The sequence below is a fragment of the Pinus tabuliformis genome, chromosome 4_1, assembly GCF_031772625.1.
Source record: "Pinus tabuliformis cultivar Carrire ecotype Pingquan chromosome 4_1, CPIR1, whole genome shotgun sequence".
NCBI classification, from domain to species: Eukaryota; Viridiplantae; Streptophyta; class Pinopsida; order Pinales; family Pinaceae; genus Pinus; species Pinus tabuliformis.
The window spans coordinates 411,124,116-411,196,204 of NC_142303.1; positions in this window are offsets into that span (position 1 = coordinate 411,124,116).

Consider the following 72,089-nt stretch of genomic DNA (forward strand, 5'->3'; position numbering starts at 1 on the left):
GTCGTTACTTCCTGCCATTACGGAAGATGTGGCCAAGGGGGGAGTCGTAACAGAGGAGCAAGTGATTGCTCATGCACAATATTTGGACTTAGTTTATACTCAGTCCGGCACACTCTATGACAAAATACCTGACGCCCCTAGACCAGAGTTTTCAATTCCTCCCCCTCCTAAATCAAATAGTGACTCTCATGCCGGTGATGGTGTGATTGGCTCGGCAAACGCGAAATCGATAAAGGCTTCGTCAAAGAAAGCCCGTAAGAATTCGGATCAAAGTGCAAAAGAAGAAATTCTTGCTTCAGAAGTAAATGCCGTATCAGAAGATAAGGGCAAAGAAACCAATCAACCAGGAAGCAAGAAGAAGCAAAACAAAGGGAAGAAGAAGAAACAGGGTGAGTCATCCCCTAGAAAAAATTCTTCAAACCCTCCTGGGAAAGGGAAACAAAATTATCCATGTCTAATATGTGATGATAAGGATCATACCACAAAGAATTGCCCATTCAAAGCTGAGTTAAAGAGGTTCTTTAAAAGTTCCCAAACTTCAGCTGTGTTAACTGATCCATTTCCCAACCCAGGTCAAAATCTGGTTGATAGTGGAAATGCTTCCCCGTCGCAAGTGCTTATGTTGTTGGTTTCAAAACTGCAGAATGATGCTTTGATTTCGACAAGGAACAAAGATTATGGGAATCCTCAGCTGTCGAACGAAAAAGGTAAAGATCAACCAAGTAGCTCGACAACAACTTCGACAGAAGTTGTACCACCCATCATTCCTGAATTAACAATAAAACCGCCAAAGGGTGTAGTCCACAAGTCGACATTTAATCCTCGCGCCAGAGCAGCGCAGCATTATAACATAGTGGAAGATTTGGCACAATCGCCATCCGCTATGTCGACTCTTGAGGTACTACAAAACTGTCCAACCCAAAGGCAGGCGTTGTTATCAGCAATTGGTGGGGTTGATCCCAAGGATTCCAATCTAGTATCCTTTGACCACAAAGGATACGATCCTCAGTTACCAGCTCAATTAGCTTTCCTTATTCAAGTAAAAGCCCTCAACAAAACTGTTCACAGAACAATTATTGATGAGGGAGCATCGACATGTATTATGTCGATGAGTTGCTGGAAAATTTTAGGATCTCCAACCTTGTCGCGATCTTCGACGACATTAAAAGCTTTCGACGGAAGGACTTATACCCCATACGGTATCCTTAATAACTTGAAGGTAGAACTAGGAGGAAAAACAGTAGAAATTGATGTTGAGGTCATTGATGGAAATCTTGACTATAACATCCTACTGGGTAGACCATGGATTTATGCCATGGTAGCTGTCGTGTCGACTTATTTTAGGAAGATCGCATTCCCATTTGAAGGAGGGATTACGATCGTCGACCAACAGAATTTCCTCCCTAATGGTTCACAATTTACAGGAAGCATTCCCGTGATCCATGAGAGCAACCATTCAATTCAAGATATCGGAGTAGGATTATTGAAAGACCCCACATTGATGGGAACTTTCGCGCTACCACCTCCTAGTTATATAGGAAATGTACCGTTTGTAGCAACCTGCAACATGATATCTTCCACGAAGGTCAACATGGATCATTCAATGGTTTTTCCCCCAAGCCCTTTAGAAATATTGTAGCAATCAATGTTTCAAGCATGGGAGGCGAACCCAAATAAACGCTCGTCAAGCGTTTGGGTAGATAGGTCTAGAGAATATGGTACCCCATTAGATCCTTGGTCGAAAGTACATGGGACTGACGAAGGAATCTTACAATCAATGTTGATTGAGGGGGCACCATGGAATGATCACCACAATCGTTCCCTTCTTCCGGAATACGAAGAAGATACTCAAAGTGACCTTTATCACCCTTCAGTTTTTGAATTCCTAACAAATACTGTAAACACGGTGGATTCCGAGCAAAACCTATCCAATATTGAAGAGACTATAGCCATAAATATCTCGACTAAAACAGATGTTGTAGAGAATATTTATGTCGGCAAAGGTTGTTCCCCTTCAGAACTGGAAATATATAACGCTCTTTTTCGCGAATTTAGAGATGTCTTTGCTTGGTCATATGATGAAATGCCATGCATTGACTCGAGTATCGTTGAACATGAAATTAAAATGTATCCTGATGTCAAACCAGTAAGACAACGGCTTCGACAGGTACACCCCAAGAAAGCCGCTGCCATTAAGGCGGAAGTTGAAAAACTCCTCCATGCTGGATTCATCTACCCGGTTCCTCTAACCGATTGGGTATCGAATATTGTCCCTGTTATGAAGAAACAAGGGACGATTAGAGTGTGTGTCGATTATAGGGATGTAAACCAAGCTTGTCCGAAGGACAACTACCCTACACCCTTCATCGACCAGATAATTGATGAATGCGCCGGATGTGAAATCTTTTCATTTATGGACGGATTTTCCGGGTATAATCAAATAAATGTCCGCCCACAGGACCAATCAAAGACTGCATTTATTTGTCCGTGGGGCACATTCGCTTATCGAAAATTACCCTTTGGTTTGAAGAACGCAGGGGCGACGTTTCAGAGGGCAATGAATTATGCCTTCCATGACATCAAGAACATTGTTCAACCTTATCTCGACGATCTTCCGGCTCATTCGCGAAAGCGGACTGATCATCCGCAGAATTTAAGAGCGATATTTCTACGTTGCCGACACTACAAGATAAGACTCAATCCACACAAATGTGTGTTTTGCGTCGGTTCTGGTCGCTTACTTGGCTTTGTAGTCTCTAAGGATGGGATTCGTCTCGACCCTTGCAAGGTTCAGGCAATCATTAATTTGCCTCCACCTTCAAATCTGCTTCAGATTCAGAAACTCCAAGGGAAAGCGAACTTTCTGAGGAGATTCATTCCAAATTACGCAGAACTTGCTAAGGGTTATAATCGTCTTTTGAAAAAGGATGTACCTTTTGTCTGGGACCAGGTGGCGCAAGCTTCCTTTGATGCTCTGAAAGATTGTCTAGTAAAAGCATCATTAATGTACGCCCCGGACTATCAAAGAGATTTTAACCTGTATTTGGCTGCAGCGGATACGACCATTGCAATGGTTTTAGTTCAAGAAGTCGATGGAATTGAACATCCTATCTATTATTTAAGTAAAAACTTAAACGATACAGAAAGTAAATATTCTTATGTTGAAAAACTAGCGCTTGCAGCTATTCAAGCGATTCAAAGCTTTCGACATTATGTCCTCTTTCGGAAAACTACCATCTTGTCAGATTGCAACCCCATGACTTATATACTATCGCGACAGTTGCTGGGGGGCAAATATTCAAAATGGATAGCGATCCTTCAAGAGTTTGATCTGGAATTTGTGAAATCCAAATCAAAGAAAGCTCTAGTTTTCGCAGAATTATTGTGTGATCTCCCATCGTCGTCCAACGATGAAACATCGGAAGAGTCAATCGTGGACGAAAGTTTGTTTCTGATATCTGTAAGCGATGAGTGGTATGGAGATATCATAGTTTATCTCCAAACCCAAAGGTTCAGGCCTAACACCTCTCACTCTGAACAAAAACGTATACGATACCAAGCAAAAGACTACATGATCGTCGGTGATACACTTTACCGTCGTGGTGTCGATACAGTTCTGAGGAGGTGCCTTACCCATGAGGAGGCCGAAAAAGCCCTGAATGAGTGTCATTCAGGCGCGTGTGGGGGGCATCAATCTGGATATGCAACAGCACAAAAAATCTTACGACAGGATACTTCTGGCCAACCATGTTCAAAGATTGCATAACCGCAGTCAGAAGTTGCCATGCTTGTCAAATTTTTGATAGCAAAACCAGACAACCACCCGCACCTTTACAGCCGATAATTGCTGTTGGGCCCTTCGCCAAGTGGGGCATCGATTTCATGCAATGTAACCCCACCTCGACCGGGGGGCATGGGTATATTATAGTCGTTGTTGACTATTTTACCAAATGGGCCGAGGCGATGCCTACATTGGATAACACTGGTGAAACAGCTGCCCTTTTCTTTTTCAATCATGTAGTCGCCAGGTTCGGCGTACCACAGGCTATAGTTACAGATCATGCATCGCATTTTCGCAATCACATGATGGTCGAATTAGCTGCCAAGCTAGGGCTATCCCACGACAGCACTACCCCATATTATCCGCAAGCCAACGGACAAGTTGAGGCAATCAACAAGGTCCTGAAGCGTATGTTGCAAAGGATGATCGGGGTTCATAAAAGAAGATGGCACCTAATCCTGTACTCAGCCTTGTGGGCTTACCGAACGTCGGTAAAGAACGCAACCGGGTTCACACCTTTTCAACTGGTGTATGGCCTGGAAGCAGTCTTACCAATCCAGTGCAAAATTTCGTCGCTTAAACTCGCGATCGATCTTCTCCCCGGAACTTCAGAAGAAGAGGCTCGTTTCTTGGAACTAATCCAATTGGATGAAACCCGTCGTGATGCCGCTTTGGCTAACGAAGCTCATAAGAAACGAGTCAAGGCTCAGTTCGACAAAAATGTCAAACCCCGTATCTTCTCAGAAGGTGATTTGGTCTTGCTTTATGACCAAGAATCCGATAAGTTGGGAGCAGGTAAATTCAAGTCCTTATGGATGGGCCCCTATATTGGTAAAAGGGTGTTAGCAAAAGGAGCCTACGAGTTAATGGATTACGATGGAATTCCACTGGCGCAGCCTCGCAACGGGTTGTACCTCAAGCGTTACTATGCTTAAATAGTAACCTGCATGCTTTTGTCGTATTTTGTTTTCTCTTAAGTATTTGTTTTGGTCGAGTGATCCACCTTTTTCATTTGTTGCAGATGTCGAACCTTCTAGAGACATGTGTTGGATATGCCGACGGAGCGAGTCGTAGTTCGCGGAACCTATCTTCCGCAGCCTGGGCCCTTTTTGATCCAAGCGGCGAGTTAGTAAGTTTTAGAGGTGTGTGTATTGGGCAATCAACAAATAACATCGCTGAGTATAGCGCGTTGATAGAACTACTCTCTGATGCCATCACACGTGGCATACGCCGACTAATTGTCAGGCTAGACTCACAACTCGTAATACTACAACTCAATGGTATATATTCTGTTTGCAATCCAGCTATTTATTGCATGTTCCTAAGGGTTAAGATCTTGGAAAGACGATTTGATTCAGTTCAATATCAACATATTTCAAGAAACTTAAACACATTAACCGACTCATTAGCAAACTATGTGTTAGATAGACATTTGCAACATTTATAAAAGGGACACATTATCAATGATTGTATATATGGATCATATAACTCAACCACAATAAAACTCGAAAATCAAAATATATATAAGCTATTTATAGTTCATACATAATGTTCTGTAACCAAGACAAAATTGGTCATATGACCTAAAACTCAAAATTCTAGGGGGCACCCTAGCCTAGTGGTGCTCATGATAGCACGTCACGGCCTGTGCAATCATGCGCAAGAGACGAGTCCATCGTCTAGGTACACCGGTAGTGTGTCGCTGCAGCTGTAAAGGTAACTCATCAATCCTCACATCGGGAATGCCGAGAGTAAGGCTCTCAACCTGCTCCTGCACAGCTGTAAGGGTCTCAGTATCGTCAAGGTCGCGAATAACAGCTCTCCTAGCAGGCTCCACTGCCGGGGCAGCAACTGGCGGTCTCGGGCGAACTGCTGGACGAACAGGACCAATATCTGCATGCACCCAAGAGTACAATTAAAAGTCTTGATAGAATAAAGCACAACAACATTATAAATAAGAACAGTAAACGGTAATATGGTCAAGGAGTTTACCAATGGCGCCCCACTGTTCGCCATCCGGTAGCACCAAATCCGGATCACCTCGGAAATCCATACCCACATATGGATACTCGGAAAACGCCATCTCCTGACGCTCGAACCACCTGAAGAAGGCCTCAGTAAAAGTAATCTGAGGTTGACCAGCATGCCTAGACATGTGGTCAACCCACCTCTGCATGCGTGGCTCGGTCGGAGAAGGCAAGTCGAGTATGATGTACTGAGGCTGCATCAGTGGGATTTTCTCCAAGGCAAAGGCAGTCAGAATAGAACCAAATCCAAAGTTCTTCAGCTTCCCGTCTTTTACCTTGGTCAATTGACTTTTCATCTGAACAAGTACTGCATCACACCAGTTGAATACTTTCGGTTGGAGACACTCCAAGGCGTGCTGCATATAAGATCTGTTGGCAACATGTAGAGCTGCGCTGCCGGCCATCCTACCAATAGTATACAGAATGGACCTGAGAGATCTGTCAGTGATCTCACGGATAACAATCTTGCCGTCTCTGCTCGGCTGAGAACCTTCCCTGCAATACTGGCGGACATAATCTCTGGTGGAATCAGTCCCCCGGGCCGTACCTGACAAGGAAATGGGGGCACCTCGTCTTGACAACCCAGTCAAGAAGTACATGTCCTCTATGGTCAAGGGGATGGACTTTCCCCTAATCTGGAATACTTGGTTAACAAGATCCCAAGCATCAAGCATATACTGTAGCAAAGAAATCTGTGCTCTCATGCTAGAGATACGGAAGAACTTCAGCAGGGCCACAGTTCCGCAGCGCGTTCACCGTGACCGGGTCATGGAGGGCAATCATGTCCTCCTCTTCATGTTCTCGTTCTCGCCATGTAAGGGACATTTTTTTCAAAGTTCCCTGCAAAGCAAACAAAGAAGGAGTAAGTTCCTGATTTTGATGAAAAACTGGCGAAAAATCATCAAAAAATGACCTGAAAACTCAGTTTTATGAGCCTAGCGCAGGCAGAGAGTGTCCCTCCTGCACTAAAGGTCAGGCTGCCTTAAGGCAGCTTGACATTCAGCGCAGGTTTCGAAAGGGGAACCTGCGCTGAAGTTAGGGCGATTTGGCAAAACCCCTGAGGCCCAGAAAGACTGAAAAACAGGCATGAAACTGGAAAATGAAACCATGAAAAGAAAGAGCTAGGGTTTAGCTCCTACCTGGTCCAGACGACACCGAAAATCGTTCGCAGAATCTCCCGGAATCAGCTGATAAAAATCAAGGGGGAAGAGGCACCTCCAGAGCTCCAACAAACCAAACGCAAATGAAATGGTAAATGAGAGGTAAAAACACCTTTTTATGGCTTTTTACGTAGTTTAAAGTGAAATATTAGGGTTATAATCTCGTTTTCATGCAAATATTATTCATTTCTAACGAAGTTTGTTGCAGCAATTGAAAATGCAGTACTATACTTGAAAAGAGAAAAGCTAGTAATGGTAAAAAATCAAAATTTGACCATATAATCGAGCAGTTTTACCGCGGAATTTATGCTCGTTAAAAAATAGAAAAGTGAGATCCGAGCAGTTTTAGTACATAGTTCATGCTCGTTAAAAAATAAACATAAGGTTGAGCATTCAAGCTCATTAAAAAATGAACATACTCCAGTAAATAACCATTGTGATCCTAAATTTATTAGCCATAAAAAGCCTTGGTCGTGTTTGCACCTGCCACCTCCATTCCATTTGGCCGATCGTTCACCTCCATATGATTGTTTACCCATTTTGAGGAACAGCTGCGAAGAGTGATTTCACCTAGCCATCCTTGTGACACTGCCGTGATTGGAAAATTCCAACCTGTACCTGGAATCTGCTGCTATCCCTGTTTATCACTCGTTCCTCAAAAGGCGAGTCTTCTTTGAGCTCTTTTCTCCTGACTCGTAAAATATGAAAAGTTTGCCGAGTTTTTGCCTTCCAGCTCGTTAAAATGACCGGAAGAGCTATCCCTCCTCTAGATTTTAATCTTTTTGGACCTGAGGGATTATTACACAAAAAGGTCGAGCGCTTGTTTTATTCGGCTCGTTAAAGTTATCGAAAACTCATCCCTTCTGTATTGTTTTATACTTTTTCGGACTTAAGGGATTAGATGACGAAAAAGGAATTTTGGAGTTAACTTTCTGTACCTTTTCAGACTCTCTAAAAATGAAAAGGACCGAGTTTTCCTTGTCGTTAGACTCGTTAAAATGATTAAATAGCGACAAACTTGTCTTTAGACGAGAACGAGTTTCCCTATCGCTAGGCTCGTTAAAACATAGCGATGGGCTTGCCCGAAGGGCAGGTTATAGAACAAGCATATGTTATCCTCCTCAAGCTTGACAAAAATAAAGAGGTACTGGTCAGAAATGACTAGGGAAAAATTGGGAGAACCTCAAAAGCTTTAATGGTAGCAAGTCGCTCTTGAACATGACACTTTTCCTCTGTATCACATCGGGTTGGGTTGTTTCATTCACCGGTCTCATCACCATGGTCTTCGCCAAACCATCCACATTTGGGGTAATTCTACCGATCCATCGCATCAGTGTCGTTATATGTTCAAGAGATGTTGTTCAGAAAGAGTCAACCGTGTCCCATCCATTGCCATACATTATCCTTCATCCACCCATGATCGCCACCCTGAATCATATTTCACAGATTGTTTTCACCTCCGCTAAAAATCATTAGCTCCGTTCCGTGTCACTGATGTGGGATTCATTAAGGCCCTCCTTTGACGGATCGCTTCTTGTCGACTTCAGCTCATTATCCAAGAAGTTGATCTAGGAACACCCCCCTCAGTACTTTGAAGCTTGCATGCCTCAATGGCAAGTTTCTCACTTCCGGCGACAGGTATACATCAATGACCTTCGACCGAAAGATTTTGCGTGGTGTTCGACGCCAAGTCCTTTATTCACACCATCTGAATTGTACTGCAGTACCTTGAGGGTCATTATCATTATCGGTGATTCCTCTCGCGCTTGTTAACGGTTTACATTATTGACCGGTAATCAAGCGATGTCTTTCCATGTTCGACTTCAGCGCAATTCTCACATGGATCGAACGAGTTTGAAGACCCCGGATCTAGTTTCATCCATCCGGGCTGCGATATATATTCAGGATATAAAGACATTTGACATGTACATCATTGCAGCAGATGATCATCCTACTCAAAGGATGATAATTTCAGTAGAGAATTATCAGTCTACCATCAGACGATCGTCTGTTCTATGTACCAAAATGAATTTATAAAGCTGAGCATGGGAATGCCCGCCTCAGCTAGATCATGAAAGCAGAATGAAAAATAATGTATTGTATTGTATTTTATTACAGGTCACCTCTCAGCGATTGAATGAACTTCGGATCCTCCTGATAAAGCATTTCACCCGATAAACGACCTCATACTTTAGGGGGCAACTGTTATAGACATTTTTGTGCCTTACAGCACGAAGCATGAAATGTCGATAATCTAAGGGATCCAAAGTCCCTAAACATGTTGTTCCTACCCCTAGAGGAACAAGGTCAGCAAACCATAGCACTGAATATCAGTTCTCCACCTGAAAACACTAAAAAACAAGCTAATTCTGGATCATGTCAACTGCTCGACTGAGCATCTGCGCTGAATGTCAACTGCTCCACTCTGTACCTGCACTGAATGTCAACTGTAAAGAAGGCTACCTGCGCTGGGCGAGTTTGGCCAAGTGGCACAGTCATTCCTCAAGGTGTCAATGCCCAGGAAGCTTCCAAAATGACACTTGGATCAGGGAATTCGCCTAGTGATGAGTAAGAGGGTCTAGATCTCCAAGTGGAAGCAAGAACCTCCAAGTGGACTCAAGAACTGAAGAATAACTGAAGTGGGAGAGGACACTAGTTAGCTCCATGCCAAGCTCAAGCTGACTCATCCTTTCTCCAAAACTCCTATATATAGAGCTCTCTCATGAAGTCTAGGGGGGTTGGAATCTTGTGAATGTAAGGAAGTGCTGTTGGTTTGAGTATAGAACTATTGGGTGATTTGCTTGAAGGAGGTGAAGAGGAGATTTCTTTCTGCTGGGAGGTGATGCTGGATTGGGCCTTTTATGGTTGTATCACTTCCTGAACTTTACTTCTTCCATTAATAAAGCATTTGAGGTTCTTCTATATACATGTGTTTCAATGATGTATTGTTGTACTTGTGTATTTGATTTATTCTAATCCTTAAATCAATTATGAATGTATGCTTCTTGTAGTTTCCCTCTCTTGCCATTTTGCAGGATCTTGGTGTAGCTGGGCCAGTGAAAGAGCAAGGAGCTGGGAGCAAGCAGCAAAGAGAGAAGATTGGATCAATCATTAGCGGAAGACAACGGTTAGTGGATCTCTTTCTCCCCTCTCTTACATCTCATAAAGAAGTAATCTCGAATAGCTTTGCTTTGATTGTTGCTGAGGTACTATCACCCTTAGAGTGGGATAGGGTCATTCCGTATTGGATACTTTTCCCAACAACAATCTTGACTAAGGATCCAAGTGATGATACAAAGCAAAGTGAAGGGAAGAGAGGGGGAGGGAGATAGCGATAAAGATGAGAGAGAGAGAGAGAGATAGATGGGGGGAGACAGAGAGAAGGAGGTAGGAACAGAGAGGGGAGAGAGAGAAGAGAGTGGGGGAGAGAGAGGGAGGAAAGAACTAAGGCACAGGGAGAAAGAGGTGGAGAGAGAGGGAGGAAAGAACTAAGGCATAGGGAGATAGAGGTGGAGAGAGAGAGAGGGAGTGACAAGGGATAGATGGATAGAGAGAGGGAGAGAAGAGAGGAGGGGAGAGATATAATTAGTGGGGATAAAGATAGGGAGAGAAGGGAAAGAGAGAGAGAGAGGGAGGCACAAAGATGGAGGGGGAAGAGAGAGAGAGAGTGATGGGGGGGATAGAGGAAGGTGAGAGAGAAAGGGAGAGAGAGGACTAAGAGATAGAGGAGAAAGAGATGAAGTTAGAGGGGGGAGAGAAGGAAGGAAGAAGAAAGACATAGAGGGAGAAAGGTAAAGAGAGAGAGGGAGTGATGGAGGGAGGAGAGATATAGGGAAGAGAGAGAGGCAAAGAGGAAGAGGGAGGGAGAGAGAGATAGATATGGGGTGAGAGTGTGTATGTTTTGGGGGTGAGATAGAGAGAGGTAATAAGAAAGAGACACATAGATACAAATATAGATATTATATAGTATTATATAACTAGCCTAGATCCATCTTAACTTGGATCTACCAAGTGCCAGAAAAGAGGTTTTCACATCGAGAGATTGGATCCCTCTAGGCACTTGATAGATCCAAGTTAAGATGGATCTAGGCTGGCTTAATACGTTTGTAGTTGTATTTGATAAACTAACACTTTTTTTTATGGTTGTGTTTGAAAACAATTTTTCGATATTTGGTGTATTTATCATAATAATAATAATGTAATTTTAATTTAATTTTAAGCTTACCTTTTTTATGCAATGATTTTGTTGTTAGTTTATAGAGATAGACATGTTATACTTATGGAATTTGAAAAGGAAACATGTGCTCTTAACTTGGCTGTATTGAAATTTTTTATGTAAGAACGAAACATGCCCTCTTAACTTGGTTGTATTAAAAACATAAGTGTTCTTGTATACTAGGTGGGTGAAAACAAGAGAGAGTATATGGTAAGTGGATTAAATAGTTAAAAATAAATGTTAGTTAAGGAGAAAGTTACAAAAATCTAACAAATAGTCTAGGGTTAGGATATTACTGTTTTGGGACATCTAAAGTTGAAGGTACATTTTATGGAGGTGTAGTCTAAGCCGTTGGGTGTAGGGCACATATTATGGGTATCTTGGACTTTTTGTGTGTGTTAGTGGTGTCAACTAGTGGTGGAGTGTCCAACCAATGAGTACGAAAAGTTTTTCATTTACAAGGTTGGCATCAATCAAGTATTCTCCCTCTCTACCTAACTATAAGATGAGGATTGTGCATAATGGACTTATTATTGTAACAAATTGAAAATATTTGATTATCTTTAAGTTCAAGGGCTTGAAGTGGTTGCCTCAAGCTACCAATCTTTAAAGGAACTATGTGTTTTTCAATTAAACCCTTGTGGTTAAGGAGCTGCAAAAGAGGAAGGCCTTATGGCTATTTTTAAGGGGTTGTAATGACCCTCGTCTTGTGGTAAATATGTATCTACGATGTTAATGGTCCTGATATTAGTACATTCACGTATATAAAGTAAATATTTTCTTATCACCTTGCATTATGTAAATATCATAAATATTGTGTGGTTACCTTGATGTACATGTTGAAGTTCCACTTGCAAGATTATGGGAAACACTTCTCAGTTATCCTTGTGTACATGGGGAAGATCATAATTACTCTATGCAATAAAAAATCCTGGTAATATTTTCACACTGAACACTATACAATAAAATTAACCCTAATATCTTAGTGAAGAACAAGTAACTAGCTAGACTCTGGAAGGGTTTTTGGATTGACTGTTAGTGAAACTCATTGCAGTTAGGTGTGCCAATGTGTGGTCAGTGTTAGTGAGTGCTAGGGAAACATAAGGGAGCACTAGGTCAAAATGAATGGAAATGAATCAACAAGAGTGTGTGATAGGGAGTGGTAGTGAGTTCCAGGTGTGGTAAGAGGGGAGTGACATGGTATGCGAAGTAGCGCTAAGTCATTCTAGTGTGCTAGAGTGACATGCAACCAATATGTGCTAGGTGCCAAGGTGTGTCGAATAGTGCTAGGAAGTGTTAGGGAGAGTTAGGGAAACATAAGGGAGCACTAGGTGAAAATAGTGCATGCAAATGAACGATTAAGAGTTTGTGACAAGAAGTGTCAGTGATTTCACGGTGTGCTAAGGAGGGAGTGACAAGCTATGCTAGGCAGTGCTAAGGCATTCTAGAGGCTAGGGAAACATGACAAGATGTGCTAGATGCTAAGGTGTGCCAATGCATGCCAGGGTGAGTTATGGAGTGTTAGGGAAAAACAAGGGAGTAGTAGTTTTAAATGCATGGAAATGAATGAATAAGAGTGCGTGATAGGGATTGTCGGTGAATTCTAGGTCTACGAAGGAGGGAGTGACAAGGTATGTTAGGTAGTTCCAAGGAATGCTAGAGTACCAGGGCAACATGCCAAGATGTGTCAAGTCCTAGGGTTTGCCAATGTGTCTCAGGGAGTGCCATGAGAACACAAGGGAGAAATAGTTCAAATTTCATGCAAATGAATAGATAAGACTGTGTGATAGGGCGTGTCAACAAGTTCCAATAGTGTTAAGGAGGGAGTGATAAGGGTATATGCTGGGAACTGCCAAGGCATGCTAGAGTTTCATGGCATGTTAGGTAGTGCTAATGTCTATTAGGGAGTGGAAAATCATGCCAACGAATGCAGGGGATGATAATGTGTGCCATGTAGTGCCAATGGATTGTCATATGTGCAAGATGTTATGGCATGTGAAGATGTAAACTATGTTGCTTAGTTGTTTTATGGGCAGTGTTGGATGTGAGCCTTGACTTGGTAACTTGTTAAGTGGGATGAGTTAATATTGGACATGAGAAGCCTAATATGATTTATAGTCCATTAGGGGAACAAGGCATAATCTAGTTGTAGTAAATGTAACTTGGTAAAGTTGTTGTAATTGAGGTAGGACTTGGTTGGGTTCCTAAGTCTAAAATAAAATAAGGGTAGTTATGAGGGAATGATAATTAAGGAGTGCCATGGCATGCCAAGGAATGAAAAGGAGTGCTAACATATGCCAGATAGTGTCAATGCATGTCAAGGAGTGTTTGGGAGTGTCAAGGAATCATAAGGGAGAACTAGGTCAAAGTGCATGGGAATGAATGAATAAGAGATTATGACAAGGAGTGCCAGTGAATTCTAGGTGTCCCATGGATGAAGTGTGTTAGGATAATTTCATATTAGGACTTGTAGGAGGAAAGCCTACAACACTATTTTTTCAATGACTTGGTTGGGTTCCCAAGTCACAAAAAAAGTAAGGTTATCTATGAGGCATGAAAACTAGGGACTGCCAAGGTGTGTAGGGAATTTCAAGAAGTTCTAACACATGTTATAAAGTTCCAAGGAATGTTAGGCATGTTAAGACAAGCCAAGTGCTAAGGCATGCCAATGTGTGCTAGGTTCTAGGATGTGGTGCCAACACATGCTAGGGATTACCAAGGAAACACAAGGGAGGACTCGTTTCAATTACATGTAAATGAGTGAATGTGTGTGTGTGATAGGGAGTGTTAACAAGTTATATGTGTGCTAAGGAGGGAGTGACAACATATGATAAGCAGTGCCAATAGACGATAGAGTGATAGGAAATCCCACTAAGATGTGACAAGTGCCATGGTGTGCCAATGTGAGCCAAGGAGTGTTAGGGAGTGTTAGGGAAACACAAGGGAGCACTAGGTCATAATGCATGGAAATGAAGGAATAAGAGTGTGTGGCATGGAGTGTTAGTGAGTTCCAAGTGTGTTAAGGAGGAGTTACAAGCCATCCTTGGCAATGCTAATGAATGCTAGAGTTCTAGGGCGACATGTGGCCAAGATGTGCCAATGCGTGTAAGGAAGTGTTAGCTGGGAGTGCCAAGGAAACACAAGGGATAACTATGTCAAAATGAATGGAAATGAAAAAATAAGAGTTTTTGATTAGAAGTTTCAGTGAGTTCTAGGTGTACTAAGGACAAATTGACAAGGTATGCTAGGCAATGTTAAGGCATGCTAGAGGCTAGGGCGACATGCCAAGATGTCATAGGTGCAAGGGTGTAAAAACATGTGAAGGAGTGATAAGGAGTGCTAAGGAAACACAAGGGAGAACTAGGTAAAAATTAATGGAAATGAATGAATAAGAGTTTGTGACCAAGAGTGTCAACGATGTCTAGGTGTGCTAAGGAAAGAGTGACAAGGTATACTATGTAATGCCATGGAATGCTAGAGTGTTAAGGCAGTAGGCCAAGATGTGTCAGGTGCTAGGGTGAGCTAGGGAGTGTTAGAGGGTATCAAGGAAACATAAGGAAGAACTAGTTCAAAATGCATGGAAATTAATGAATAAGAGTGTGTGAGGGGGATTTTCAATGAGTTCTAGGTGTGTTAAGGAGGGAGTGACAAGGTTATATTCTAGGCAATCCCAAGGTATGCTAAACTACCAAAGCATGTCGAGAAGTGCCACGGTGTGCTAAGGACTGTCAAAGCATGCCAAGGAATGTAGGGGATGTTAACGCATGCTACATAGTGCCAAGGAATTCTAAGACATGTCGGGTGCTATGGTATGTCAAGATGTAAATTGTGTTGCTTAATTGTTTTAGACCAAGGTTGGATGTGATGAGCCTTGCCTTGGTAACTTGTTAAGTGGGATGAGTGAGATTGTACATGAGTACCTTAAGATGAGTTACAAGTAGTTCTTAGGTGAAAAAGGCATATGTTGAATTTCCATGACACATGAGAATCTGGGTTTGGCCTTAGAATTTTTTATGCGAACACACTCAAGTGCCACAACACATCTACTATGCAGAACGAAATATACTATGAAAGAAAAAAGTAATGGATTGAATGCACATAGTTTAGGGTCTACACATCTTCATATGTTAATGCTTATTATTGTGATATACAATAGCCATTTATATGTCTAGTGTAAGACTTCTCTGGAGATTTCTATCCAACAACAACAACTCTATGGTAAAAGGTGTATTGTTAGAGGTTGCTCCATTAAAAATAGCAACCAAAAGGGACCTTACTGTGCACACAGATGAAGAATTAAGAATATTGTTATCTATGAGTGCTTCTTATAGACATATTTGGGCACTTCAACCCCAATCTTATATGTCAATAAACTAGGGCTCATAAACCCCTAAAAGAGTTGTTTCGTACCCTAAAATAACATGGTCATCTGATTACATCATTCCCCAAAAATTCCACCTGAAAAACCATCCAAAAATGGCCTAAACTAAACCACACTGACTGCTACACTCGCCAGGTGCAATGAATACTGAGTGATACACTACTCAGGTGCGATGCATATTGTTTGGGCCTTCTATAGGGTGCGATGGGCGAGGATGGACAAATGTCCGAGACAGTTTGCTATGTGGTTGCTCATGGAATCTTCTAGAAACCTCTCCTATGACACTTGCCTCTCTAAATTCACCCAAGGATGAGTAAGAGATCTAAACTTCAGTTATCTCCCCTCTTGTGGAAACAAATGTAACAAGTGGAATGACATTAATCAAAACCCAGAGATGACTCACACCCTTGCACACATCTATAAATGGATCCCTCATCTAAGAGCTCCGAAGGCTAGAATGTTGTGAATTACAAGGAAGTGCTGATAGTTTGTAATTGAGGGAGGAGCATTGTATTGTTGGTGTGATCTTGCTATTTCATGAGGTGAAGAGGGCTTGATGATGGGAGGATGATGCTGGATCAAACAACTAGGTTGTAATTCTCCCTTCTATTTAATAAAGTTCTTCAAGTTTTCTTCCATATGATTGTGCAATTTTGAATGTTATCATTTGTGAATGCTGTTATATGTTCATTATATATCTGATTATGTAATGTGTATGTGGTAATAGATCAAGATGCTTTGATGGTTCTTTATTACTATGTTTCTACAGGTACTCTCCAAGAAGGATAAGTATAGGGAGGAGTTGCAAGCTCTGTCAAGGGGGAGAGAGATCAAGCAAGGGATTAAGCAGAAGTTCCAGGTTGGTCATATTTTCTTTCTCTTATTCGTTACAAATAGAAGAAATCGTTGAATTACTTTAAACTGTTGTTTCTAGGGTAGCTGCCAAACCTAGAGGGCTAGTCACTCGAAAAGACACTAGTTTTCCTGGAAACAAATTAGCGACTCCATTGGGGATGAATAGATGTTTGTTTGTTGTTATTATTCGTTTTATAAACTATAGACAGAGCCTAAAGTTAGCCAGGTAGCCTTCAAACTACTCTTGCTTTCCAATTGCACAGTAGATGAATGCTGCTTCAGTCAATCTCTAGTTTAGTTTATGAATTAAACATCTGACTTACAATCATTCTAGATGCCCTTTTGGTAGCTCAGTAACCTCTCAAGACATTCCTCTATACTTTTATCTTTAATGTCCATCATAGCTCAGCTTAACTCACTGAAAATAGCTTCACATCTGAGCCAAAACCCACTTCAGTTGCCCTCCATAGCCCATCGCACTGTCTGTCACTGTAAAATAGTATGAATCACACCACCTAAGTCTGTAAAGTGTGATGCATCCTTGTTTCTGTGAAGCCCAAGTGCGATGACTGACTGAACCTATTTCCATTCTAGAAATTGGGGGTTTTTGTCCTTGTTTTCAGTTTTGTTTAGTTGTTTTGTTGCTTATGAATAGTGCCTCCTTACTGAAGCATTCTTGCAGCACATAGATCAGCCTCCATTGATTAGGATTAGTGAATGTTTTTGTATTTGTTCATCATTTACAATCCTTTGTCGAAAAGTTGTTTAAATCGATTTTTCGATTTGATGCAAAAAGTGTCGTAACTGTCCTCATGGATTCTTCCTTCCCTGAATAGCCGATTGAACTTTTCGTCATGTATTTGGTTTTATTTGTTGATATTTAAAGTGTCAAAAACATTGTTTTTATTCAAAATTGAAAAGTGTCGTTTAGTCTTCCTTTCTCTTTTGAAGAAAAAATTGTCAAAAATGTCGCTTTGAAAGAAATATTTCAGATCTCTACTACATTTAGTTTTCCATTTTTGGCATTTTTCACATTAAGGAGAACGAAAAAAAATACATGCATTTGCATTTGCATTTAGTTTGTGTGCGAAAAACGATTTAGGAAAATGCACTAGTGTGTGCTCTTTTCTCTTTGTTTGAAAGAACTGTAATCTTCTTTCCCTAGTAGCTAGGATTTTCATTGCTCAAAATAAACAACGATTGTTTATCATTGTAGATTGCATTTTAGGAATATCAAATCAACATCACATAGTGAACCGTTGAAAGGAAAACTTTAAACAATATCAACTTTAAAATAAATCTCAATGAACTTAACAACGTTTTGGAACTTAACGCAACACATCTAGAGGTCTAGGCTAGAGACATGTTCCGGCATCGTAAAAACTAGTAACTATCATTTTCATTGAAGGTTGGGTGATTCCTCCTCCTTAATATGACAAGTGCTAGCACAGACTTGTGCTCCTTGTATCGTCGCGTATATATTGGGAGACCAAAATAGGCTTATATCCTTTATCCATAGGAAGCTGAGTCTGCCACCTTATTGATCGCAATGCACTGAACACAGCATTTTGGAAGATTGACTGCCGTACATAAGTCCTTGGTAATTTCTCTTTAATTTATCACCAAGGTGTATTTTGTAGTTTTTCGATTGGTTTGGTAACCCCTCTGTCTAGATTTCCAGAGTAGTCACTTTCGTTCCTTTTCAACTCTTTAAAAGAAAAGGTCCATCTAAGCACTTGTCACTTCAGGCTAATTAAAAATTGAAGGGGACTAGAGTCATCTTTAGCTTTTTCTCGACTCTTAAAAATTGAAAAAGAAAAGTTGTGTCAAAGCGTCAATAAAATTAATTGAATTCAAAATAACATTATTTTCCCCTTAATTTTGAGTTGATCAAGTAATCTGAAATTATGGAAGAAAGTCAATCAAAACCCCAACGTTCGCGGAGACTAGCGAGTCAACCATCTTGGACTCTAGAAACGAAGCCATTCTCGGCAAAACGGTATCGTTTAACTCAGTCCAATTCATCTAGTTTATTTGAAACTTTAGTTTCAACATCGTCATAGACAACAGTTACTCCGATCATTTCTGGTACATCTGCCTTTAGAGAAGAAATTCCACAGTTACAAGAGGACATTAGAACTGATCCTAGTGTAATGGTAGACACTCCTATACCTGAAACAACTCCATCTAGAGTTAATCCAGAGACAGAAGTTCACTTACCTGAAGATATGGAAGTTGAGTTCTAGAATTCAGAAGGTGTCACCCCTCTAGTATCTGTCATTATAGAAGCTATACCTTCTTCGGCTCCAGAAATCTTTTACGAACCTGACAGTCTGCCTCTTCCACCTGGTCTGTTGCTATAGAGGAGATAGTAGAGGATCCTCCACCCAGTACCCCAATACAATTTGGAACTGGGATTCATTTGTATCCTTCTACTCCTGAATTTGGTTCTATTAATCATCCTTCATCGCAAGTTCCTGTCGAATCGCTAGGAAATATTTTGTATAAACTAAACATGTCTAAGTAACCATCAACATCTAAGACTATGTCATCTGATACAGCTATGGCAAAACTTCCTGCTACCATTCCTACAATGTTTGCTGGTACACCATCTGTTCCAGCTAGTTATCAATCACTAGCGAGAGTCCACTTAGAGGTTGTTTCAGCAACATGATCTACTCCTATTTATTCATCCGGAGTTCCATCTGGTATTTCTTATGTTGAAATTCAGCAAATTGATCCTGCATGCCAGTATTAATTTGGACAAACCAGTCTTCAAAGACTGATATATCCTTTGAACACTGGATTGTTGCCATATGGAGGGTAGTATGCTTCTTCATTGTTCCCTCACGTGGAACAACCATATGAGAGTTTACAACAAAATTCAGGTCAAACTGGAATTACATCCAATGGTTGGGTACCAATATTGCCACAACAACCAAGGGCTGTATATTCAATGCAACCGATCCAACCTGTGTCGAATATTCCCACTACACCTGCTATTGTGATTGTGTCGCAAGTACAAGCACTGCCTGTTGTGTCTCAGCCTCAAGTCTCTCAGATTGCAATACAATAGCCTCTTGTCTCTATGGCTCAATCGCAACCTCAGGTTACTGCTTCCTTACCTAAAATGACTCAAGCTCAAACAGGTATTATCACTCTACATCTTGGTCAATATTCGAGTATTGGGCAACATCAAATGGTCCAACAACCATGGCTGGTACAATACTAACAACCGCAATTCTAGAAAACCCAACCTCAGTTTGGGCTTGGTCAATATCAAACCTACCTCGGACCTGAGCAACAAGGCTTTGTAGGTAATGGACAGCCACATTTTCAAAACGGTTATCAACAACCACACTATATTGGTTATGTACAACAACCTTATCAAAGTTACCAACATCAGATACATTATGCTGGTATGCAAAGACCTACTTCTCAGTCAATTCCATCTTATCCTGGGTATGCTTCACCTAACCTGAATCAGCAGTTGCCTTTCATAGCAACTCTAAAATTACTAGATTTGAATTGGCTTTCGAATGATCCAATTGCATACGCCCCTTGGTGGCCAGTGATTCCTCATAAACTTCCCTCCAATATTCCTGAATTAAATGGAAATCCAGGTGAAGACCCATTGAATCACGTAATGACTTTTCATTTATGGTGCTCATCTAACACCCTGAATGATGATTCGATTAGGCTTCGCCTTTTTCAGAGAACGCTAACTGGTCCAGCAACGAAATGGTATATTGAATTGCCTAGAGCTTCATTTGACAATTTCAACACCCTTGCCACTACTTTTCTAACCCACTTTCAGCTACCCATAAGGTACGAAATGAGAATAGAACTCCTTACCAATTTTAAACAAACCATGGCCACTCACATATCTGATCATATTCATGAGTTGCGACGTCGTTGTCTAATGATAAAGAGGTATGTTCCTGATCAGCTGTTAGTTGAGTCGTTTATTAAGTCCTTATTGCCATCTATCACTGAGGATGTGGCGAAAGGAGGAGTTATCACTGAAGAGCAAGTCATTGCTCGTGCCCAATATTTAGACTTGAATACTCAGTTCGGTACGCTCTACGACAAAATTCCTGACGTTCCAAGACCAGAATTTTCCATTCCACCTCCTCCTAAATCAAATAGGGATTCTCATGCCGGTAACAGTGTGATCAGTGCCTCAAGCACACAAACCGCAAAGGCTTCATCTCGTAAAGCTCTTGTAGTTTCCAGTCATAATGAAAATGACAAACCTCTTGCCTTGGAGATTAATGTCATGTCATTTGAAAAGGGCAAGAATCCAAAGCAACCAGGGGGCAAGAAGAAAGGGAAAAATAATAAGAAGAAACAAGAGAATTCAACTCCTGAAAAATCTTCTGAAAACCCTACTGGGCCAAAGAAACCTCCTCATTTTCCATGTTACATATGTAACGAGGAGCACTATACGAGACATTGTCCACATCGAGCTGAGGTTGTGAAATTTTTAAAGACTTCAAGTACCTCAGTGGTGTTGACTGATCCATTTCCGAACCCAGAAACTAATCTGGTTGCTATCGATCATGTTTCCACATCCCAAGTCCTTATGTTATCCATCTCAAAACAGCAAAACGATACTTTGATATCGACAAGTAATAAATATTATGGGAATCCATCGTCGTCAAACAACTAGGCTATAGATCAACCTAGTAGTTCGACAACAACTTCGCCAGAAGTTGTTCCACCCATTATTCCTGAATTAACTATAAAGCCACCAAAGGGAGTCGTACATAAATCGACATTTAATCCTCATGCTCGAGCAGCATAGAATTATAATATAGTGGAGGATCTGGCTCAACTACCATCTGCTATGTCGACACTTGAGGTACTGTAGAATTTCCCCTCCCAGAAGCATGCTTTGTTATCAGCAATAGGTGGGATTGATCCAGTAGATTCCAATCTTGTGGCCTTTAATCATAAAGGATACACACCTCAGTTACTAGCCCAACTCGCTTTCCTTATACAGGTAAAATCCCTCAATAAAACTGTTCATCGAACAATCATTGATGAGGGGGCATCTACCTATATTATGTTAATGAGTTGCTGGAAAACTCTTGGTTCACCACCCTTGTTGCGATCATCAACAACATTAAAAGCATTCGATGGAAGAACATACACTCCGTATGGGATTCTAAGTGGCTTGCAAGTTGAACTGGGGGACAAGACAGTAGAAATTGAAGTCGAGGTCATTGAAGGAAATCTTGATTTCAATATCTTACTAGGAAGGCCCTAGATTTATGCTACGGCTATCGTTGTGTCTACATACTTTAGAAAGATTGCATTTCCCTTCCAAGGTGGAATTACAATCGTTGACCAACTAGCATTCTTTCCTAACAATTCAAAAGCTACTGGAAGCATTCCATTGATCCATGGAAGTCATCAATCACTTCAAAATGTCGAAGTAGGTCTCCTAAAAGACCCTTCCTTAATGGGTACTTTTTCCCTCTTGCCTACATCTGGTCTTGCGGAAGTGGCCACAGTGGAAACTTGTCATATGATCTCTTCTACATCAATTGAGATTAAGAAGAACTCCGACCATTTTTATAGTGTAGAACACTGCGAAGTGTTGCCCCCAAGCCCCATAGAATCTTTGTAGCAATCAATCTTCTCAGCCTGGGTGGTAAACCCAAATCAGCACTCGACGAGTGTTTGGGTAGATAGGTCTTTAGAATATGATACCTCTTCTGATCCTTGGTCTCATATACATTATACATATGAAGGCATCATCAAATCAATGATGATAGGAGAGACGCCGTGGGAAGATTACCACCATCATTCCCACCTTCGAGATGATAATGAAGATTATTCAAACGACCTCAATCATCATTCAATTTTTTATTTTTTATCAAATACTGTAAATACAGTAGATTCTGAGTGAAATCTGTCCAATTTTGAAGAAACTATCACCATTAATATCTCGACCAAACCTAATGTTGTAGATAATATTCACGTTGGCAAATCTTGTTCTCCATCAGAACTGGAAGTTTAATGCACTCTCTTTCGTGAATTCAAAGATGTCTTTGCATGGTCATATGAAGAAATTCCAGGCATTGACTCGAGAATTGTTGGACATGAAATCAAGATGTATCTAAATGTCAAACCAGTATGACAACAACTTCGACCCGTTCATCCAAACAAAGCCGCTGCCATTAAAGCAAAGGTTGAAAAACTTTTGCATGCTGGTTTCATTTACCCTATTCCTCTCACTGATTGGGTATCGAATATTGTTCCTGTAATGAGAAAACATAGAACAATTAGAGTGTGCGACGATTATTCAGATGTAAATCAAGCATGTCCAAAAGACAACTATCCTACACCCTTTATCGACTAGATTATTGATGAACGTGCTGAATGCGAAATCTTTTCATTCATGGACAGATTTTTTGGATATAATCAAATCAATATCCGCCCATAGGACCAGTCAAAATCAGCATTTATATGTCCGTGGGGCACATTTGCATATCATAAATTACCATTTGGTCTGAAAAACGCAGGGGCAACTTTTTAGATGGCAAAGAATTATGCCTTCCATGACATCAAACACATTGTTCAACCTTATCTCGACGGTCTACCATCTCATTTGCGAAAGCGGACTGATCATCCGCAACATTTGAGAGCCATATTTCTACGTTGTCGACACTACAAGATACAACTCAATCCATAAAAGTGTGTGTTTTGCATTGGTTCTAGTTGATTACATGGTTTGGTAGTTTCTAAGGATGAAATTCGAATCGACCCATTTAAGGTTCAGGAAATCCTTGACATGCCTCCACCTTCAAATTTACTTTAGATTTAGAGACTCCAAGGCAAAGCTAATTTCTGAGGAGGTTCATTCCACATTATGTTGAACTCGCTAAAGGTTATACACATCTTTTGAAAAAAGGAGTACCCTTCCACTAAGATCAGGTTGCACAAGCTTCCTTTGATGCTTTAAAAGATTCCCTAATAAAAGCATCATTAATGTACGCTCCTGACTATAAAAGAGACTTTAACCTGTATCTTGTCATTGCAGATACGACCATCGCCATGGTTTTAGTGCAAGAAGATAGTGGAATTGAACATCCTATCTATTACTCAAGTCACAATCTTAGTGATACAGAGAGCAATCACTCGTATGTTGAAAAATTGGCTTTAGCAGCCGTTCAACCAGTATAGAGATTTCGACACTACGTTCTTTTTCGCAAAACTACCATTATGTCGGATTGCAACCCTATGACCTACATTTTGTCGCATCAATTGTTGGGGGGAAAATATTCCAAATGGATAGCCAATATACATGAGTTTGATATGGAATTCACCAAATCCAAATCAAAGAAATCTCTCGTCTTTATGGAGTTACTTTGTGACCTTCCCTCGTCATCCAGCAATTTAACATCCAAAGCATCAATCATGGATGAGACTTTGTTTCTAATATCTTCAAGCAATCTGTGGTATGGGGATATACTAGTCTATCTCCAAACCAAAACTTTTAGGCCTAACACCAATCACTCTGAACAACGGCGTACTCAATACCAAGCCAAGGATTATTTGATCATTGGTGATACACTTTACTGTTGTGGTGTCGATACAGTTCTACGAAGGTGCCTCATGCATGAGGAGGCTGAAAAAGTTTTGAGTTATTGTCATTCAAGTGCTTATGGGGGGCATCTATCTGGTTACACTACCATACAAAATATATTACAAGCTAGTTACTTCTGGCCCACCATATTCAAAGATTAAATAATTGCAGTCAGAAGTTACCATGCTTGTCAAACTTTTGATCGCAAAACTAGATTACCACCTACACCACTGCATCCAGTAGTTGTTGTTGGACCATTCACTAAATGGGGCATTGATTTCATGACATGTAACCCCACCTCGACAGAGGGGGCATGGGTATATTATAGTCGCAGTCGACTATTTTACAAAATGGGCTGAGGCGATACCTACATTAAACAACAATGGTGAAACAATTGATCTTTTCTCTTTTAATCATGTAGTTTCTAGATTTGGTGTACCACAGGCTATAGTCACAGATCATGGATCGCATTTTCGCAATCACATGATGATCGAATTGACTGCCAAATTAGGAATGTCTCATGATAGTTCTACTCCATATTATCCGCAGGCTAACAGACAGGTTGAGGCAATCAACAAAGTCCTTAAGTGCATGCTGCAAAGAATGATTGGAGTCCACAAAAGGAATTGGCATTTAATCCTGTACTCAGCTCTGTGGGAATATAGGACTTCGGTGAGAAATGTGACCAGATTTACACCCTTTCAGTTGGTGTATGGCCTAGAAGAAATCTTACCAATTCAATGTGAAATCTCATCCCTCAAGCTTGCAATTGATTTGCTTCCTGAAACTTTTGAAGAAGAGGCTCGTTTCCTCAAACTAATCCACCTAGATGAAACCCTTCATGATGTTGTGCTGGCTAATGAAGCACATAAGAAATGTGTCAAGGTGCAATCTGACAAAAATGTCAAACCTCGTGTCTTCTCAGAAGGTGACCTAGTCATACTTTCTGATCAGGACTCTGACAAATTAGGAGCAGGTAAGTTCTAACCATTATGGATGGGTCCCTACATTGTTAAAAGAGTATTGACAAAAGGAGCCTACGAGCTGGTCAATTATGATGGGATTCTGCTTTTGCAGCCCCGAAACAAGTTGTATCTTAAACGTTACTATGCTTGATTGAGCGTAGTAAACTCATTGTACATATTCTTTTATTGCATTTATGAGTGTTTTCTTTTTAGAATTGTCAGTTTGGTTGAGTAATCCACTTCGCATTTGTTGCAGATGTCAGATTTTTTGGAATCATTTGTTGGATATGCCGACGGAGCTAGTCATAGTATGCAAAACCTCTCTTCTGTGGCCTAGGCCATTTTCGCTCCAAGCGGCAAGTTAGTGAATTTCAGGGGGAGATGTATTGGTCGATCGATGAACAACATCGCTGAGTATAGCACGTTGATTGAACTTCTCTCTGATGTCATTTCACATGGCATACACCGACTCATTGTCAGGCTAGATTCACAACTCGTCATTCTAGAGCTTACTGGCATTTATTCTGCTCAGAACCCAACTATTTATCGCATGTTCCTAAGAGTTGGGATTCTGGAAAGATAGTTTGATTCCATTCAATATCAACACATTTCCAGAAACTTAAACACATTAACTGATTCATTAGCAAACTATTTGTTAGATAGACATTTGTAGCATTTGTAAAGAAAGCATTTCACATCAACATTTGCATCAGGATTTCATAACTTAACCAAAATAAAACTCCGAAAAAACAAAAACAGATAGTTGTTTATAGTTTTTACAGAATGTTTTGTGTCCAATACAAAATTAGTCATCTGACCAAGAAACTCAAAATGAATGCAGAAAAGCATCCTAGACTAGTGATGCTGGTGATAACATATCACCGCCTGTGTGATCATTAGTAAGATCTTAGTCCATCGACTTGGCATGCCAGTAGTATGGCGCTATAACCTCAAAGGTAACTCACCATTCCTAACATCCTAAATACCGAGAGTGAGGCCCTCGATCTAATCCTGCAGCACTGCCAGGGTATCTGATATGTCTAGATCCTGAACGATGGCCCTCCTTATAGCCTCTCCTACTGGAGCGTCATCTGCCACCCATGGGCATGCCACTGGTCGCACTGGTCCAATGTATGCACACACATATGAGTTTGATTAGTCTTGCTAACATCAAAAACACAAAAAAATTATAAAAACTAAAAAGCAAAGATGTGGTCAAATCATTTTACCTATAGCACTCCACTACTCACCAATTGATAATGCCAAATCTGGGTCGCCTCGGAAATCCATCCTCAATGTATGGATACTCCACAAATACTACGCATCAGAGAAGGAAATCTATGACTAGCCGGCATGTTTGGCCATAAGATCAACCCATCTCTGCATCTGTGGTTCCCTCAAGGCTGGCAATCCCAGTGAAATGTTCTGAGGCTGCATCAGTGGAATCCTATCCAAAGCAAAAGCAATCAATATGGATCCATAGCCAAAATTCTTGATTCTTCCATTCTTTACTTTGGAGAGTTGTTCTTTTATGACAGGAAGTATCACCTCACACCAGTTAAACACCTTCGGTTCTAGGTATTCCAGGGCATACTGCATGTAAGATCTATTTGCCAAGTGTAAAGCCGCACTGCCAGCCAATCTAAAAAAGGTAAATAAAATGGTCCTCAAGGGCCAATCAGTGACATCCCGGATATTGATCTTGCTATCTCTATTGGGTTGATATCGATCCCTGCAGAACTGACGAATGTAATCTTTCACGAATTCACCCCCACGAGTGAATCCTGATAGTGAAAGAGGGGCACCACACCTCGACAATCTTGTCAGAAAGTAAATGTCCTCGACTGTCAAAGGAATAGATTTACCTCTAATCTAGAATACCCGGTCAATCAGATCCCAAGCATCGAGAAAGTACTGCAACAAGCTAATCTGTTGCCTCATGTTGGATATGCGGAAGAACTTCAGCAAGCCACAATTTCTTAATGCATCAACTGTGCCCTGGTCATGTAAAGCAATCATGTCCTCCTCTTCATGTTCTTGTTCATGCCATGTGACAACCATCTTGATCCAACAAATATCTGAAATACAGACAAAACATGAGTTAGGTTCCAAATTTGGGCAAAAACAGGCAAAAAATTAATGAAAAATCACTGTGTAAGGTTGCCTTTCTGCGCCCATCGCACCCTACCTTTGAGGAAGGTGGGATGCATACTGACTAGCCTGTTGGAAACTCAGTATGAATTGTACCTTTCGATACAGGCTAGGTGCGATGATTGGGGAATGAAATCTTTGAACCCGAGGGGCCCAGAAAAGTGGAAAAACTAACTCAGAATCAAGAAAAGATGGAATGAAAATGAAGAGCTCAGGGTTAGCTCCTACCTGGCCATGACAACGCAGAGAATAGTCCACCGGATCTCTTGAAATTGACTGGTGAAATTTGAGAGGGAAAACCACTCCAGAGCTCCAAAATTTCAAATTTGAAATGAAATGATGAAAATGAAAGGTAAAACTACTCTTTGTATTTATTATTCACGTACTTCAAGTAAGATGTTAGTTTTAGTTCATTTTTCCTACATATATATGTATTTCTAATCAATTTGATGGAGTGTTTGAGCAGGTTGAATGACCGTCGAAAGAATCTAATGTGCTAAACAGTGAATTGAACATCTTTGACCACTTATTCAAGCATATCTTTCCGTTTTAAGCTTGTAAAAAAATGAAATTGAAAACTGAGCATAGTTCCCCCACGGTTCAAGCTCGTTAAAAAATGAACCCATCTTCAGTAAATAACCTCCGTGATTGCCATGCTATCAGCCTTTTGAGCCTTGGTTGTGTACCTCTCATCACCTCCATTCTTTTGGTCGATCATACGCTTCCACTTGGTTGTTTACCATTTTGAGGAACAACTGCGACGAGTGGTCTTGTTAGCCAACCTCTTCCCAGAAATCACCATTTTTGAGAAGCTCCAAGCTTACTCGGAACTAGTTACTACCCTAGACACCACTCGTTCGTCAAAATCAAGTCTCCTTTAAACCCTTTTCAAACTCATTAAATATGAAAATATTGTCGATCAATTGGCCTCTCTAGCTCATGAAAGTGATTGGAAGTGCCATCCCTCTTGTGTATTTTAATTTTTTTCGGACCTGAGGAATTATCTCATGAAAAAGTTCGAGTGCTTGTCTTTTTTCAACTCGTTAAAGTGATCAAAAAAGTCATCCCTTTTGTATTATTTTAATCTTTTTCAGACCTAAGGGATTATTCTATGAAAAAGAACCTCTGGAGTTTCCTTTCCATCCCTTTTCAAACTCTCTAAACATGAAAATGACCAAGTTATCCTTGTCGTTAAACTTGTTAAAACAATAGTGACAAACTTGTCCATTTTGGACAAGACAGAGTTTCCTTTTCATTCCTTTTCAAACTCTCTAAACATGAAAAGGACCGATTTATCCTTGTTATTAAACTCGTTAAAACAATAGCAACAAATTTGTCCGCCTTGACAAGAACGAGTTTCACTATCACTAGACTCATTAAAACATAGTGACAGGTTTGCCCAAAGGGAAAATTATAGAACAAACATATGTTATGCTCCTCAAGCTTGACAAAAATAAAGAGGTACTAGTCAGTAATGACTGGGGAAAAAGGGAAGAAAACTTGAAAACTTTATGGTAGCAAGTCGCTCTTGAACAGACACTTTCACTTCATCTTAGTGACTGAGTTGGGTTGGGTTATTCCATTCACCAGTCGTCTCACCATTGGTCTTTCACACCATCCATCTTTTGGGGTTAACACTACCAATTCATCTCAGTTTTTCCGATATGTTCAAGAGAAGTCATTCAATTGAGAATTCACCATCCAGTTGATGTCTCATCCACTGCAATACCTTCAACCTTTATTTTTCATGACAGTCGTTCCTGAACCTTGTGTCATTAGATCATTTTTACGTCCAAAAGATAATTTGCTTTGTTTCGTGTCGTAGATGTGGGATACATCAAGGCCCTCCTATGACGAGTCACTTCTTGTCGACATTAGCTCACTATCCAAGAAGTTGACTTAGAAACAACCCTTTCAGTGCTTTGAAACTTGCATGCCTCAATGGCAAGTTTCTCATTTTCGGCGACAGGTTGACATCAATGGCCTTCGACCGAAAGATTTTGCGTGGTGTTCGACATCAGATCATATATTCACACCACATGAATTGTATTGTATTACCTTGAGGGTCATCATCATTATCGGTGATTCCTCTCGCGTCTGTTAACAGCTCACATTATTAGCTGGTAATCAGGCGATGTCTTTCCATGTTCGACTTCAGAACATCTCTTCACATGGATTGACTTGTACATCGGGCGAAGATTGAACGAGTTTGAAGACCCCGGATCTAGTTTCATCCATCCAGGATACGATATATTTAGGGATATAAAACCATCAAATGTACGAAGATGTTGCACAGATAGTCATCCAAACCAAGGATGATGACTCTACATATGAAGAATCACCAGTCTGCATCTGTTGACGACTATTTGATCTATGTACATGAAATAAATTTATAAAGTTGAGCATGGGAATGCCCGCCTCAGCTAGATCATGAAAATTATATTATGATGATGTATTGTATTGCATCTTATACAGGTCACCTTTCAGTTTCGAAACCTCAGATCCTCATGATAAATCATTTCACCCGACATCAAGATTTATGACTTCATGCTTTAGGGGGCAACTGTTATAGACATATTTTGGCACTTCAACCCCAATCTTATATGTCAATAAAATAGGGCTCATAAACCCCTAAAAGTGTTGTTTCATACCCTAAGAGAACATGGTCATCTGATTACATCATTCCCCAAATGTTCCACCTAAAAAACCATCTAGAAATGGCCTAAACTGAACAATACTGACTGCTACACTGACCAGGTGCGATGCATACTAAGTGATACACTACTCAGGTGTGACACATATTATTTTGGCCTTCTATAGGGTGCGATGGGCGAGGATGGACAAACGTCTGAGATAGTTTGCTAGGTGGTTGCTCATGGAATCTTCTAGAAACCTCTCCTATGACACTTGCTTCTCTGAATTCGCCCAAGGATGAGTAAGAGATCTAAACTTTAGTTATCTCCCCTCTTGTGTAACCAAATGTAACAAGTGGAATGCCACTAATCAAAACCCAGAGATGACTCACACCCTTGCACACATCTATAAATGGATCCCTCATCTAAGAGATCCAGAGGCTGGAATGTTGTGAATTGCAAGGAAGTGTTGATAGTTTGTAATTGAGGAAGGAGCATTGTATTGTTGGTGTGATTTTGTTATTTCATGAGGTGAAGAGGGCTTGATGCTGTATTAGACAACTAGGTTGTAATTCTCCCTTCTATTTAATAAAGTTATTCAAGTTTTCTTCCATATGATTGTGCAATTGTGAATGTTATCATTTGTGAATGCTATTATATGTTCATTATATATCTGATTCTGAATGTGTATGTGGTAATAGATCAAGATTCTTTGACGGTTCTTTGTTACTGTGTTTCTACAGGTACTCTCTAAGCGGGATAAGTACAGGGAGGAGTTGCAAGCTCTGTCAAGGGGGACATAGATCAAGCAAGGGATTAAGCGGAAGTTCTAGGTTGGTCCTATTTTCTTTCTCTAATCCATTACACATAGAAGAAATCGTTGAATTACTTTAAATTATTTTTTCTAGGGTAGCTGCCAAACCTAGAGGGCTAGTCACTTGAAAAGACACTAGTTTTCCCAGAAATAGTGCTGATGTGGAGGTATGGGACAAAATTACACAGGAAACGAACATTTTTGTTCATGCAATCAAGATCTAAAAAGGAAAACGTGTGATTATATATACATGTGTGATAGTATTTGGAGAAATGCCAACCTAACCCACAAATTTGTTGAAATTTTACTGGAGCTGACCTATAATTGTTCCTAAATTTAATAAACATGTAAAATAGGACTGAATTTTCAATGAAAAATATAAATTTATAGGAACATGGCCAAATTGTGAAAGTGTAAAAATTGGTATGGTTTAAAGTGACCAATACGTTTGAAAAGTCTTAAATGTGGTAATGAAGATTGAGTCTCGTTCTAGAACTCCTTTGGGCATCCATCTTAGGAATTGGTGTAGGATGCAACACTTCAGAATAATTTTTGTAGCAGTGATGTCAACACTTGTATAGTGACATGGGGTTGGAGTTGGCCTGTCAAAGCTCATTGGTCTACTTTGGAACTTCTCTAGGGTGATGCCTTAGATGATTTGGAGTACGAGGGCATGATTTGATATTTAGTTTGCATTGAAGAAGCTTTGGAGGCTAGATACTACAAAAAAAACCCTTGTTCTGAACATGGAAGCACATGCCACTGAAGAAAGTAACAACAAGTACACAGATTTGAAACTCAAATCACATCACTATTTATTAAACAAGAAATAATTAAAAATTTCAAACACCACTATTCACTTTTCCTTTAGTCTAGAAGGTATAATGAATCTGGAAACATGTACAACAATGTCTCAACTTTCTTAACTCCTAATCCTAATGCACCTTCCTTGCATGGATAGATAAGCCAGTTAAAGTCTGCCGCTAGTGAATATGATATGAGATATGCAAACATGCTTCCTTAGCTAAGGCTAAGAATTAATAAACAGGGAAGTGCTCCTTTTAACTGTGCATGAAAAAACTAAATAAAGAAAATAGTTTCGCTACTCCAGGTGCTAGAAATGAATCCACTACCTAAGGTAAGTTATTTTCCCAGAACAAGATATTAAGGACTCAGAAACTTTGTTGCTTCCTTCAAGAGAGGTGTATGCCAAACAGAACTAAGCTATCATGCACTATCCTCCAAATTCATTCACCTTTACTAGAAATCTTATGCCCAGAAAAAGACAACAGACCAATGTCCAACAGAATTCGGTGACCAGCCAAAGACCCTTGTGCTCAAACAGCGAGATAATAAGGGAATGCTAGCTAGGTTCGAATATTTCACCACCGAAATTGACAAGGGATAAAAGGGGTCAAGAACTATCATACCTGATGCTCAAGAACAAATGAATTAATCCACACTTGGTGATCCAGAATGAATTCAATCCTTCTTTATTTATATATTTTATAGAGGGGTTTCATGTTCTTAAGTGATTGAGTAAACCTTACTCCAAACCCCAAATTTGTGGTTTTTAAGCCCAGGTTCCCTAAAAATTTCCCAACAATGGTTATTTTGGTGCTTTCCCCCTTTATGGAGGACTATATTCTTTAGGGATGGATAGGATATTACGTCCCATTTGTCCTCAATTTGTAGAGGACATTACATGACACCTAATAAAAGAAACAATGCTTTAGTTTAGGAGATAATAACTAAATGATTATTTCTTTCCACATAGGACATACATCTTGCAAAAATTTTCATGGGGTACAAATACTACAAAAGGCCTAAATCTTACTAGCATTGTCATAGTCCAAGAATAAAAACCCTTTCAAGTGAAACAAGGTCAGTACCACATACTACAAGCACAAACGAAAAATTCAAAAACAATATACTTATTCAATGAAAGAATGACGAATCATATTAGTGCACTTTAAATTTAATAGCTCTTGAGTTGCAGTGTCAATCAAAATTTCTCAGGTTGGATCATAATTAAGTACTCAATGTTGTTTTGGGTCCAATTTGGGGAAAAGGAGGAGTTCTTGGTGAAAATGGGATGATCAAGCTTTTCAGAAGGGAGCTCTGTTATACTTTTCAACACAAAAGCCATTTATTCTAGTGGAGGACATATAGAGAAGCCTTTAATAAGGACCTCTTCAAGATCAATTTGGAGGAAAACCCATTTTCAAAGCTTAAACATAGTTCTAGATTCAAACAAGAGTAGTCATTTTTCAAAACAATTATTAATTCCCAAGAAATTGGAGCCAAGCTGACATGTTGACCATTTATTATTCTACTGGACAAGGAAGCATTTATGAAAAGTCCTTAGCCCTTTGATCCAATATTTGATGTAAATCTCTTGATTAGAAATGTAATAAGAAATGCAGTTTATATTAAGGAAAAGGGAAAAGTAGAGGTCCAGTTACTAATTATCTCTAAAAAACTCTCAATAGAATCCTAGCATATTTGAAATGGAAAAGGATAAATCCATCGTTATTTTTTGCTTTAGAAACTTTGTTAATTTCCATGATTGAGGCATGTATTCATGCCTTGAAAGAAGCTCACAAATGCTTTTGATATTGGTTGAAGCAAAGAAAATGTGCAAAGTTACACTCACATAGAGGTATGGAAAAAAGTATGTGGAGCTTGTTGTCCCAGACTCCAAACAAAGAATGGACAAAAGGTGAAAAAGCCAAGTCAAAAGGTATGTGTATCTTTTGTCATGCAGAGGTAGGTGTTAACTCCACACTCTACAACGAAGGCTTTGCGGCACAAGTGACAAAAATGTTTGTATGCAGAACTTTGGATTAAAAGGAGTGGAGCTTGATGTTACATGTCCACTATTACCCCACTCTCCGTATGAGTTACAGGAGATAAAAATAATGAGATACGAGAGATACAGAGTAGATACTATTGTTATTCAAATTTAATAAAAAAATATTACTATGTCTTCCTTGACGTAAAAGAAACATCTTCCATAGAATATTTTCTCCATGAACCTGATTTAAAATGAATCTCTTCCATTGATGTGCCCAACTGCAAATAGAAATGATGTTGATGGGCCAATTTCAGTTTAGAAAATTCACGATTAGTTTGAATTGTAAGATATCCTATTTTCAGTTCATATTTCAGTTACAGGTAGTGAAACAGGACTCGTCGATCAATCATGATTAATCACGAGTTGGAATCTGCTCGCTCTCCAAATGATCTGATCTAAATATTTGCGTGCCTAACTCACGTTGACCAAGTTAAACTCATGGTCAATGCAAGTTCAACTTGATACTTGCCGATTAAAGTAGATTCCTGCGATTGATTCCAATTTATTCGATTTTTAGCCTTGACTCGATGAGCACAAGTTTTTCAAGTATAGGTATGCCGCATTGCTAAAAGCTATGTTGGAAATAATACTGAGAGGGGGCGGTGAATCAGTATTATCAAATCAATAAAACTTTTTCATTTCCATACTTAGATACATATACACTGCTTCAGTTAATGGAACCCGTGTGTATACGCAACTGTGTCTAATGCAACTAGCGTATATCTAGAATACTTATGATTCAGTTAATCCATTAAATGTTGATCTTTAGTTAGTGCATCAGAACTTCATTAACCATATGAATAGTAAGCAGGTGCAGTAAAACAGAACATATCATCACATACAAGAAGCACACATGAACACCATGATATAAGGTGGAAACCTAATGTGGGTGAAAACCACCTGCTGCAAGTCATCTCTATCTTCCTTTAATAAGAAACTTCATTTCACAATATTTCTGTACTGGTGCAGTCTTATACCAGTACACAGGCTTCTACCTGCAGAAGGCTACAACCTTCTCTCGTTCTCCAGACTCTCCTGGATGGGAGCTACAACCCCCTTAGCTCTTGTACTAACTGATCCATTTACTAGTACGTAGGTGCTTGCCTACTGATTGCTCTAATCTTCACTTGTTCTCTAGTTGCTACTGGAAGGGAGCTACCACCGCCTTTGCTCTTGTACTAGCTGATGTACTAGTACATAGGCGTCGGCCTACAATCTCCTTTCATCCTCCAGGGACCACATTTCATACATTTTCAAACTAGAAACTCCTGAAGCACAACACTATAATCTGAAGTCCACGTTTCATCAAATTTTCATACTGGACCCATAAATATCACTGAAGCACAAAACAATCAATACTCGCATCATCAATTTCTGAATCACTAAAACACTGAAACCCTGTCAATAACACAGTCACCAGAACACAGAGCAGAACACTGAACTCTGCAACAATATTCAAAACCAATTGTATCATCAAAATCATGCATCAGAGTGCATACGCTACTTGGAAGTGCTGAACCAGCATGTATACTAAACTTCACCAAGGTGAACTAGCATATATGTCATCAATTACTTACTTATAACTTGATGCACTTCCTGACTTCAAACCTATCTATATTATTACATATACAAGGATAATATGTGTGCTAGCACCAAGATCTAGTCCATCAGATCATATAAATATGAGTCATTATGATCCTGATCCAATATTAGTTCTCATCCATCAATACTGAAGCTAAACACAATCAACCAAGCAGGATATGCAGAATACTGACACCATTAAAATGTCATCAGAACTCATAAACAACCAGAACCACCTGTAACTTCAAACATCAAAGCTCAAATGGTATACGCTACTACCATGAACCAAACCCACGTACATACACGCTTACACCAAATCCAACCCATGTACAGATCTATAAATATTCAATCATGACTTGCAGCGATTTCAAACTTACGTTATACCCAGTTCAGATCATTACATGTGTCAGTATATAGATCTAGAATAAACATAATCAATCATATAGAGATAGTTCGTTTCAAACCATTTGATCTCGATCTATCCTTAGATCTTGTTCTCCATCAACCGGTGAGATCCCTCCTTAGCTCAGATCAAGAAATGCATCATCAACCCATAACCTGCATAATGGATCTCATACTTCATCAGATATTCAAGACTTTTTCCATCCCCTTGCCTAATGATCTTCTTCTCCTTTTATAGTCTTAGGCCTTTCTCAATACCATGGTCCAAAACCATAACAAACCAATACCATGGACCCAATACTTGGGATCAACACATCTGACGAGATACTATGGTCCAAAACCATAGGTTCAAATACCAAGGACTAACTACCACGGACCAAAAGTAAGTTCTCCAACATATACGCACTTTTCCTTGCATGAAAGTGTGTGTATACGCATACATGCCTTTGTAACGTCTAACCCGCGTGTATACGCAGCTCAGTCATGATGAACCCGCGTATATATATTTTCTCTTCATTCTTGTAGTCTGATCATCAAATCCTTGCTGCTGACCTGCTGCACTATGATTTGTCATCTGTGTGATTTGCCATCAAGGACAACACTTGTCTCATAATGCCGACAATCTCCCCCTTTGGACTTGATGGAAAAGCTAACTTGTCACACTTAGAACTGTCATCTGATTCCTTTGAGTTGTCCTGCATCCCATGCATTCAGTCACATCTGATATCTCTTCTGAAGATTCATCTACTTATATGTAAGTGAGTTGTTCTTCTATGAGTGGGTTGCCATCAAGTACAACACATGCATCATAATGCCAACAATCTCCCCCTTTGGACTTGATGGAAACAACACCAAATCACTCTCCCCCTTTGACATCAAGGGAAAAGGGAGGACTAAGATATTCTCTTTCTTTGATAAACATTTCGTTGTCCATGCTCCCCCTGAGTACCTGCTGAAATCTCTGAGTGAGTTCCCCCTTTGTATATGCCAAGGTGTACCAACCTGACCATGATCCCTCTGAGTACATGCTGAATTTTTTGCTCTGCTGAAGTGTGTCATTCATGCTCCCCCTGACTGTAAGCAAGGTCTGCAAAAAGATGTTCTACAAGAAGAATATGACTCTATACAGCAAAAGTGACCTTCCTAGCACCAAAGACTCATACAAACATCCATCTCCCAACCAAGTGGGGATATGATAATACAATAGTATAACATCATTCATCCCAGGCATAGTGGGGAAACCAACAGAGGCCGTTACATGACCTTGATACATGACTGAAATATTTCATCATCCTTCTTATGCATAGAGGGGTTACAAATTACATCATGTGACCAGAAGAGATTTCATCAAATGACTACAATAGATAGAGACACACTATTACATCATGAGTCTTGATATGACCTCTACATGAGACCAAACATCTAAATAAGACCATGATAGCCATTAGCAACTATGATACATAATGTATGATCTACTCCATAAGCATCTTTCAACAACATCTAGACCAGCAATCATGTTCTCCCTCTGTATCTGTTCCATCAGTGCCAGATGGTTTCTGTCAGTCCCATATCAGACTCTTCTCATTCTGAGTTCGGCCCACTGATTTCCTTCAAATTAACATATACATGACTGTATCCATAGAAACAGGCATATATACGTGGATACTCCTTATGAAACTCGCGTACAACCATTTCCAGATCAGCAACCTGTAAATTTCCTATGACAGGGTATGCCTGCATATAGATATCAACTCATCATCATAAAATCATTCACATAGCCATCTTATCAACAAGATCATCCATGTATCATCACATGGGAATATCTGCATCAATCAACATATGTAAGTATCAACCTATCAACATATAGGTAAGAAATCATCATCACCATGTCTAACTTTGAGTAATCATTCATGTATCTAGCGCTATGTATCTTGAGCTCAAGATCTTTTGTCAAGGCTTCTTTATATCATCAACTTCAACAATCCTCATCCACATGAGCACCAAGAACTATAGAAATCCTGCATCATAACTGTATTATATGATCTTTATGCATATGACGACAACAACATATGAGAGACTCATCATCAAGTAATGAAGTTGTGTATTCAAGGTTTGTACTTTCTCCTTATCCTTATGAAGATCACCATGTAAGCATCATATATGCACCATTTAAGAATCAATCCACAAATATGATCTGAATGTCAACTATGTAACCCCAAGAATCATATGAGATTTTATCATGGTCAACTCATAACCACATCATAGCAAGATATATCGTTTAGCCATATAAGAATCATCGCCAAGGACTATTAACCATAACGCCAACAATGCATTATTAAAGGCATATGCTCCCCCTCAACCCGTGTCATCTGTTTACTGTCAGATCTGATCATGCATAAATCAGTAATGAGCATCGAGACATCATCATCATCAAGTTAGGATCAAAACACTTCTAAACATCTTACAAGTATCAAGACATTTCCACACATCCTCAGCAAACTGTAACTATCAACCAATAGAGCAAATAATGGACTGAATCGTATCAGACCATTTTTCTGAGCATGTCCCTGCTGCTTTTCCTCAGACTAACATATACGCGACTATGCAGTGTCTAACTCGCGTATATACGTGACTTCCCTTTATGAAACTTGTGTATGAGATTTAGGACACTGAAGTTTTGCACTTTCAGCTCCCCCTGAGTCTATTATGTCTGTGTTGTGCTGTGTCTGAGTATATTGTGATGTGCCACATCTTTCTGACTATACTTCCTTCTTCTTCCATATCTTCAAGCGTGATGATTTTTTCTCATTTTTGTATGGTCCCCGTACTTTGTTCCTGCATTCCTTTGCTCTATGTCCAAGCTTGTTACATGCATAGCATCTTACATGTTTCATATTCCTTTTGTAGCAATCAATAGCTTCGTGACCAAACATATTGCAAGAAAAACAATATCCCTGAAAGTACCTGGAATGTGATGATCTTTCTGTGTGATGATCTTGAACCATTCTTCTTCTACATCTAGCTGCAACATGTCCAAGATTATGACATATATAACATTCAACATTATGCATTGGAGGAGTAAAAGATTTCCTTTGAAGAATTTCTTTCCTTGGCTGTTGATGGGGTTTTCTTCTCATCTCTTCGTTGTGCATTTCAGATTTCTCATTAGAGTTTCTTGCCTCTCCTTGTGAGCTAGATTCACTTTCAGTGGATTCATAAAAACCAAGACCAGTTTTGATAGCAGGAGACCTTTGACTACTAAGAATATCATCCAAGATCTTAGTACTATCGTGAAATCGTAAGAGCTTATCCTTTTCTTCTAATTTATCATTTAGAATATTTACCTCAACCTGAAGATGCTCTTCCTTTTCACGATAGTGCTTCTTCATGTCTTCTTTAGCTTTCCTTCCTTCTTCCAACTGATGCCTCAATTCAAGAACTTCGTTTTCTTGTTTTTGGAGTAGATCTTTATTCTGCTTCTTTGATTCTTCAAGATCTTCCTTTAGTGAGCGGATCATAGCTTCAAGCCTTTCATAATAACTGGATCTATCTCTGAGTTTCTTGATGATTGAGCTCCTTTCATTGACTTCATTTCCTAATGATGTCACTTCATCCTACAACTTTTGACATTGGTCTTCCTTGTCCTTGAATAACTTCCTTACCTTGTTTCCTTCCTCTAGTTGAGCTTTTAGTTTGGTAGCTTCTTCTTTGAAAGCACATTCCCTTTTTTTCAATAGATCTTGTTGATCTCTAATTTTGTCTGTAAGCCTTTTAAATTCTTCCTCTATTTTATATCTTTCCTGCTCACCCATAAGTCCAAGTTCAATTGTTTCGCTATCACATTCATCATCTTTAAGAGGATAAATAGATGTATCACCAGAGGATAACAAATTCATACCTGATAGAGCTTGTTCATCTTCATTCTAAAGTGATTCTGAATCAGATGTGTTCTTTCCACATATTCCCCAATCAATACACCCACTATCATAGTTCTTCTGAGATGCCTTCTTCTTCTTAGGTGCTTTCTTCTTAAGCTTCTTTCCCATAGTTCCACGGATCTCCTTCAAGTGATCAAGCTTCTACCAAAGGACCTACTCTGATACCAATTGTTGGAAATAATACTGAGAGGGGGGGGGGGGGGTGAATCAGTATTATCAAATCAATAAAACGTTTTCATTTCCATACTTAGATACATATACGCTACTTCAGTTAATGGAACCCGCGTGTATACGCAACTGTGTCTAATGAAACTAGCGTATATCTAGAATACTTATGATTCAGTTAATCCATTAAATGTTGATCTTTAGTTAGTGCATCAAAACTTCATTAACCATATGAACAGTAAGCAGGTGCAGTAAAACAAAAAAGATCATCACACACAAGAAGCACATATGAACACCATGATATAAGGTGGAAACCCAATGTGGGTGAAAACACCTGCTGCAAGTCATCTCTATCTTCCTTTAATAAGAAACTTCATTTTACAATATTTCTGTACTGGTGCAGTCTTATACCAGTACACAGGCTTCTACCTGCAGAAGGCTACAACCTTCTCTTGTTCTCCAGACTCTCCTGGATGGGAGCTACAACCCCCTTAGCTCTTGTACTAGCTGATCCATTTACTAGCACGTAGGTGCCTGCCTACTGAATGCTCCAATCTTCACTTGTTCTCTAACTGCTACAGGAAGGGAGCTACCACCCCCTTTGCTCTTGTACTAGCTGTTGTACTAGTACGTAGGCGCCGGCCTACAATCTCCTTTCATCCTCCAGGGACCACATTTCATACATTTTCAGACTGGATACTCCTGAAGCACAACACTATAATCTGAAGGCCGCGTTTCATCAAATTTTCATACTAGACCCATAAATATCATTGAACCACAAAACAATCAATACTCGCATCATCAATTTCTGAATCACTAAAACACTGAAACCCTGTCAACAACACAGTCACCAGAACACAGAGCAAAACACTGAACTCTGCAACAATATTCAGAACCAACTGTATCATCAAAATCATGCATCAAAGTGCATACGCTACTTGGAAGTGCTGAACTAGCGTGTATACGCAGCGTTATCCCTCAGGTTGTTCCCTGGCTCCTAAGGGAATACAGGTAACCACTAACCAATCTTTTAGCTACAGGTCCTAGCCCACCTGCAACCAGAGAGGGCTCTCTCTTTATGATTTAACTTTGTTTTGGTGTAATTTTAGGCTAGTTATGATGCACAGGGTTTTGTTTTGAATTTGGTTGGATGATGATTTCAAATAGAACTGATATGCAGTTTTCCGAATATCTTAGACCATTGGGCAATGGAGTCAATGATTGTGAACTCTTGAAAATGCTTGTTGGGAAGGAGGTAATGCTACAGAGACAGACAGGTATCCATGAAACAAATCTTCAAATCTGGGGATGGATGGCATGAAATCAGGAAATGAAAGGCAGCTAAGGATCTTTCACTATGTTGATAGAGGGAAAGTGTGAGAATATTATCTAGGAGCAATTAAGAATTCCTAAACAACATTCATAATGAAAGAATTAGTGCAAACATGAACAGTTAAGAATTCATATTTATGACCAATTCTGAAGGAAACATAGTTAGAAACAGAGATTGAGCAAAGGGTGCATTCAAAAAAGTCTTGAGCTATTCTTCTTCTCTATTGCCAAGATCATGAAACATATATGTGAATTATGTAAATACAGAAAGATAAAACATGGTTTAAGAAAACTTATTGTTCCATTAAACAACACATGAATTCTGTAGCAGAACGCAGTTCATTACTTTCACATCCAGACAATGCAGAAATCATAACCTTCACCAGTAATTTGTATTAGAAAATCTGAAAGTTACAGTGCAGCTCTTATACCGAGAATCATCAACCAACCCCAAATACATTTTATGGGGAGGTATATATACAAAAATAAGATAGAAAATATCTAGATGATGAGTCTTCATGTAATAAATTACATCACCAAATCTTCCAAGGAAGTAAATGAAGAAAGTAAATGCTGCAGTAAATATTAGTGTATTAGCTGTCCATTCTGTCAGAGAATTTTGACTTTTGGGACCGAGTCGATTGGGGCTGCGCTTTCAAGTTTGCGTTTTTCGGGCTTGATGTCCCAGCACTTTGATGAGTCATGGGTTTGACCTGTTCCACCTGTTGTCTAACTGCTCTGTCTAGTGCCAGCGTGCTCCATTCTGCTGACCTGTAGATGACCAAAATCTGACCAAAATTTGAAGCTGAACGAAGAGGAAAAAGACCAAGATTACTTAGGCAAAATTTCCAGCGTTGCTTGCCACCAATCTTCTCTAGGCAGCTAATGTCTCTGTATCTTTATTAATGTCTCATCTGCCTCGATGTATCTGTAAAAAGTGGGCGTGACCTCAAAAAGATGATTGATTTCATGCTCAATGTAAAACAGGTTTTCCAGCTTATCATAAAGAGATTGTCCAGAGCGAGGGCCTGCTTCTTCTGAGGAACTTGAAGATGCTGTAATCTGATTTGTAATAAAATTATTCATTCTGGTGGCATAGTGTTCCCAGGTCAGTAGTCTCCCAGCACTGGTTAGCAAGTTGGGCAATCCTCTACTCTGCAATGCCTCAAGCTTTAGCTTGAATTCATCTACTTCTGCCTGCATTTCCTGAAACTTTCTTTCCAGACTTTGGACAAAATTTCTTAAAGTCAGCACCTTTTTTACTGTCAGAACACTATCTCTCCTATTGCTGATGTCTAATGCTGCCAACTATTCCTTGTTGTGAGTGTTCAAGAAATGAATCATTTTGCTGGCCTGCTCAGGCATATTCCCTAATGCTGCTCTAGCCCTCTGATTCTCAAATTGAGCCCGGCCTATCAATTCTATCTACTCGTGCATGGTTTAGATTGATTTCCATTACCTAGTGATTGATTGGCCAATTTTGGCCCACAAAATCTTTTTTATTTCAGCCAGGGTCTTTTCCAAATTCAGCTCCTTCTCCAAGGCCTTTATTTTGTCATTGAGGGCCTTAATCTCCCTTGTTTTTTCAGCTACTATCACCTTGGACTTATCGTAGCTCACTTCTAGTTTGGCCAGCTTTTCCTTGGCCTCTTTTATCTCTGTTGCCTGAAGTTCTAGCTCCTTGACAGCTTTCATCATTTCATCCATGCTCATGCTAGATTCAGGGGCTGTTGTTGTTGCTACTGCTGTAGCATCTGTGGTGGATGAAGCTGTTGTAGATGTTGGGATGATAGGAGGGATCACTGTTGCTTGTGTAAGAGAAATAAGGACAGCAGCTGGAACTGTTTGAGGCGGCTGGGAGGTCGACTCTCCCTGCTTGCCTTGCACTTCTCTTTCCAATTCTTTCTCCATCTGAATTATTCTTTTGTTCATTCTCATCAGTAGATCCATTGTATCCTCAGCCTCTTTTTCTTGCGCTAGCTCTGCAGTTTGCGGGTGCATAGTAGGAGTCAACCCCAATTGTTTTCTAAGGGCAGCAATATCATCTTCCTTTTTCTTCATAAGGGCCCTGACACCCTTAGGGTCCTTGGGATCATGTCCTAGGTCCACAATAATGTCCTCCAAAGTTTTAATTCTGTTGTCTTTGGAAAAGGAGGACAGTCTTTCCAAATCTAGCTCAGTATTTGTGTTCTTTAAATACTCCTTCAATTCATGGGCCAGCATGGCCTTATCTGCTAAAGTAGCATAGACCATCTCACCCGTTTGTTTATGCAGCTCTATTTGATCCATCGGGTGAATGTCCTTGGCAAGGACCTCTAGATTAGTCTTCACATAATCTGCAGCTGACTGTGGCTGCGGTATCTTGGGCTTAAAATGACTTAGAATCATCTTTTCCTCCTTGAGGTCATATGCTGCCATCAATCTCCGCTGTTTGGCAAGTGTTGCCTTAAGAAACTAATCATACAACTCTACTCTTAACAACTCATTTTGAGCCTTGATTTCCATGAAAGTAGTTTTGATACTAGGTGGCCGCTTGCTCTGTTGTGTTGAGGAGGATACCTCCATGCCATGCTGCCTCTCTTGCTCTTGTTGGAAAGAGCTAGTAGGTGTGCATTGGCTTGCTTCCCTTTCTCTTCTTCGACTTTCTAGGATGTCCTCACTAATTTCCTCCTCAACTGGAGAATCAACTCTTTGCCTCTTAGTTTCAAGTGGATGTGTAGACCCACTAGCAGGTGTGGAGTCCTCTCGGTCTTGCTTCTTACCTATTTCTTCATTGGTAGGAGTTTGCAATATTGGCACTTGTAGTGCCTCTGTTTGTTGTGGAGGAGCTTCTTCTTGAGTTCGCTCCTTTGAGGTGGTAGGTTGTTCTGCAACCATTTCTTGCTTTGCATCCATTGGCTCTTTTCCTTTTGATGTACCTGTTGCTGGTGTAGACTGTTGTTGGGCAGCTTGTGAAGCTGCAGCTATGGATGGCCCTTCTCCGACTTGCTGTGGCAATTTGAAAGTTACCTGGTCAAAAGAATCCAAGTTAAGAGTTTTTTCTAGATCTTTGACATTTTTCTCCATAATTTCTTCTTGATTAAACTCCTCAGCTAGTGTCCCTGCCAACCACTCATCTTGGTTGGCATATTGTTCAATTTGTGGGAATCTACAGTGCTCATATGCTGTCAGCCTATATTTGACTCCTCTGGCACTGATAAAGCCATCTGGGTCATAAGGAACCCACCATAAACTTCTCTTCAGCTTGAGTTTCTGCCCCAATATTTGATCAACATCTTGCCAACCCTCTTTCTTGTTCATAATAAAGGGGCCTAGATGGTCTCTAAATTTCAGGCGAGCTTTCTTCTTGGCACTATGAAAATGAGTGATGTCTGAATTGATGAGTTGCCTATAATATTCTAAGGCAAAAAGTATCATTGGTACATATCTTGGGAGCCTGTAAGGACAGAGCTTACAGCCATAGATTCTGATGACAGTGTGATTTTGGTAGAGATACCAATCACCTATTTTGTAAGTCTTGGACAGCTGCAAGATCTTTTGCATGTCATATGATAATCTAGGAGGAGGGGTTCTCATTAGGAGACAAGAGACTCGGTATACAAATTGGTCAATGAACTCACAGTAGGAAAATGGACAGTTTTGAATCTCATGGAAATCTGATGACCAAAAGATGACAGACCTTCTTTCACCCTTAGAATCCAACTTCTTTATGGGGCATTGGAAGCATTCAGACTGGTAAAACATGAACAAATGATAGATATATGATGAATATTTAAAGATTCCCTCCCTATCCAGCTTTACTAGTTGGTCATGCATTTTATTGGCTATGAACTTGGCATAGTTATACTTGACAGCCGGGGGCTGTCCTGGGCTGTATGCAAAGAGCAGAACCAACACTGTTTCATCAATGTGCTCACTTGTTTTAAAACCTAGCACATAAGAGATCATATCTACAAGCAGCTTGCCCACCTCATTGAAGTTGACATATAGGAATGGAGGTGGCTTAGTAGGTTGGCGGTCTGCCCTCATGAATGTCTTGGAAATCCTTGCAATCTCAGAGCTGGAGAGTTTGGAGCCTTCATCCAGCAAGTAGTTCATAGAGAAAGGAAACAATAGCTGAGTCTGTTTGAAGTTTAACATCTGGTTGATGGAGTCAGGAGTAATATGAAAAAGTATGCTCCCAGATGGAGACTTGACAGCTCTCTGGGTTGGCTCATAGTTCTCAGCACACAGACGGATAATCTCAGGAAAGATATTAATAGAGGGGAGGAAGTAAAAAGGTAAATTAGACTCCCATATGCCATACATGTCACAGTTGCTCAAAAAATTGTTTCTCAACTGGCAGAAGGTTTGCAAGTGATTCCTGTCCCCAACCAAATCTTGAATGAGGTAATCTCTATCAGCTAGGGGCATGGCTTCAAGCTCTTTGTTTGGTGGATTCATAGCAGTGATATTTAGAGCTGTTGGAGTAGCCATTATAAAACTTTCTCTGATGTTGTATGTGGAGTGAAGTTTAAAATAGTAACAGATTGAAGATAACTGTTTCTGTGGATTTGTAAAGGGGTTGCAAAATGAGTTCAGCTGAGGCAATAAGCTCCAATATTTATGATTATGACAACGAGGACAATTTGCAGAGTTTGGAAGGGCCTTTTTCTTTTTGATAAACTCTCTGGATTAACAGACTGTAAGAGCAACTTGGAAAAGAAATGAGGTTTATCCCAGCTCAATCTACTCTAGTTTTTGAGTGGAATGTGGCAAAATAGGACAATGCCGAGCTGCTGTGGAATTTTCTCGGGAGCCCAAGCTTGAAAATGGTTTTCCACGTGAATTTGTGAATGGATAGGGGTTTGTAGGGTTTCTTTTAAGTAGGGGGTGTATCAGTGAATTTAGGCAGAATTTAGGTGCAAGAGGTGTCTTTAGTTTGGGTACTTGCAGGTATTCAAGCAGCTAAAATGGAGAAAATGGTGAAAAACAGGGCTAATGGGTGAAATTTGGCAAATACCTAGTTAAAATAGTGCCAAGGGAAACTGGACTGGTCCAATGGTGAATAATGGTGGTGAATTTGGAGACAACAATGACGCAATTGGTCGAATTTTGAACTTCTGACGCAAATGGACGAAAACAGCACCAGCAGCTCTCCACTACGACCAATGAAAATGACTAACAAAGGGTCGAAAACGCGCGTTTTTTATAAAAATTTGGCATATTTTCGCTTTTGGTGCTTTTCCGCGATGACGTCAGCATGACATCATCAACGGGTCCAGGGTACGGCTAAATGACGTGTCAGTTGACTGGGTGACGACGTGGCATAGGACACGGTGGCAAGGTGGGGACGCGGGCGGATGAAGTGGCAATGACATGGAGCAGCGGCGGGGACGCGGAGGTGACGTCACGAGGACGTGGCGCTGACATCAGAGGCGGGGGAGCGGTATCCGGTTTCCTCCCGCACCGCTTTTCAGCATAGGCGGTATTGGGGGAGGGGCCTCCGATCATGCCAGGAGGACGACACGTGGCGGGGGTACGGCAGGGAAACCGCCCATCCCCCGGACGTTAACCTCCGGCATATCGGCATACGATAATGACCGCCCACCGTTGATCTGTGGTGTGGGGAATCAGACAGCGGACGGGGTAGGCGAGGTGATAGGGGGTTAGGGACGGGACCCGCCCAACATATTTAAATAATAACATGCCGAAGGGGGGTCCAAAACCTTGGTTAACGTGGGTTATGGGTTCTTATGTGCGGGTATGAATTAATTTAATGTTAATAAAAACTATTAAACATTAAACCTTGGGAAAATGACCACGGAGGGGTAGAATTATAAGGTTTTGATGGGTAGAGGAGTAGGTATATGATATTAACCTAACTAGGGGTTAGATTAATCCCAGGGTTAGGACACGGATGGGTTAATAGTAGCCCCAGATGGGCTATTAATTCCCAAAACTATGTTACAAAGCTTTAGTGCTTTAGGGTGGGATATTTAATATATTTTTTGAGGTTTTTACATAGTTTTTGTAGAAAATAGGGGTGAGGAAATAGTTTTAGGGAGCTATATAGTAAAATTAGAAGTTAATATGATTTTGTGGAGTGAAAGTGCAGGGAAAAAAGGCTAAGTCTAAGAAATGAAACTTAGACATAGGAAGTGAATGGAATGTGGAAGAAAAGGTTTTTACACAAGAAATGTGGCTTCTTTTCATGGAAGAAAGCCAAAACTTGACTTGATATTTCTCAAGAATGAAGTGAAATGCAGGACTGGTTGGGCAGATGCCAAAGTCCTCAAGGGGGTGTTAGTAAGAAACTTTGAGGGGGGTGAAAGGGAGTTAGACATGCTTCCAAAGTTCTGCCATTAAATCACTGCTTTGACATCTCTGTCATTGATGAGATGAGCCCTGATTGATAATACATCAGGTGATCCAAACCTTGCTTCTACAACCTCAAACTACCTACCCAGCCTAATACACCTAACATTTTTTCTTCCTTTTGAATGGGTGCACTTAGACTTGCAAACCCTGATTATCCTCTTTTCTTTTGACTGCCCTCCTATCTAAATCTACCCTTATCTCTTCCAAGGGCCCAGATTAAGAAGTTGGGCTCCTTCATTTCTCTACTTATCAACTCTTCTTCCAAGCTTAAGCTGTTTGGATAGACATTCTTTCACTATTCTACAACATCAATTTAAACATGGCATGGTCCAGATTGAACTGTTGGGCCATCCGTCAAGCTAGTAGTGGCATTTTGGGTAACCACTTTCCTGGTCATTCTTTGGGGTTCATTTTTATTATTTTTCCTGACCAATTTACTCTTTTTTCCCTTTGATAATTCTTTTAGGGCATACCCTCTTCACATTTTTTAATTCTATCTATCTGTATAGAAAATATGGAACCTTTGCAGCATCAAAGATGAACATATTTGGCACTTCCACTGTCAATCATGAAAAATGAAACCTATTGGTATAGGAACCTAACAGTGGCTCCACTTGGGGATGGCTTTTCCAAATGAAAAGCCAAGAACAACAGGTCAGATTGCCTTATTTCCAATTTTTTGCTGTAGCCTGAAAATTCCTTCTCTTGAATATCAATGATCTGAACCTTTGTATCCTGTATGCAGTCCTTATGAGCTGATCTGTGCAAAATTACAGCTCTGTCTTTACTGGTTTCTCTGAGTATTGATCATCATCTGTATACTTCCCAAGTGTTGTTCTTGATTTCTTATGATAGACTCAAGATATATATCAAAAATGGTGCAGTTCCCTGATTTTCCTCAAAACTTGCTGCATTTGGTTCCTTATCATACTGTTGTAAATAAAATGCTAGAAATACAAATATTTATATACAATATACAGTCATGTTATGCTGATCAAAGGGAATCAAAATAGTGTTTGAGCATTCGCCCATTGACTGGGCCTTCTTCAGTATTTGTGCCATCCAAACTCTTCAGAAAATATGTGTTATTACCTTGTACAACATGAATGACATAAGGTCCCTTCCATAGGAAATCAAACTTGCCATGTTTCCCTTTGTCCTCTCTTCTAGAATCCCATCTCAGCACTTTGTTTCCTATGAAGAAATCTTCAGCCTTTGTTCTCTTGTCAAAGATCTTCTTGAGTTTATCTTGTAGAATCTGGGTTCTCTGATATACTTCTTCTCTTGTTTGCTGCAAGTGGATAGTTTGATTGATCCTTCTTTGAATATCATTAGGCTCTGCTTGTATTTCTTGCAGCAACTTGATTACAGGGATTCCCAAAGATGAAGGGAATCTTGCCTCCATTCCATAAACTAGTTCATATGGACTTGTACCAATGGATCTTTTAGTGGTCAATCTGTCTGCCCATAGTGCATTTACCAGCTTCTTATGCCAATTCTTTTCGTTCTCCTCCAACACCTTTTTGATGATGCTGATAAGGCTTTTGTTGGAGGACTCAGCTAGGCCATTTCCTTGAGGGTAATAGGCTATGGAATGGCCCAAGGTCATGTGGTATTTGTGGCAAAATTTGATCATTTTTTTAGATTTGAAAGCAGCAGCATTGTCTGTAATAATTTTATCTCGGCAGTGAAATCTGGACAAGATGTTGGTTTCTAAAAATTGCATAATAATGGAGTCATTGGCTTGCCTATAAGGGATGGCTTCTATCCATTTAGTAAAGTAGTCTGTGGTAGTCAATATCCACCTATGTTGGCCAGAGGATGAAGGGTGGATTTCACCAATGAAGTCTAAGCCCCATTGCTGAAATGGTCTTTCAGTTGAGATAGGTTTGAGGGGTAAAGGTAACAGCTTCCTTTTGCCTTCAAAGATTTGGCACTTATGGAAACACATTACAAATTTTTCACATCAGCAAACAAGGAGGGCCAATAAAATCTAGCCCTTAGGATTTTATCAGCTGTTGATTTCCAGTATAAGTGTCCTCCACAGTCACCTGCATGAAATTCCTTGAGGACATTGTCAGTTTCATCCAATGTTAGGCAATTAAGTAAAATTCCTTCATGATTTTTCCAAAACAAGGCACTGTCTATAATACAAAACTTTGATGCTTTCATTTTCAAGAATCTCTTCTTGGTTCTGGACAACCCTGGAGGAGCTTGCAGGTTTAACAATACAAAACATATATCAGCATACCAAGGGGATTGTAAAAAGGCTTGATTGATCTGTGGAGTCGCCATCTCCTGTTCGTTGTCCAGTTCATTGATATCAAGGGCTTGGAAATTGGTTTCGGTCATCAGTTTGGCTAATCCCTGCCTTTTTATCAGTTTTGTAGGCTTGATTTCAATATCATATTCTAAAATATTGGCTATCCATTTGCCCCTTTTGCCTTCAATTCCTTCTTGAGTTAAAATGTCTTTAACCACAACATTCCGGACATAGGCAATCACATGTGAGTATAAAATGTAAATTATGAAATCCTTGATGGCCTTTACAAGAGCATATTCTTGTTTTTCCATGATTTGATATTTTAAGGGAGCATCTCTAAGAGCTTTGCTGAAAAAGGCAATGGGTTTCTCACTGTTATAGACATTTTTGTGCCTTGCAGCTCCAAGCATGAAATGTCCATAAACCAAGGGCTCCTAAGTCCCTAAAAGTGTTGTTCCAACCCCTAAAGGAACAAGGTCAACAAATTACAGCTTCTCCCAGAAGTTCTCCACCAGAAACTGCTAAGAATAAGTCAAAACAGGATCATTTCAGCTGCTCCACTAGCTAGCTGCGCTGCATAGCACCTAAACACACTAGCTAGGTGCGTTGCAATGCACCTAAATGCACTATGAGGGTGCGTTGAGCGGGAAATGACAAATGGCAGTGCCATTCCACGAGGTGGAAAGACAATGGAAGCTTCCAGAATATTCTCCTATGACACTTGCCTCACTAAATTCGACCAAGGATGAGTAAGAGGCTTTCAGTCTCCAAGTGGAAGCAAGAACTGACAGAGAGAAGACACTAATCAAATCACAGGCTGACTCATCCTCCTTGCATACATCTATATATAGATCCCTCATCCCAGAGATCCAGAGGCTAGAATTTTGCACATTGTAAGGAATTGCTGTTGGTTTTGAGACAGAGATCAGAGTATTGGGTGATTTATGCTTTGTTGGAGGTGAAGAGGGGCTTCTTTGCTGGGAGGTTGATGCTGGGTCAGGAATCATCGGTTGTAACTCCTCCTAGATCTTCTTGTTATATCAATAAAACTATTTGAGTTTTTCCTCCATTCTTGTGTATCATTGATGCTTGTTACATTTGTATGGCTAGCTTAAATCTGATCCTAAGCTATTTATGAATATAGATCCATGTCTTTGTATAGTTTTCTTCTTCTGTGATCTTACAAGTATTTGGTGAAGCTGGGCAAGTAAGGGAGCAGGTAGCTGGAAGCTATCAAAGAAGAGAGGGATTGGATCAAAGGATTAGCGCAAGACACAGGTCGGTTCTTTCTATCCCCCTCTATCTTTAATTCATAAAGGAAATACAAAAGTAGTTTTCTCTGTTTGTTTCTAAGGCAGCTGTCACACCTTAGTGGGATAGAGCAGTTCTAAATAGACACTTTTCCCGGTAACAAAATGGCGACTCCGCTGGGGAGGATTGTCTAATTAGTTTGTTTGTGTATCTTTTGTTGTTTGTTTCATAAACTTATAAGTAGCATTCGAACTGCATTTGCCATAACAAATGCAAAGTAGACATCTGCTGCTTCAATCCATTCACTAGATCTATTTATGATTTGAACAGCTGATTCACAAATGGTCTTATCGCCCTTTGTGATAGCTCTTAGACCCTCCATAGATCTACCCCTGATTGTGCATTACTGATTTCTTTTACTCGGCCAAAAACCAAATACTAAACTGCAAACCGTGACCCAGAACCGGGACAGATTCTCTTTTCTGGCCCAGCGCAAGTACTGTTAAGAGTTCCTGCATTTCAGCGCACTTCCTGAAAGGGCAACCTGTGCTACAATCCAGTTTCTCTGTGTTACGGGTGCGCTGATTAGACTAGCCCTGTGCAGCTCAGGTTTTTGTGTTTCATTCTTTCCAGTTTTGTCTCTGATTTTTGCAGCCTGTGATCAGTATATGCCTGTTTAAAAACCCCTTTTCCTTGCAGTTATTCCGCCTCCTTTGTACAAAAGAACTGTAGATGTTTTTGTGTGTTTGTTGCGTCGTTTACAGTTTTCCATTGCAAAAGTAGAATAGTCGTACTGTCGTCCTTTGATTTAGATCTGTCGCAAGTGTCGATTTCGATCATAGGAGAAAGTTTGATTACTGTTGATGGTCGATTATACTTTTACTATTGCCTTTGGTCTGAATTTGTGAGTTTCTAGTGTCAAAAACAAGTGTTCATTTCAAAATCTTAAAGTGTCGTAACTGTCTTTACCTTTTGATTTCGAAAAGAAGCTTGTTTGTGTTTGTCGCTTGAAAGAAAATTTAGATTTGTACATCAACTTTCTTTTTAGCATCAATATTAAGAAAGTCGAAAACAAATACATGCACATGTGCATTTGCATATTGACAGTCTGTTTGGCTTGATTTAGGAAAGTACATTTACAGTGTGCTCTTTGCTCTTTGTGAAAATATTGTGTCTTTCTTTTCCCCTAGTAGCTAGGATTTTCATTGCTGAAAAGAGATAAAAGTTTGTTTATCATCTTTAGATTGCATTTTAGGAATTACATCTACATCTCGTGGTGAACCCAAAAGGCAAACTTCATAAGAAATATCAACTTAAAATAAATTCAATGAATCTAACAATGCTTTGGAACTTACCGCACAACATTTAGAGGTCTAGGCTAGAGACGTATTCCGGCGTCGTAAAGCCTGGTAACTGTTGTCCTCACTGATGGTTGGGTGATTCCTCCACTTTGAGACGATAAGTGCCAGTACGGATTGGTGCTCCCACGTACCGTCGAGTATATTTTGGGAGACCCCTATAGGCTTAAATCCTTTATCCATAGGAAGCCGTGTCTGCCACCCTATCGATCGCAATGCACCGAACACAGCGTTCGGGAAGATTGACTGCCATACCGTAAAAAGTATTCTGCAGTTTTGCGATTGGTTTGGTACTCCCTCTACCTAGATCTCCACAGCAGTCCCTTTCGTTCCTTTTCAGACTCCTTAACGGAAAAGGTCCATCTGAGAACTTGTCACTTCAGGCTCATTAAAAATCGAAGGAGACTAGAGTCATCTTTTGTTTTTTCTCGACTCTTAAAAACTGAAGAAACAAGTTGTGTCAAAGCGTCTAAAAATTTATTTTAAACAGAATATTCATTACCCCTTTCCTACGTTGATCTTGGGTTGAGAAAATGGAGTCTACCAACCAAGGAATTCCCCTTGGAGGAAATCCTAGTCCCTTCTCCTCTTGGGGAGATGTTGGTGCACCCCATATGGCCACATTGTTGCTTCCAGGACTGACAATTGGTTTTCCTGTATGACTCTTCTCAACCTCTGTCGTTCAGAACACCACTATTCCTGAACAATCGAATCAGCAATTAGACGAGTCCAGAGTTGCCCACCAGCCTTCTACTTCCTCTAATTCTTCCTCTCCTCCTTCCTCTTCGCTTGATGGGGCTGGTAAAGCCAAAAGTCAAGTTCCTAAGGAGAAGAAGGAAAAGAAGAAGAAAGAGAAGAAGAAGAAGGAACCAAAGGCAAATGGTGGAAAATGAGTGTCGTCTAACGAAAATCCACACACTACACCGACCGGGCCTAGATCGCCATGTGTCATTTGCAAAGGAGACCACTTTCACAGAGATTGTCCTTGCATCCCTCGGATATTAAGGGACTGGTCTCCTAGATTGCACAACCCGGTGTCGTCAACCTCTGATGATCATGTTGAAAGCACACCGTCGACTAGTGGAAGTGAAGCCCCGGGACAAAAAGGAAAATGTAGATTTCCTTGTAAACTGTGCAAAGGCGACCATGTTGTCCACCGTTGTCCCTTCTTAGATGAAGCTAAAAGAGTTTTGGATGATCGTCCGGTTTCACCGTTACGACTTCATCCTGGATATAAAAAACTCTTACCAAGTCCGTCACTAGTTGAAAATCCTGCTGGCTCGCTCAGGTGGTTGGCTGAAGCACCTATCATTGAAGATAAACCATCTAGATCCATACCAGACGAAAGTCAAAAGGTCGAGGCGGCAGTTGACCCGGTCTTGCCTCCAGAGTTTTCATCTTCAGATGATACAATCACTGAAGAGAAAAAGGATGACACCGTCCAAATTCTTTTCATAAGCATAGACTCCAATGAACATGGGGGAAATTCACCTGTTCCTTTACTGCAGGAAGGAAGTTCGTCAGAGTCGTACCCGGCCGTCTATTCGGTCCCACCTCCAAGTAACCTAGTTGTCTCCTTCGACTGGAATCAACTAGGCAGACCCCGTTTACCGGCAAGCATACCATTCCAAATTATCGTTCAAATATATAGAATGCTCATGGCTGGTACCATCATAGATGAGGGGGATTCTGTGAGTATCCTTTCCTCAACTGCTTGGAAAGCGCTTGGTTCACCATCGCTTTTGCCTGAGATGAGAAATCTGACGGGCTTTGATAAAGGAACCAGTCGACCTTTAGGGATCCTTCCCGATGTGCCCATAACATTGAGAGGGAAAACCGTTCAGCTGAACGTAATGGTAGTTCAAGGACCCCTAGATTACAATCTACTCCTTGGATGAGACTATATTTATTGCATGGGAGCAATTGTCTCCTCACTCTTTAGAGTAATGTTTTTTCCGCACGAAGGAAGAGTGGTCAAGCTCATGGACCAGCTTTCATTTCCTAGATCACGCATAGCAAATAGTCATATACCATCCCTAAATGGTCTTTTCACGCAAGAAATGTCTCAATTTCCAGTCCGTCCTCCCGATGAGCGCGAGTAATTCGGAGGGATATGACTAAAACCGAGGGGGCGTGCATCCTGGTCTGCTTCGGCAGGAAAACTTTGGGTATAGGGAAAGTTTCTGCGGGAGAATATGCCTAGTCTGTACCCCCGTCCGTGAGTGGAAGAGGGGGTTATTCTAGTACAGGATTCTCTTGTCAAAGTTATGTGAGTTGGCGAGCACCGCCACTCACCTTTGTTTATCTAGGTAGATATCGCCGAAGAAGTGTTTTGTTTGCGCCGCGAATAGAACAGTCTTTGGGTAACCTGTAAGAGTTAGGCCTCTCTCGTCAAAACAAATGTTTTGGCGGAGAGAAGTAGAGGTAACCTTGAAACTCTGTTTTATACCTGGGGGCATGCAAACCTTTTGGAATGCAAGCGAAGAGCGACTATTTATTTTTTAAATTTTTAGGACCTCTAACCCTTTAAACTCGTAGGATTGGTCGTCTCCTAACTTGCATAAAGAAAGGATGTGGGGCAAAACTCTAAAAGTTGTCGTTTTTATATGAGACATTCTTATCATACGACTGGATTAATCGAGCAGTGTTACCGCGAGGTTCAAGCTCGTTAAAAAATAAACCTGGACCGAGCAAATGTTTCCACCCGCATTTAAGCTCGTTAAAAAATGAACTATTCCTCGGTAAATAACCACCGTGAATGTAGTACTTCAGCCATTAAAGCCTTGGTCGTGTTTGCACCGTTACCTCCACTTTTTCATTGGCCGATCATTCACCTCCATTTGATTTTTTACCCATTTTGAGGAACAACTGCGAAGAGTGATTTCACTAGCCATCCTTGTGACACTGCCATGATTGGAAAATTCAAAACCTTACCTGGAATCAGCTGCTACCCATTTTATCACTCGTTCCTCAAAAGACGAGTCTCCTTTAAGCTCTTTTCAACTGACTCGTAAAATATGAAAATATTGCCAAGCCATTGGCCTCTCCAGCTCGTTAAAGGGACAGGAAGTGCTATCCCTCATCTAGATTTTAATCTTTTTGGACCTGAGGGATTATTGCACAAAAAGATCGAGCGCTTGTTTTGTTCGGCTCGTTAAAACTATTGAAAATTCATCCCTTATGTATTGTTTTATACTTTTTCGGACTTAAGGGATTAGATAATGAAAAAGGAATTTTGGAGTTACCTTTACGTACCTTTTCAGACTCTCTAAAAATGAAAAGGACCGAGTTATCTTTGTCGTTAAACTCGTTAAAAATATTAATAGCGACAAACTTGTCTTTAGACGAGAATGAGTTTCACTATTGCTAGGCTCGTTAAAACATAGCGATGGGTTTTCCCGAAGGGCAAATTATAGAACAAGCATATGTTATCCTCCTCAAGCTTGACAAAAATAAAGAGGTACTGGTCAGCAATGACTGGGGAAAAATTGGGAAGAAAACTCAAAGAATCTTTATTGGTAGCAAGTCGCTCTTGAACATGACACTTCCACTCCATGTCCGAGTCGGGTTGGGTTGTTTCATTCACCGGTCACATCACCATGGTCACGCCATACCATCCACATTTGGGGTTAATGCTACCAATCCATCACATAGGTGTCGCCGACATGTTCAAGAGAAGTCATCCAGAGAAGTCACCTGTGTCCCACCCACTACCATACATTATACTCCATACTTTCATGACCGCCACCCTGAACCGTATATCATCAGATCGCTTTCACCTCCATCAAAATCATTTGCTCCATTACTTGTCATTGATGTGGGATTCATTAAGGCCCTCCTTTGATGGATCACTTCTTGTCGACATCAGCTCATTATCCAAGAAGTTGGTCTAGGAACACCCCATTCAGTACTTTGAAGCTTGCATGCCTTAATGGCAAGTTTCTCACTTCCGGCGACAGGTTTACATCAATGGCCTTCGACCGAAAGATTTTGCATGGTGTTCGACGCCAAGTCCTTTATTCACACCATGTGAATTGTACTGTAGTACCTTGAGGGTCATTATCATTATCGGTGATTCCTCTCACGCTTGTTAACAGTTTACATCATTGACTGGTAATCAAGCGATGTCTTTCCATGTTCGACTTCAAAACATTTCTCACATGGATCGACTTGTACTTCGAGTGAAGATAGGACGAGATTGAAGACCCCGGATCTAGTTTCATCCATCCGGGCTACGATATATATTCAGGAAAATAAAGACATTAAATGTACAGCATTGCAGCACAGATAATCATCCTACCAAAAGGATGATGGCTCTATCAGAATCATCAGTCTACACTCAGACGATTGTCTGTCCTATGTACATAAAAATGAATTTATAAAGCTGAGCATGGGAATGCCCGCCTCAGCCAGATCATGAAAAAACAGTATGAAGATAATGTATTGTATTGTATCTTATTACAGGTCTCCTCCCAGCATTGAAAGAACTTCGGATCCTCATAATAAAGCATTTCACCTGATTAACGGCCTCATACTTTAGGGGGCAACTGTTATAGACATTTTTGTGCCTTGCAGCTCCAAGCATGAAATTTTCATAAACCAAGGGCTCCTAAGTCCCTAAAAGTGTTGTTCCAACCCCTAAAGGAACAAGGTCAACAAATTACAGCTTCTCCCAGAAGTTCTCCACCAAAAAATGCTCAGAATAAGTCAAAACAAGATCATTTCAACTGCTCCACTGGCTAGCTACGCTGCATAGCACCTAAACATGCTAGCTAGGTGCGTTGCAATGCACCTAAATGCACTATGAGGGTGCGTTGAGCGGGAAATGACAAATGGCAGTGCCATTCCGCGAGGTTGAAAGACAATGGAAGCTTCTAGAATCTTCTCCTATGACACTTGCCTCACTGAATTCGACCAAGGATGAGTAAGAGGCTTTCAGTCTCCAAGTGGTAGCAAGAACTGACAGAGAGAAGACACTAATCAAATCACAGGCTGACTCATCCTCCTTGCATACATCTATATATGGATCCCTCATCCCAGAGATCCAGAGGCTGGAATTTTGCACATTGTAAAGAATTGCTATTGGTTTTGAGACAGAGATCAGAGTATTGGGTGATTTATGCTTTGTTGGAGGTGAAGAGGGGCTTCTTTGCTGGGAGGTTGATGTTGGGTCAGGAATCATCGGTTGTAACTCCTCCTGGATCTTCTTGTTATATCAATAAAACTATTTGAGTTTTTCCTCCATTCTTGTGTATCATTGATGCTTGTTACATTTGTATGGTTAGCTTAAATCTGATCCTAAGCTATTTATGAATATAGATCCATGTCTTTGTATAGTTTTCTTCTTCTGTGATCTTACAGGTATTTGGTGAAGCTGGGCAAGTAAGGGAGCAGGTAGCTGGAAGCTGTCAAAGAAGATAGGGATTGGATCAAAGGACTAGCGCAAGACACAGGTCGGTTCTTTCTATCCCCCTCTATCTTTAATTCATAAAGGAAATACAAAAGTAGTTTTCTCTGTTTGTTTCTAAGGTAGCTGTCACACCTTAGTGGGATAGAGCAGTTCTAAATAGACACTTTTCTCGGTAACACTCAAATCCTTGGTCATCCTTTTGTAATAGGAAAATAGCAATTGTGTGTTCAGAAGCAAAGGAAAAAATGATGAAATCTCTATCAAACCTGGGACTTGTGAGGACTGGTGTATTTGTCAAAGCTCTTTTGATGTCCTCAAAGGCTTGTTTGGCTTCCATGGTCCACTTGACTTTAGAATCTTTCTTCAACATATTGTTTAACAGTCTTATGAGCTCGGCCAAATTAGGAATGAATCTTCTCAAAAAGTTAATCTTCCCTAGAAAAGTTTGTAGTTCTTTGATGTTTCTTGGATGAGGCACTTGAAGGATAGCTTGAATTATGTTCGGGTTGATCCTAATGCCATCTTTTGAAATGATGTGACCTAGGAGCTTGCCCTCTTCTAGGCCAAACAGTGATTCCTTTGGGTTTAAAGATATGCCATATTTTCTGCAAATTAGGAACACTTGCCTCAAGTGTTCTAAGTGTTCTTGGCCTGATTTTGAAAAGGAAGTAAGATCATCAAGGTAGACTACTAGGAAATCATGGATTTCTTTGGCAAAGGCTATGTCCATAACTCTTTGAAAAGTAGCCCCTACATTTTTAAGTCCAAAAGGCATTTTTATATATTTAAAGGTTCCCCAAGGTGTTGTAAAGGTAGTTTTGTCTTGATCATCCGGGTGTACTAAAATCTGATTGAATCTCGAGAACCCATCTAACAATGAAATCCTAGAGGCTCCTACTACCCTTTGCAGGATATGGTCCATCTTTGGTAAGGGGTAATGGTCTTTGAGAGAGACTTTGTTCAAATTCCTTAAGTCAACACACAGTCTTATCTCTCCCATTTTCTTTCTAGTAGGCACTAGATTTGAAATCCACTCTGAGAACCTAATTGGAGCAATGATTCCTGCCTCATACATTCGTTTAACTTCTTTTTCAATCAGAGGGAGAAGGACATGATTCACTCTTCTAAGCTTCTGTTTAAAAGGCTTTTGATTCTCTTTCAAGGGTATAGTATGTTGGATTACTGAGGTATCATAAGATTTGAGGTCTTCATAACCCCAAGCAAACACATCTTGGAATTCCTTAAACAAGTCAATGTATTTCAATTTCTGATCAGTAGGCAAGGCTTTGGAGAGTTTTACCATTTTGGGATTTTCTATGGTTCCAATGTTGCAGTCCTCAATTTCAGCATTCAGTGGTTGTATTTTTGGCTTCCTTGAAATGTCATTTGAATCGAATAAATCCTCCAAAGGAGTCAAGCCTGTGGGCAGAAAATTGTCTTTTAATTCAATTACTTCAGCTTCTCCTTCAGCTATTTCATCAAAATCTGTTTGCTTCAGCTGTTGTACGTTCTTGTCATTAAAAGTAGTTGGATGCAAAATCAGACTTGCTGTTTCAGCTGATATATGTTGTTCAATTGTGGCTATCTGTTGTTGATCATCCATAGTGCTAGTATCAATGTTCATGCTGGAGAATTCCTCCTTCAAAGTCAGGAAGTTATTTATCTGTGTATCACTTTCAAAGACTTTCCAATTTTTGACATTATCCGGGACTGCAGGTCTATGTTTGATTTCAGCTGTGAAATGGTGGTTAGGCTCAAAAGGTAGTTTGCATGTGCTGGCAAAGGTTGCCAAGCTATGTGCATGTAAATTGTGCTTTCTTGAGATTTTGGTGAGATGAAATTCTGAGAAAGTGTTAAGTATTTCAATGGCTGCACCTCTATAAGCCCTCAACCTAAGATCATTTGTGACAAAATTTCCCTTCATTTGCTGTATGATTAGATCTGAATCCCATAAAATTGAGACTTTGGTTGCACCTAGGTTTTTGATGAGTTTGAGACCTAACAAAAGGGCTTCATACTCAGCCATATTGTTTGTGCATCTGAAGTTTAACCTGTATGCATGACCTTCAGCATGGTCATTTTGCATGTTGTGTATCCAGACCCCTACCCCTGCTCCTAATTTGTTTACCGAGCCATCAAACTCTAAGTACCATAAGGTTTCATGGTCAAGATCAGTATTGGGATTTTTGGAAAGTTGCACCATGGGCAGATTGGGTTCTTGTAAGTCATTTGTTATGTCCTTTCCATTTGTTGCATTAACCATATCAAGGATTTTTTGCTCTTGGCCAATAGATTGTTCATCTATGCTTTGTGTTTGTGCTGCTTCTAAGAGTTTGACATCGGTTGTGGAACACATATCAACATTATATAAAATGAATGAGTCCATATCAGAATGCATAGAGTAGATGGGGAAGTTTTGGGGCTTTTCTTGACTACTCACCACATATTTCATTAGTGTTTCACGGTACAATCTCTTTGGCTGTCCAAAGACTAAAATAGTGGCATAGGACATGTCCAATTGCAAGGATCCTTGGAGTTTGGCCCCCCATGATCTAGATAAAAGCATGCCATACTTGGGTGGAATATCAGCTACCACCACATCCATCAGAATTGTTTTAGTTGGGTATTGGACTAAGGATACACAAAGGCCTTTGATTAGTCCTAGACACCTGACTTGGCTGGAATCAAATGAGAATAAATCTTTGTAGGGTCTTGTGATGTCTAGGTCTAGTTTTTCCATCACAGGTTTAGGCATTAGGTTATGGGAAGCTCCTGAATCAAACATTGCATTATGTAACACTTTGTCATGAATGTTTAAACTGACATAAAAAGTTGGAACTCCTCCATTTTCTGTCTTTCCATTAACTTCAGGACCAAAAAGTAATTCAGGTTGATCATCTAAAACATTTACAACATCCCTATTGTCTGGTATTTGGAGTGACCTATTGATTTGCTGTCTATATACTTCATGTTTGGCAAGTTCAGAGAGAGGAATAGCTATTTTCAGCTTACCTATTTCTGTTTCCAAGTTAAAGGGTTTTTCCATCTGAATCTTTGTATTATAGGCAGCAAATTTTTCCTTTTCAGCTGAATTTTCAGTGACCTTTTCTTCATCATGAGTACAATTTTGAACTAGGTCTGTTTTGAACTTATTTTTAGGAGTGCTGTGTGAATTTTCTTTTGAGGGGACGGATGAGAGTGGCTGATTTTTAGAGGGTTGTACATCTGATATGTCTTCCACAGTGACTTCTCTTGGGTTTGGGTCTGTTTTATCAGAGAATTCTGTGAGAGAAACTTTATCTTTTACTTTCTTTGGCTGTTTAGAATCCTTTGGTTTGATAGTTTCAGGCGCATCTATGGTTGTGCTCCTCAATTTCTACTGTTTGTGAACCTCATAAACTGCTGCATCATAGCCTTCCCTAAAATCGAATGACTCTCCTGATTTGGTTTGAAATTGATTGCAATTATGGGCCTCTTGATCTTCTTGTGTTAAAAAGACTTGGTGTTAACTGTCCAAACCCATCAAGTTGATGTGAGGGTCCTCGGTTGGTTCACTAGATGTTGAGGCTTCGGCATAGTTTTCTTGAAAAGGAGGTCTGATGTTCTGGTCGGGACCAGCCCTTCCAACATTTGGATTTTGATTCTTTCTAAAGTTTGGGTTTCTTGCAGTACTTGGTTGACCTTCCCATGATGACTTTCTTTTGATGGTTTCCACTCTATCTCCTAGTCTATCCATACCTTTGATAATTGCATCCAGTTTTTGTTCAAATGTTGAAGGTTCTTCTTTAAAAGTAGTTCTTCTTTCAACTCTTGCCCTATTTCTTTTAGCAATTAGGTTTGCCTCCACACTAACAGATATATTCTGCATGTCTACTAAGGTTGGAGGGGCTCTTTCCCTCAGTTGATATGCCATGTCAGAGTCAAATCCATCAGGGAATTTGATTAAGGCTAAGTCAGGTGGAGGTCTAAGGTTTTGAGGGATGGCATTGTAAACATTGTTGAATCTTGCACAATAATCTAGGACAGTTTCTTGTGGGCCTCTTTTTATAGTGTCATACTTAGATAGAATGTGCAGTGGATCTTTTTTCTTTTCCCATCTGTTGAGAAATGTATGGTAAAGAGCATCCGAATTGGCTATGGAATTTGCAGCAAGTGCTCTAAACCAAGTTCTTACTTCCCTTGTTAAACTTTGGACAAAAAATTTCATTCTCACATCATCATCGTCAATTTCATAATTCTCAAAGTAGTCTTGCATTTTCTTTGTATGCTATAGGGCAGTATATGTACTTGTACCATCAAAATAATTGATCTTACTTTGATAATCCTGAGGCATAGCCCCAGGATTTCCAGGTAGCTGTAAAGCGGCATATCTGTTTTTCATATTGACAGGGATAAATGGGACAACAAGAAGGAATGGAACAGTTGGGACAACAAGGATAGTAGCAGAAATATGTGTAGTGGATGGAGGTGCAGAGAAAGTATTTTGAGAGGTGGATGGGGAAGAAGGAGAAGAAAGATCAATGTGAGGATGGACTGAAGGTTTAGCAGGGGTTGGGATATAACTTTGTTGAACTGCCTCCGAGCTAGAATCAACAAACTCTTCTTGTTTTTCTTGTTTCCTAAGGACCTTTGGGATTAAGTTGGGATTTTCGAAAAGAGTTGGAGGGTCTGGGTCAGGATTTGACCTGGTATAATGAGTTTTCTTCTTTGGAGCCAGCTTCCAAATTTGTTTTTGGTATTTTTCTGGGAATATTTCTAGTTTTAGGAAGGAACTGATCAAATTTTTGGAACAGCTGTTTAGAGCTTAAAACTAGAATGAAGATTGACTGAAGCAGCTTTTATTTAATCCTGTAAATGCAAAGCAAGAATAGTTTCAAAGGCTTTCTGGCTGACATTCAGGCTTCATCTGTAGTTTTAAGGAATAGACAACAATTGGAAAAATTCGTTGTGTCCCCAGTTGAGTCGCCAATGATGTTATCACTCAGGTTGTTCCCTGGCTCCTAAGGAAATACGGCTGAGGTAACCACTAACCAATCTTCTAGCTACAGGTCCTAGCCCACCTGCAACCAGAGAGGGCTCTCTCTTTATGATTTAACTTTGTTTTGGTGTAATTTTAGGCTAGTTATGATGCACAGGGTTTTGTTTTGAATTTGGTTGGATGATGATTTCAAATAGAACTGATATGAAGTTTTCAGAATAGCTTAGACCATTGGGCAATGGAGTCAATGATTGTGAACTGTTGAAAATGCTTGTTGGGGAGGAGGTAATGCTACAAAGCCAGACAGGTATCCATGAAACAAATCTTCAAATCTGGGGATGGATGGCATGAAATCAGGAAATGAAAGGCAGCTAAGGATCTTTCACTATGCTGATAGAGGGAAAGTGTGAGAATATTATCTAGGAGAAATTAAGAATTCCTAAACAGCATTCATAATGAAAGAATTAGTGCAAACATGAGCAATTAAGAATTCATATTTATGACCAATTCTGAAGAAAACATAGTTAGAAACAAAGATTGAGCAGAGGGTGAATTCAAACAAGTCCTGAGCTATTCTTCTTCTCTATTGCTAAGATCATGAAACATATATGTGAATTTTGTAAATACAGAAAGATAAAACATGGTTTAGGAAAACTTATTGTTCCATTAAACAACACAGGAATTCTGTAGCAGAATGCAGTTCATTACTTTCACATCCAGACAGTGTAGAAATCATAAACATCACCAGCTATTTGTATTAGAAAATCTGAAAGTTACAGCGCAGCTCTTAGAGTGAGAATCATCAACCAACCCCAAATACATTCTATGGGGAGGTATATATACAAAAATAAGATAGAAAATATCTAGATGATGAGTCTTCATGTAATAAATTACATCACCAACTCTTCCAAGGAAGTAAATGAAGAAAGTAAATACTGCAGTAAATATTAGTGTATTACCTGTCCATTCTGTCAGAGAATTTTGACTTTTGGGACCAACTGAGTCGGCTGGGGCTGCGCTTTCAAGTTTGCGTTTTTCGGGCTTGCTGTCCCAACACTTTGATGAGTCATGGGTTTGACCTGTTCCACCTGTTGTCTAACTGCTCTGTCTGGTGCCAACGTACTCCATTCTGCTGACCTATAGATGACCAAATTCTGACCAAAATTTGAAGCTGAACGAAGAGGAAAAATACCGAGATTACTTGGGCAAAATTTCCAGCATTGCTTGCCACCAATCTTCTCCAGGCAGCTGATGTATCTATATCTTTATTAATGTCTCATCTTCCTTGGTGTATCTGTAAAAAGTGGGTGTGACCTCAAAAAGATGATTGATTTCATGCTCAATGTAAAACAGGTTTTCCAGCTTATCATAAAGAGATTGTCCAGAGGGAGGGCCTGCTTCTTCTGAGGAACTTGAAGATGCTATAATCTGATTTGTAATAAAATTATTCATTCTGGTGGCATACTGTTCCCGGGTCAGTAGTCTCCCAACACTGGTTAGCAACTTGGGAAATCCTCTGCTCTGCAATGCCTCAAGCTTTAGCTTGAATTCATCTACTTCTGCCTACATTTCCTAACACTTTCTTTCTAGACTTTGGACAAAATTTCTTAAAGTCAACACCTTTTTTGCTGTTAGAACACTATCTCTCATGTTGTTGATGTCTAATGCTACCAACTCTTCCTTGGTGTGAGTGTTCAGGAAATGAATCATTTTGCTGGCCTGCTCAGGCATATTCCCTAATGCTGCTCTAGCCCTCTGATTCTCAAATTGAGCCTGGCCTATCAATTCTATCTGCTCGTGCATGGTTTGGATTGATTTCCATTGCCTAGTGATTGATTGGCCAATTTTGGCCCACAAAATCTTTTTTATTTCAGCCAGGGTCTTTTCCAAATTCAGCTCCTTCTCCAAGGCCTTTATTTTGTCATTGAGGGCCTTAATCTCCCTTGTTTTTTCAGCTACTGTCACCTTGGACTTATCATAGCTCACTTCTATTTTGTCTAGATTTTCCTTGGCCTCTTTTATCTCTGTTGCCTGAAGTTCTAGCTCCTTGAAAACTTTCATCATTTCATCCATGCTCTTGCTAGATTCAGGGGCTGTTGTTGTTGTTGCTTCTGTAGCATCTGTGGTGGATGAAGCTGTTGTAGATGTTGGGATGATAGGAGGGATCACTGCTGCTTGTGTAAGAGAGACAGGGACATTAGCTGGAACTGTTTGAGGCGGCTGGGAGGTCGACTCTCCTTGCTTGCCTTGCACTGCTCTTTCCAATTCTTTCTCCATCTGAATTATTCTTTCGTTCATTCTCATTAGTAGATCCATTGTATCCTCATCCTCTTTTTCTTGCGCCAACTCTGCAGTTTGCGGGTGCATAGTAGGAGTCAACCCCAATTGTTTTCTAAGGGCAGCAATATCATCTTCCTTTTTCTTCATAAGGGCCTTGACACCCTTAGGGTCCTTGGGATAATGTCCTAGGTCCACAATAATGTCCTCCAATGTTTTAATTCTGTTGTCTTTAGCTGAGGAGGATAGTCTTTCCAAATCTAGCAGAGTATTTGTGTTCTTTAAAGACTCCTTCAATTCATGGGCCAGCATGGCCTTATCTGCTAAAGTATCATAGACCATATCACCCGTTTGTTTATGTAGCTCTATTTGATCCATCGGGTGAATGTCCTTGGCAAGGACCTCTAGATTAGTCTTCACATAATCTGCAGCTAACTGTGGCTACGGTATCTTGGGCTTAAAATGACTTAGAATCATCTTTTCCTCCTTGAGGTCATATGCTGCCATCAACCTCTGCTGTTTGGCAGGTGTTGCCTTAAGAAACTGATCATACAACTGTACTCTTAACAGCTCATTTTGAGCCTTGATTTCCATGAAAGCAGTTTTGATACTAGGTGGTCGCTTGTTCTGTTGTGTTGAGGAGGATACCTCCATGCCATGCTGCCTCTCTTGCTCTTGATGGAAAGAGCTAGTAGGTGTGTGTTGGCTTGCTTCCCTTTCTCTTCTTGGATTTTCTAGGATGTCCTCACTAATTTCCTTCTCAACTGGAGAATCAACTCTTTGCCTCTTGGCTTCAGGTTGCCGTGCAGACCCACTAGCAGGTGTGGAGTCCTCTCGGTCTCGCTTCTTACCTCTTTGTTACACTAAAAAATGTCACCTTGACTACTTACAGTTAGTATGGCTCAAATCAACAGTCATGCTACCCTCTTAGGCAAATCTCATGCCTCTGTTATCCATCTCAAACTCAAAGAAGAGAGAAAGTCTTGTAAAAACTATGTTTATCTCTGGGGTCGCAGGTTCTCTCTAGCCTTACCTGCGGGGACGCTGACCATGTTCACAAAATCTGCGTCCATGGACGCTCTGTATGTTAAGGGACAGGTGCGTCCCTTTGTAAAAGGCAAAATGCGCGAGTTTTATCTTGAAAAAGTTACTTGTGGTTACTTCTAGAACATTCTAGAGGTCGGTTTGATGAAATGGATGCGCCTCCAGTTGGTTCATGTATCTCTATTAAGGGGGAACTTATCCCATCAATAAGGGAGCTATCCCACCCATAAAGGGGGATGATCCCATTGATAGTGGACCTGAATAACCTCTTTACAGCACTATAAATAAAGGCATTGAGCCAGAAGGAGAGGAGGTCGGAGCTATACATTTTCTTTGGGTAAATGCTGCAGGATTTAGGTCTTCCATTAGAGCCTTTGTGAGGAGAGATTGTCTTCACTTGATTCTACTTGGGAGAGGGTGAGCTTTGTCAAAGTAGAGGAAAACCCTTGATGGACCCTGGGAGGAACTTGCACAACACCAAGGCCAGGTTGTAAGAGTTTCTTTGTTTCGTTATTAATACAAACTGGTTTATTTTTCTCAATAGCTTGTGTTAATGAGTTATTTCATGTGTTCCTTGGTCTGCATGTTGAATATATGTTTTATTATATGAAATGCAAGTGCTTGGTAATTGTTTGATTGTTTGTGGTTGCAGGAATTGACTTGAAGGAGGAGCTCATCCGGATCGTCAAGAACAGACTTCAACAACAGCGTTTTGGAATAAGGTAAGCCTAAACACTTGTAGTTTTCATGTTGTAAAAGGTGTATTTAGAGAAAGATCACTCCATTTTGTCTTGTTTGTCATTAGAATGTCTTAGACTTCTAGGAAGGTCAGTCGTGTCCGCACCCTTGACAAATTCCGTGTGACAAATTGGCGACTCCGCTGGGGAATCCATTAATGTGAAAGTCTTTTCCTTTGTGTGAACTTTGCTCTGAGAAAATCATTTTTATTTTCTGGTTTTTGACTGTGAGAATTAGTATTTGGGTGGCTTAGCTTTAGATTTAGTTAGATTTGGTTTTTCTTAACTTTTCCAGAAGGACGCACCCTCTGAGTACTGCACAGTGCGTCTTTGGACGCGCTGTTGCCGTTTGCACAGAGCGGGCCCGCGCCTGTTCTAACGGGTTGCCTGCGTCTTCCTGTAAAAATTTAGGAAAACTCTATTTTTGCTTTAATTGCTTTTAGATTTTGGTTTTTCTTAGTGTTTTCTGCCCAGATCCTTTAGTACCCTGTCAAAAATTTTCACCTGAACTTGTTTCATTAGCATTCCTGCTTTTAGCTTTCATCAATTGGGTGTTTTGAGTCTCTTTTTTGAGAAATTCTTGATTTGATTTCCTTTGGTCATTACTTGGAGGTTTGTCTCAGTCTTTTCACAGTTTTGCATCTTTTTGCTTCTGTTTTTGCAAAAAAAAATTCCCCCTCATTCGCCGGGGGGGGCTAAATTGTGTATGAGTGTTAATCGCCTCTGAGTGTTTTTATGTTTTGATCTTTGGAACTCTCACCCAATTTTCTCGACTTGCACTTGATTGGTTATTAGATCACATTAGAATCATCTTGTGTTTGAGAATTCTCTTGCATAGATCACATTTGCATAATTAGAATTCTCATTTTCAGAATATGAATGAAAAATGTGCATAGATTACATTTGCATACTTTTCGAGTGAATTGTGCATAGATTACAATTGCATAGTTTACATTCTGAAAAATCAATCGTAGATTTAGATCAGCTTTCTTTGATTTGAATTTACACAAAAATAAAAATAAAAATTGGTTTGGAATTGATTTGCATTAGTTTTTCTTGATGAAATTAGTGCATTAGAGAATTTGTTAAATTTTCTCTTAATGATCAATTTTTTGCATTGTTGGAAGTGAATGGAAACTCTCTCCTTACTCTAGTTAGGATTCATCGAATTGAAAGGATTGCATTATCATATTCGATTGCATTCAGTTGAGTCGGGTCATAACACCATTGGTTTCATCTCCATTTACCCATTTGAGTAATAACAGCCTTAATAACACAGCGCTTAATTAAAATTCATCTAGTAATTTTTACATTTCTAGGGCTTCGAAACACCAACATAGCTTAGGCTAGGGTCTTGGAGTAGGTGAGTACTTAACTCTCCAAGACTACAAAACCAAACAGATAGTTTATCTTGAGTAGAATAAATAAAATTGTTTCAATTGCACTCTGGGAAAGCTCCTCTTAAAGGAGAAGCACGAGCTCGTGTCCGAACCAGTGAGGGGATCATTCCCCCCTCATTGGGAAAGACGCCAAACAGTACGTATTACAAACGGTAAACCTCGGATTAACCATTTTCGAGGAGCCAGGGGTCACTTATCGGTAAACCTTGGATTGTTGTCAAGGAGCCGGTAAGGGGATTGAGCTTGCTACTCTGCCCTTGCGTGCTGTCGGAGTTTAGACTGTTCCCCCAGGTGTATTTGTTACTGTTGGTGACCTTAGTGACCATAATCTTTAGGGTTCTACCGAGGTGACGGTGGAGGGAAGGTCCCACTGTACCTGGAGCAGACGTCGGCTATACTCACTTGGATTTTCTGGGGGGTTCGCTTCACTTCGAGACGGTTAAAGTGGAGGAACTTGTGCTGGTCTATTCATTAAGCAGGTTGCCGGGGTAACTGTTCCACCCGCCATTTCTGTACTGAATTCTGCGAGGTTGGGCTTCATCACCAACTAGTGTTTTCGGTCCGGAGAGCTTACTGTTTGTGTGTGGTTTGACTCCTAGATTTGATAGCGCGTGTTAATTTGTTTGTTTTTACTTTTAGAGACCATAGGTGTGAATTGTGAATTTTAATTGTTAGGTGTGAATTGTGAATTGTTAATTTTAGTTTTAAATTGTTAATAAAATTCACTGAAGTTGAATATAATGGCAAATGTTCCGGAATTTATCAACCTAGGAACCCCTCCTAATGAGAATCCTAGTACTTTTCCTTACTTTGGAAATGTTGGTCCTCCTTATATGGCTACTTTGTCATTACCTGGATTTACAATAGGTTTACCAATATGGTTATTTTCAACTTCGTTGGCCCAAAATACTCCAATTGTTCCATCTCAACCGGATGCTTCACCTCAACAGAGTTCACCATCTCAACATCACCAACCTTCTGTTGACCCTTTACCTTCTTCGCCTAATTTTTCTTCCTCCATTTCTTCCTCTTCGCCTGGTAAAAGCCTTGATGCTAGTAACCAGGAGGCTAAGAAGAAGAAGAAAGGGAAGAAGAAGAAGAAGAAGAAGAAGCAAGATAAGAAAGAAGTCAACCAACCAACCATGGCTGTAAGTGTTAGTGGTGTTGAGGAAAATTCCGACATGCATCGTAAACCCAAATACCCTTGCAGGCTTTGTAAGGGTGACCACTTCCTTGTCAATTGTCCTGGTATTCCAAAGGTCTTGGAAGTATGGTCAGAAAAATCTCATCAACTTTCCATTGATCCATCAACCAGTGATAGTCTGGTTCCTGGGAAAAAGGGTAAAGTTAGGTTTCCTTGTAAGTTATGCAAAGGGAGTCATCAAACTCACATTTGCCCTCACATGGATGAAGCCTCAACATTGTTGGAAAACCTTACTGTTCCACAGCAAGAATTTCCAACTGGTTACCGTAAACTTTCTCCCAACCTACCGTCAACTGACGAAGTGATTGATCTAAATTCAAGTACAGTCGATCACACTCTCCCATTGGAGAGTGAAACTCATGTCACTCAGGTTGGTGATCAATTAGTTGATCAAGTGGTCGATTCAATTTCACATTCGGTCGATCCCACTTTCCATTTAGAGAGTGAACTTCATACCGCTCAGGTTCTTCTTGTTACATCAGATTCTTCTATGCCGGGGGGCATTTCACCCGTTTCTACAGAACCCCCTCCAAGTACTGAGGTCTTTTCCTTTGATTGGAATAGACTGACAGAACCTCGTCTTCCTTCCTCCATCCCTTTCCAAATCATTGTCAAGGCGGGTGGTAGGGACATACATCGTACTCAGGTAGATGAAGGTTCTTCTGTTAGTATTTTATCCTCAGCTGTTTGGAAAGCTTTGGGTTCCCCTCAGCTTGCGCCTATTACGCAGAATCTGAAAGCTTTTAACAAAACAATTAGTGAACCTTTAGGGATCCTTCCTAAGTTTTCTATTACCTTGGAAGGTAAAACTGTTTGTGTTGATCTTATGGTAGTTCGAGGTCCCTTGGATTTCAATTTACTCCTTGGGCGAGACTATGTTTATGCAATGAAAGCTGTCGTATCGACACTCTTTCGCGTGATGTCTTTCCCTCACAATGGCAGTATTGTGACTGTAGACCAGCTTTCGTTCCCTAGTTTTTTTTCAACTACCAATAATATGACACCCCTAAATGTTCCTGATTCTAAAGTGGTATCTACCCTGCCACGGGTTAATTATGTGGCAACTGGTCCCATGTTTTCAGTTACCGATGTAAGTGAGCCTCTCACTGTTGATTTAGATCCGGTAATTGACATGGAAAACTCTATGGGATTATTTGAACACGATGTTCTTATCCCTCTTGAGTCCCTTGACATGTGTTCCTTCCAGAGGAGTATTCTTCCTTCTGATGAAGACCTCTTGGAGGCCATGATCAAGGTGTGTCCATTGACATGTCTTTCTTCCAGTTGGAAGCCATGATCAGTATGAGTGCGAGGATAGTTTCTTCTAGTCTCAACCTCGTTAAAAAATGAAACTGGAAGTCATGAGCATAGTTCCTTGTCTTGTGTCAAGCTCATTAAAAAATGAAACAAGGAGTCACGAGGAAAGTTCCTTTTACTGTGTCAAGCTCGTTAAAAAATGAATCAGTTGCGTGAGGAAAGTTCCTTTTACTGAGTCAACCTCGTTAAAAAATGAATCAGTGTATACGAGGATAGTTTGTTCCTCTCTCAACCTCGTTAAAAAATGAAACTGGATGGTACGAGGAAAGTTCCTTTTACTGTGTCAACCTCGTTAAAAAATGAATCAGGTATGAGGATAGTTCTTTTCTTGTGTCAACCTCCTTAAAAATGAAACAACTCCCTTTTCAAGTTAAATATTGAAAGTAAACCTTCATTTCATCCAGCCAGTTGAATGCAATGAAGCCTGGGAGGCATGTACCTCGCTTTGCATCATTATACTGGGGGCATGCGAACTTTTTGAGCACAGTTCCTTGTCTTGTGTCAAGCTCGTTAAAAAATGAAACAAGGGTAGGTTAAGTAGGTAGATTGTAGAGCGTTGTCATGAGCATATTTCTTTGTCTTGTGTCAAGCTCATTAAAAAATGAATCAAGGTTTTTAGAGCACAGTTCCTTGTCTTGTGTCAAGCTCGTTAAAAAATGAATCAAGGTTTTTTAGAGTAGAGTTTTTGTTAGGTAGATTATAGAAAGTAGTTATGAGCATAGTTCCTTGTCTTGTGTCAAGCTCACTAAAAAATGAAACAACTCCCATAAGTCTTTCCAAGATTTCGAAAGTAAAGCTTCATTCCATCCACCTTATTGAATGCAATGAAGCTTGGGGGGCATGTACCTCGTTTTGCATCATTATGCTGGGGGCATGTGAACTTTTTGAGCATAGTTCCTTGTCCTGTGTCAAGCTCGTTAAAAAATGAAACAAATCCTCCTCTAATTGAGTCGAGAGATTGACTATATCTCGTAAATGTTAAGTGTTTAGGTTAGTTATTTCAGTTTTTTGCATAATTTTCTTACAGTTTTAGGTCAAGTCTTTCAAATGATCTCGTAACTCAAACCTTCATTTCATCCAGCTGGTTGAATGAAATGAAGCTGGGGGGCATGCGCTCTAGCAGTTATGCTTAGGGGGCATCAAGCACAGTTTTATCTCTGTTTCAAGCTTGTGTAAAAATGAAACTACTTTGAAGCATAGTTTTTATCTGTTTCAAGCTTTTGTAAAAATGAAACCTATCTCGAGTCAATTTCAGTTATTTTCAAGACTCATTAAACTCATGAAAATCCCGAGATTATTTTGCTATTTTTCATTCTCGTAAAACAAATGAAAATGCCAAGTTCTTTCCGTCTTTTCCTGCTTGTAAATTAAATTGAAAGTCGGCCATATGAGTACATTTTTATCATTTTTTCGAACTCATTAAAATTTACGAAAAAGTGAAAACCATGAGTACATTTTTATCCCTTTTTCGAACTCGTTAAAACTTACGAAAAAGTGAAACCTCAGAGTCATCTTTTAAGCCCTTTTCTGACTCCTAAAACATGAAAAGATCGCCGAGCGTTTCTTTTACACTCGTTAAAACGGAATTAAAAGACGGTCCCCTTTTAGCTCTTTTCTGACCGCAAAATCAAGAAA